This window comes from Helianthus annuus, chromosome 1 (genome assembly GCF_002127325.2).
Source record: "Helianthus annuus cultivar XRQ/B chromosome 1, HanXRQr2.0-SUNRISE, whole genome shotgun sequence".
Classification (NCBI taxonomy): domain Eukaryota; kingdom Viridiplantae; phylum Streptophyta; class Magnoliopsida; order Asterales; family Asteraceae; genus Helianthus; species Helianthus annuus.
Genome location: NC_035433.2, coordinates 56666530 through 56738618, shown reverse-complemented (window position 1 = coordinate 56738618; position 72089 = coordinate 56666530). Strand labels below are relative to the sequence as shown.

The window sequence follows — 72089 nt, the reverse complement described above, 5'->3', positions numbered from 1 at the left end:
TACTCGCTATCTCCAAGTGCCTTTGTTTGAATATTTAAAACTTTAACATTATTTTATTGTATAAGTGCCTTTAAAAACTTACATTATTTTATTGTATACGTGCCTTTGTTTGAATATTAGAAACTTTAACATTATTTTATTGTATAATATACATAAATATTTAATTTTTACTTTTGTCGTGTAAAATAACTACAAAAAGGTTATAAAAGACATGTTTTAATAAGGTTAGACCGAAAACCATGTTTTAAACAAGATTAGACCGAAAACCAACAAAGCAATTGGCTTAAATCGGACCGGCCGAAACATAGGGGTTTTTGGAAGCCAATCAAATTGGTCCAGGCTTAACAACGAATTATTCAGTGAGCCGTTCGTGAATAGTTAATTTAATAAAAAAATGAACATGAGCACAATTTTCTATCAGTTAGTTAACTACGGAAACGAAAATGAACAAGAATCTTATTTGTTCATATAAACTTATGAACATTCGTTTATTTATATTTATTCATTCGTTTACGTTAGTTTAAATATTCAATCACACTTATTTATTACTAATATAAATGTGAAATCAATTTCATTTCAAATTTTAAAACCTTTGTTTAATTATATTATACGAATGAATATAAAGTGCAGATGCAATAGTAGTTTAAGTTTTTTCTAATATTATTTTTTTTCTAACTTTTCATTATTTTGTAGTTTTATCACTTTAATTGATTTTAAAATATTTCTTTTCTCGTACGACTTTTAAGATGTGATCAAAGTATCTGTTATCAAACAAAAGCCATAAAAATGAATGCATACCAGTATTGATGTTGTTCGGTTCAGCTCGATACGGTATGGTAGCGATACGGTATCAGTTTATCCAAAGAAAAAACAATAAAAATAAATACTGGTAGCGATTAGATGTTGTTCGATCGGTTTCGAATCGGTTTGGTACGATAGCTTGCGCACTATCCATTTTCAAAAAACAAATATGGGAATCTATACTATATAATAAAAGAAACCTGATTTGGGACACATGTCATTCAATGAGGGCATCAATAATTTATTGATAAATTTTAATGTTTAAATTAAAAAGATTTAAATATTATATTAAAATTTTATTTTGATTGTAAATCTAAAACCTTATAAGTTATAACTATTTATCATGGTTGTAAAAATCCCGACTAGTCTCTGATTAGTTGTCGATTAATCACAAATTTTGGCTAGGCGCCGGCTAAATTTCGACCAAACCTTATAAATTCCTTCCAATTACTTAAATAAATGTGTCAATGAGTGGTTAAAAAATATCTGCTTTAGAAAACTACATATAAAAATGTGTGTATATATATAACTAAAAAAATTACATATAAAAATCTCGATCCGATTAATTCCGATTAATCCCTATTAATCCCGATTTAATCGCTAGTCGGTACTCCACCTCCCGACTAGCGCCTAACGATTCTTACAACATTGCTATTGAGTTAATTGCCATTTTAGTCCCTGTGGTTTGGGCAATTTTGCCAGTTTAGTCCAAAGGTTTCATTTTTAACATCCGGATCCAAAAAGGTTTCATCATTACCATTTTGGTCCAACTGACTTAACCCCATCCATGCTCCTCAGTTAGTCAAGGGGCATTTTTGTCATTTCCCCTATTATTTTAATTAAGGTTTTTATTAAAGTGCCATTTTAAGGTTTTGTTGTTTATCACCTCTGTTCTATCATCGTTTCCTAATTCCATTCACCATTTTCTTCATTTTCTTTCTTCTTCAACAATAAATATGCCTTCGATCTGGTCCTTACGGTCAGATCTTCCGACCACCATCTGATCGTCTTCTCCGACCACCATCTTTTCTTCAACAAAACACCATGTGTTTTAAAAACCCAAACACCACCACCACCAGACCGTTGACACCACCGTTACTAGCCACCAGACACTTCAGGGGTTTATGTACACATTCATCTTCATTTCAGTTACAACTCTACAACGAAACACCCAACTTTACAGCAAAACTCAACCGACAAGGACCCCAAAACCGAATCGAAACCCCTAAATCTAGTAACTGAAATGAAGGTGAAAAAGACTATTTTTTATCGCTTAATTGAACGCCATCAGTAACTGAAATGAAGGTGAAAAAGACTATTTTTCACCTTCATTTCAGTTACTAGATAAAACTCAACGCCATCAGATTTAGGGGTTTCGATTCGGTTTTGCGGTTCTTGTCGCTTTTGCTGATTATTCACTTGTGTTTTGCTGATTATTCAAATGGGGTTTCGAAACAGAGTTCAACGCTATCAGATTTAGGGGTTTCGATTCGGTTTTGGGGTTCTTGTCGGTTGAGTTTTGCTGTAAAGTTGGGTGTTTCGTTGTAGAGTTGTAGGATTTTTATAGCTGGAGTTTCAGTGACGGGGTTCTTATCAAATTTGGGGGTTACGGGATGCTGGTGGGGTTTAGGTGGTGGCCTGCTGAGATGTGTTGATGGTGGGGTAGGAGGTGGTGTTATATGGTGATGATGATGATAGAACAGAGGTAATAAACAACAAAACCCTAAAATGGCACTTTAATAAAAACCTTAATTAAAATAATAGGGGAAATGACAAAAATGCCCCTTGACTAACTGAGGAGCATGGATGGGGTTAAGTCAGTTGGACCAAAATGGCAACGATGAAACCTTTTGTCACACCCCAACCGATGGCGGAAACATCGGGATGAGACGAACAAATTGCTCAAAACAACATAACACTAAATGTGACAATATGAATTAGATCATTTTATTAAAACTAAAGAATAATACACTGTTTCAAATAGTAAACATAGATTCAAACATTTTTTAATTGCTAAAATGGGTATCTAAAGCCATCCTAGCTTGTTTCTTGAGTCTTGTAGTAATCTACCTGCAACATGTATTAAAATAACATCAACAAAAAGTTGGCGAGTATACAGGTTTGATACATAGCATAAAGTAGAATAAAAAGTTTAAATACTCATATCCAACATGAACAACATAATACAAGTTACTAATATGCTGAAACAGTGTCACTATATGTCAAACCCAAGTTTCCAACGCACACAACCCAAGACTCACTCAAGGGCGATGCGTACTCCTATACAATAGGAGATTTAATAAGTCTCAGAAGTTTAATAAGTCTCAGTAGTCTCAGAAGTTTCAACGCACACGCCCCAAGACTCACTCAAAGGCGGTGCGTACTTCTATAGAATAGGAGATTTAATAAGTCTCAGAAGTTTAATAAGTCTCAGTAGTCTCAGTAGTCTCAGAAGTTTCAACGCACACGCCCCAAGACTCACTCAAGGGCGGTGCGTACTCCTATAGAATAGGAGATTTAATAAGTCTCAGAAGTTTAATAAGTTTCACAAGGTTAATGAGCATATAGACACGAAAAGTTTACATGGCATACGAGATTAACAAGCATCAAAATTGTTTCATGTTTAAAAATGGATAGAGTGTGCATATAACAAGTTTCCAGCGTTACGTGTTTTTGTATAGAATACATGTTACACCCAAAAGTGATAAAATAAAAATGGGATCAAGTATACTCACCTTAGTTTGCGTTGCGTTTCTTGGTAAAGAATTACGAGAGTGGATTGGATCCAAGAGTTGCAACAAGTCAAGAGATTTACCCTATGTTAAGAATGTTGACGGGATTTTAGTGGGAAATAAATAATAGCGTTTATTAGATGTATAAATAATATTAGGGTGAAATACTAATCATGACTGATTTTTTTTTATGACGTTTGTCTTTATGTAATTAGTCCCTATATTAATTTTTATTTTATGATAACATTAATTATGGTAATTTCTAAGATTTATATTTGTAGAAATGTGTATATATATATATATATATATTCATAATAACAATACTGATTTAATAATAATAATAATAATAATATAAATTATGATTTTAATAATGATAATAGTAACTGAATTTATTATTTTGAAAATAATATGATAACAATAGTAATATTTCTAATAATGATAGTAATAATAATAATAATTCTAATAATGATAATAATTATAAGAATTCTAATAATGATAATTATGATAATATTATCATAACAATAATAATAATTTTAACATCGATAATAGTATTAATAATAATAATTCTGATTAACATTTGAAATAATAATAATTCTGAAAATAAAAATAATAGTAATATTAATTCAGAATATTAGTAAAAATTATTAAGATATTAATAATTATTTCTGAATAAAATAGGTTAATAATAATAAATCTGATTATTATTAATAATATTGTAAAAAAATACTGAGTTTATATTTTGTAATAATGTTCATAATAATATTACTGTTTTTGATTCAATACTATATATAATCTGTTTTATATAATAATAATAATAACATTATATAATAGAAACAATAATAAATATAATAATAATAAGAGTAATATCAGTATTTAATAATAATAACATTAAAACAAAATTTCAACTAACGGACGTGGCCGATCGGAAAAAGTAACCGGAGAGAGAGAAAGGATTACCGGAGTGAAAGGAAAGGCGGCGGTGTTCTCCGGCGGTCGGCAGGGTAGTTCCGGCGAGGTTGCAGGTCTCTCGGCGAGGTGGTTGTGGTTCCGGTGATATTCCGGTTAAGTACAGAGGTAACAGAGGGTGTGTGTGACTCGGGGCGAGAGGAGTTGTGAGAGGTGTGAGACTTCGGGGTGAAGGTTGGGTCGGTATTTATAGGGTGATAAGGTGGTGATGGTTTGGAAATAGTTCGGACCTAAGGAAACCGAATAAATACGGTTTAATCAAAGAAGGAAATGGAATCATTGATTGATCGTATTATAAAAGTTTCCGAAATCCTCCTGTAAGTCCTTGACGGATGATTGAAAAAGAAAATAAGGAAAGTTGCTGTTAATTCGTTTTGGCGGTTAATGGAATCAGGTTTGAAATCTAATTAACACGTAAATATAATTAGTTTCCTAAAATGTTTGGAAGTGGCATGCCCGGCCGAGTGGTTAAGACGTTTGTGTGTGATACGAGAGACCCGGGTTCGAACCGCACAAGGGCCGGTTCTCACCCAGGAGACCCCCTTTTTTCATATTTTTGGTACTTAACTGGACTAACTGAGTTTTCTAACTCAGTTAGTGGTTTCTTTTATAAAAACTAACCTAGTTGGACTAACTAGGTTATTTTGAACGTATTAAAGGATCTACTGACTAGGTTAGGTTTAAACTAACCTTGTTAACCAAAAACTAATTTATTAAAATAATAGTTTATTTAATTGTTTAGAATATTAAATTATTAAATTAATAATAATAAATATCATAATTAATTGATTTAACCCAAATTTTAGGTATACCGAATTACGTACGAATTCCCGATTTTTGAACGAATTAGGGTAATCTCTTGGTAACACTTGTTTCGAGAGTTGAGATTAGAATATCCTTCAGCTGTTTTTTTACGTGTTTGACATAGTTTAACGTGTTTCCAAGTGTAATAACATAACATAGTAATAAAACAAGCATATGATCAAAAAATGCATTTTTCATTATGATCCAAGTCTCGAAATACAAAATAGGATAAAATGAGAGTACACTGACTGAAATTAGAAAGTTTAATACGACTTGCTAAAAATAGAAAGTACAAAAATACGAAACGTTACACCTTTTTGGATCCAGATGTTAAAAATGAAACCTTTGGACTAAACTGGCAAAATGGCCTAAACCACAGGGACTAAAATGGCAATTAACTCATTGCTATTTATTAAGCTTAACTTTTGTATTAATATGGATGGATATATTCTCGTCAAATAGCTAATTTACTAAGCTAAAATATGTATGAATGGCTAAAACATGTTACCGGTGTTTTTGTTAAAACAGATGATTCAATTCTGTTTGGTTTAAATTTCATCATATGTAACACCCCAAAACCCGAATGTTTATACTTGTCGTATTGTAAGACCCTAATACGTATTTGACTAAAAGTCGCAGCGGAAGTTCAAGCCATAAACTTTCTTTCATTATAAACACCTTAACTTATTTAAAATTAACTTTAACATAACTCTTTCACATAAGTCCATCAATCGACTTATTTACTAAGTAAAAACATAGCTTATGTTTACTACATTATATACATCAACGTTCCCGTACAATCTCACTAGTGACTCGATCCTCGATCTCTGTTCCTTGATGATCCTCATGACTCGTACTACCTGCGCTCACCACATTAAATTCATAACATTAGTACGCATTATAAACATACAAGATTTATTCACGTTTACTTTTGTTCCGTTAATTCTTTACATCCCAGCTTTCCATCTGATCGTACATTTCGTGGTGAGACTTTCTCATTTTACCTGCGTTACACTTCGTTCACAAGGCACATTATTATTATCGTCAATACTCAATTTCATTGAATACATGCGTATATACTTTCATACATACTTACATATGTGCATCCGTTCACACATAACTACTTACAAACCCACGTACCTACATTCATACGTACGTTCCTACATACGTGCATACCTACATACATACATGCATACATGTCTACATACATACCTATTACATGCCTTCTCACAACCCTACATACGTGCACACACTTTCGTACATACTCACTTGGATATATATATACACATACACATACCTCCTACATACACACCTACATACATACATACATACATTCATTCATACATACCACTTATATTCACACATACATACATACATACATACCTTCATACGTATCTACTTAAGGAAATTCTTAATTTAGGATCCCACCTTTGGGTACCATATTACTACATATTCTTTAGGATCCCACCTTTGGGTACCATATTACTACATATTCTTTAGGATCCCACCTTTGGGTACCATATTACTACATATTCTTTAGGATCCCACCTTTGGGTACCATATTACTACATATTCTTTAGGATCCCACCTTTGGGTACCATATTACTACATATTCTTTAGGATCCCACCTTTGGGTACCATATTACTACATATTCTTTAGGATCCCACCTTTGGGTACCATATTACTACATATTCTTTAGGATCCCACCTTTGGGTACCATATTACTACATATTCTTTAGGATCCCACCTTTGGGTACCCTATTACTACATATTCTTTAGGATCCCACCTTTGGGTACCATATTACTACATATTCTTTAGGATCCCACCTTTGGGTACCATATTACTACATATTCTTTAGGATCCCACCTTTGGGTACCATATTACTACATATTCTTTAGGATCCCACCTTTGGGTACCCTACCCGTCGGCGACGCCCTCTAGTTTTCGCAGTTTTCTGCAGGTTCGTTTCGTCGTCCGTACGCACTAAAACGCACGTAACTTTTGGACCGTTTACCCGTTTGACCTCCCGTTTCTTCCTACATGCTTGTAAATTCACATTCTATCATATGAACATAAAATCTTACCTCCGGATTACGGAAATCCTTAACTTACATACATTCGACTTAACTATTATCTAACTATTTGACCCGTTAAGGGTATTCGCGCATTAATTGGTCTACGACTGACCAAACCATCATCCCCACTTCCATACCTGTCCAAAACATTACTCTAATCGAATAACTTGCTTCTAAACCACTTTTAAGTTCGTTTACCCCAAAATACCCATCATGGGCATTTTGGTCAACCTTAAACCCATCATTTACGACGAAAGACTTTAACACATATTTGACCTCAAACATCATATTTAATTCATTACAACACTTTATTACTTACTTGTACTACGAAGTGATTACGGAAATCACTTACCTCGTGCATCCATGTTCGTAACCGCTTCCTTGCCCCATTTCGACCCGTTAGCCTTTCATGCTTGGTCCATGCTAGTGTGGTTCCTATCCTTTCATGTCGTCATGCCATAATAATGTTAGTACTCATGCTTATTCATATTAATACACATTTTCCAGCTCTTATCTACATTGACTTTCACTAACACGCATACAACATAAATTGTCAACCACATTGTTCAGTTAGACAACCTAACGTAATTCATAACATCATCCTTTACTAGCATGGTCATATATTATATATTTAGTACACATTCACTTCTTGATTGAAATTAAGTGATTAATAAAAACACATGGGGAGCATCACCCGTTCAAGCACAATGTACAAGCTTCTAATGCATAGTCTTGACCAACACATACATTCAACCCGAATTCTTGTATGAGTTCCATCTAAGGCACATTCCTCAAGTTAGTATACTACTAATTACATCATTATCATGTTTCATTCATATAAGTCAAGCCATTTCATACAATCTCACATCCTAACTTCACCTAGACATTTCATCAAACACTTGGCGTGCGTACAAGTTTCTAAACATGATGTACAAGTAACCTTCATTCTTTTCTTTCTAATTCTTGTTTTCAATCAACCAAACTACCAATAACAATTCAATCTCATACCATATTCAATATAACTAACAATTTGGTCACATGCAACATATCATATCAAGAATTAAACAAAGATTGGACATGGGTGACATACCCATGTCGCCATTTCTACTAACCCAAGTGGGTTTCATCTCCAAATCTCAATTAACATCAAATCTTGCATAATTCACATTCCAATGATAATTCTAACATATGTTCATGCTTAATTTCATCCCAATTCATGGATTAAGACCTAACCCATTTCGTACAAGATCACCAATCTTAGTTTTTGAGACATACCTTTTGATCCTCTTGTGATGGTGAGCATTAATTCGTGTTTATTCATGATTTTGAGCTTGGATTCAACCTTCAATTTGGACTTCTTTAAGAACTAGGGTTTGCACCCCTTTGTTCTTCTCCAGAGCATTCCACGCACACACACACGATGTATGTGTGTTGTGTGTTGTGATTTTATTTAATAAACATAACTTTCCCCCTTGTTCATATATGGTCCCTCAAGTTTGTTCACTTGTTTGCTTTGCTAAACTTTTGACTAGGTATAATAACCTAGTTACTACATTCTATATTATTAAACATGGGGTCTCATTAGCAAATTTAGTAATTCGAGTTTTTGGAGCGTTACTTAACTAGGTTAAATAACCTAGTCGTTTATTTCATGCTAAGTCATATAAGAACACATGGCAATTATAAACATTCGGGTTTTGGGATGTTACAAGTCTACCCCCCTTAAAGAAGGTTTCATCCCCGAAACCTTTCTCATTCAAACTAGACCAATTTTACTCTTACCCCTTTCAGGTTGTTCATTCACAATACTTACTACCACCTAAACGCTTTCGGGATCTTGACAAGGTGTTATTCATGCATGAACGTAATTGAACACATCGTTCCTATGCCCTCATATTACGTAAATTGCTTTCATAATTATACTTATGTTAGACTCTGCTCCAGAGCTCTTATTAGTGTCTTTTACTTTGTCTTTTACTTCATAATACTAGCTCTTAACACATATCATCACTAACATTTCTTTCATCGAGTTTATTCCAATTGTATACAATTATTAACTGTATAAACCTTAGTCTGTGGTTTGTTTCTAACTTCCTATCTAAGCATCTTTCATTCATATATTTGCTAATCGAAATAAATCGATTTATTTCATACTACTCATACACCATTCGCTACCTTTCATTTTGATCACTATGAGCCATGTTAAACATTCCATTACTATCATTACTCCCGATTACCTCTAAGCTCATAAAAGGGGTCGATACATTACCATACGCATACTATAATCATTCAAGAACTTATTATTACAGCTAGATTCACCCTTCTTAACTTATTTATCCATACTTAATCCACAAAGACTAAACATTATTTCCATGGTTACTGCTGTTATTTATGCCATGCGTATCTTTTCTACAATGTCTTGTTCAAATGAACATGGCCAACAAGCCGAGCATCAAAATTAGCATTTCTTAATAACATTTGCCGTCTTTTATATTCTATCAGAATTTCCATAGTTACTATCATTTAAGTTCAATACCACCCGAAGATCATTACAAACATTTGAAATTCACTCCTTATTGACATACATTCTTCTTATGTCAATTGTTAAAATTAAACTTTCCATATCATAACATTCATACCCATTCCATCATTCATTTCGTAGGTCGTACCCAATTAACCAATTCATACTTATCTAACATAAGTTAAACTTTTTACTGACCTCATCTCATATCATCCATCGACGATCTGCAACCCAGATCGATCCGCATTCTTCACGAGTACTAGTCATACCAGGCTAGATTTTATTCATCCGCGTAATGCGCTTTCGCCCGTGCACATCCTTCCACCAATTCGTTTGGTTTCATCACATCAAGAGTTCCTAACATTATAATCTACAATTTTTGCGGTTAGCATATTTCATTCAAGCATTCATTATACTAGGTGATTACTCACCTATATTTCCTTTTTCAACGTCCTACGTACAAACTTTAACACATTCCGCATTTCATTCCTTACATGCAATTTTTTTTTTATTCTGGTTCCTCATTTCATCAACCTTTGCAGTTTGACCCTTTCCAGGTCAGGCTGTCATTTCTTACTTACCATAGATGTATTGAGGTACTCTTCGTACCTCTTTCCATTCATGCTTACTTGCATAGACATTCATTACATCATTTCGGTATTCTTAACAAAACTTACCTGTTCGTATTTAAATCATTGTCCGGGTCGTAGCCCGACATTCATTATGACTCCTAAGAGTCCATTACTAACATATTTAACACATAACTTGTTCGAACTTCTTTCTTTCGCTTTAAAATTTAGGTTTGCATGCCCATTACGATCATTCTTTTGTTTATTACTTTACATTTACCCGTATGACTCGTTTGACACAACCATGGTCAAACTGTCGACACATTGTGATGTGGATTAATTTCATCCCTTTTTATATTTTAAATCCGTCCCGCGAACTCAATTGTCACATTCATGCCTTTCATTGCTTTCATGTTTTGAATCCGTCTAGCGGTTCCAAACATACTATTCATACATTTTCTTCCTTTCGTGCTTTGAATCCTTTTCGCGGATTCAAACATTTCGTTTACATTACCCATTCACATCTTTCATTCATTACATGTGCTGAATCCGTCTCACAGATTCAAACATATCATTTTCTGCATTTCATTCCTACATAGTACTCTCAATTTCCCGAGAGCCTTACTACCCACTTCACCCGCACGCCCACCTGCTACCCAATTCTACAGATATACCTGCGATAATTACCACGGTCTCACGAACGTCATATGCTTCTTGCGTACTGGCCAGGTGCGCAATTCACATACTAATTCCGTGCCTTCAGGTAATCATCGCCTTATGTCCGCATTAGTGGGTCTCAGTTCGTGCTACATTTTTTACAATTTTACCAAGACAATATCGTTGTCTTCCGTTTAGTACTTACCCTCCCAAGGAGACTTTTTCCTTTTTCTTTTAACAACGGTACCCATACATGTCAACATTGTGTACCTGGGGTCCGTCTGTCCATTCGCATCCTTGCCTGCCTTAGCATCCCCCTTAGACTGCATTCACGGATCATCCTCTCCAAACTTTTAAGCTTACCTTGCACATAGCAAACCGTTAGCTTCTTCATATGAATACATACATACACGTTTTCATTCCATTTCTACCTTTGGATCTTGATCGAGTCATGGATTGTACAGGTTCCTTATCACAAGAGCACATAGGTTTGAGTTCAAGTACCTACCTTCTCGTACTTGATTCCCTCAAACCAGGGCTCTGATACCAACTTGTAAGACCCTAATACGTATTTGACTAAAAGTCGCAGCGGAAGTTCAAGCCATAAACTTTCTTTCATTATAAACACCTTAACTTATTTAAAATTAACTTTAACATAACTCTTTCACATAAGTCCATCAATCGACTTATTTACTAAGTAAAAACATAGCTTATGTTTACTACATTATATACATCAACGTTCCCGTACAATCTCACTAGTGACTCGATCCTCGATCTCTGTTCCTTGATGATCCTCATGACTCGTACTACCTGCGCTCACCACATTAAATTCATAACATTAGTACGCATTATAAACATACAAGATTTATTCACGTTTACTTTTGTTCCGTTAATTCTTTACATCCCAGCTTTCCATCTGATCGTACATTTCGTGGTGAGACTTTCTCATTTTACCTGCGTTACACTTCGTTCACAAGGCACATTATTATTATCGTCAATACTCAATTTCATTGAATACATGCGTATATACTTTCATACATACTTACATATGTGCATCCGTTCACACATAACTACTTACAAACCCACGTACCTACATTCATACGTACGTTCCTACATACGTGCATACCTACATACATACATGCATACATGTCTACATACATACCTATTACATGCCTTCTCACAACCCTACATACGTGCACACACTTTCGTACATACTCACTTGGATATATATATACACATACACATACCTCCTACATACACACCTACATACATACATACATACATTCATTCATACATACCACTTATATTCACACATACATACATACATACATACCTTCATACGTATCTACTTAAGGAAATTCTTAATTTAGGATCCCACCTTTGGGTACCATATTACTACATATTCTTTAGGATCCCACCTTTGGGTACCATATTACTACATATTCTTTAGGATCCCACCTTTGGGTACCATATTACTACATATTCTTTAGGATCCCACCTTTGGGTACCATATTACTACATATTCTTTAGGATCCCACCTTTGGGTACCATATTACTACATATTCTTTAGGATCCCACCTTTGGGTACCATATTACTACATATTCTTTAGGATCCCACCTTTGGGTACCATATTACTACATATTCTTTAGGATCCCACCTTTGGGTACCATATTACTACATATTCTTTAGGATCCCACCTTTGGGTACCATATTACTACATATTCTTTAGGATCCCACCTTTGGGTACCATATTACTACATATTCTTTAGGATCCCACCTTTGGGTACCATATTACTACATATTCTTTAGGATCCCACCTTTGGGTACCCTATTACTACATATTCTTTAGGATCCCACCTTTGGGTACCATATTACTACATATTCTTTAGGATCCCACCTTTGGGTACCATATTACTACATATTCTTTAGGATCCCACCTTTGGGTACCATATTACTACATATTCTTTAGGATCCCACCTTTGGGTACCCTACCCGTCGGCGACGCCCTCTAGTTTTCGCAGTTTTCTGCAGGTTCGTTTCGTCGTCCGTACGCACTAAAACGCACGTAACTTTTGAACCGTTTACCCGTTTGACCTCCCGTTTCTTCCTACATGCTTGTAAATTCACATTCTATCATATGAACATAAAATCTTACCTCCGGATTACGGAAATCCTTAACTTACATACATTCGACTTAACTATTATCTAACTATTTGACCCGTTAAGGGTATTCGCGCATTAATTGGTCTACGACTGACCAAACCATCATCCCCACTTCCATACCTGTCCAAAACATTACTCTAATCGAATAACTTGCTTCTAAACCACTTTTAAGTTCGTTTACCCCAAAATACCCATCATGGGCATTTTGGTCAACCTTAAACCCATCATTTACGACGAAAGACTTTAACACATATTTGACCTCAAACATCATATTTAATTCATTACAACACTTTATTACTTACTTGTACTACGAAGTGATTACGGAAATCACTTACCTCGTGCATCCATGTTCGTAACCGCTTCCTTGCCCCATTTCGACCCGTTAGCCTTTCATGCTTGGTCCATGCTAGTGTGGTTCCTATCCTTTCATGTCGTCATGCCATAATAATGTTAGTACTCATGCTTATTCATATTAATACACATTTTCCAGCTCTTATCTACATTGACTTTCACTAACACGCATACAACATAAATTGTCAACCACATTGTTCAGTTAGACAACCTAACGTAATTCATAACATCATCCTTTACTAGCATGGTCATATATTATATATTTAGTACACATTCACTTCTTGATTGAAATTAAGTGATTAATAAAAACACATGGGGAGCATCACCCGTTCAAGCACAATGTACAAGCTTCTAATGCATAGTCTTGACCAACACATACATTCAACCCGAATTCTTGTATGAGTTCCATCTAAGGCACATTCCTCAAGTTAGTATACTACTAATTACATCATTATCATGTTTCATTCATATAAGTCAAGCCATTTCATACAATCTCACATCCTAACTTCACCTAGACATTTCATCAAACACTTGGCGTGCGTACAAGTTTCTAAACATGATGTACAAGTAACCTTCATTCTTTTCTTTCTAATTCTTGTTTTCAATCAACCAAACTACCAATAACAATTCAATCTCATACCATATTCAATATAACTAACAATTTGGTCACATGCAACATATCATATCAAGAATTAAACAAAGATTGGACATGGGTGACATACCCATGTCGCCATTTCTACTAACCCAAGTGGGTTTCATCTCCAAATCTCAATTAACATCAAATCTTGCATAATTCACATTCCAATGACAATTCTAACATATGTTCATGCTTAATTTCATCCCAATTCATGGATTAAGACCTAACCCATTTCGTACAAGATCACCAATCTTAGTTTTTGAGACATACCTTTTGATCCTCTTGTGATGGTGAGCATTAATTCGTGTTTATTCATGATTTTGAGCTTGGATTCAACCTTCAATTTGGACTTCTTTAAGAACTAGGGTTTGCACCCCTTTGTTCTTCTCCAGAGCATTCCACGCACACACACACGATGTATGTGTGTTGTGTGTTGTGATTTTATTTAATAAACATAACTTTCCCCCTTGTTCATATATGGTCCCTCAAGTTTGTTCACTTGTTTGCTTTGCTAAACTTTTGACTAGGTATAATAACCTAGTTACTACATTCTATATTATTAAACATGGGGTCTCATTAGCAAATTTAGTAATTCGAGTTTTTGGTGCGTTACTTAACTAGGTTAAATAACCTAGTCGTTTATTTCATGCTAAGTCATATAAGAACACATGGCAATTATAAACATTCGGGTTTTGGGATGTTACACGTATGTTCCTATATAACTTAGTATGAAATAACTAACTAGGCTAATTAACCTAGTTAAGTGTGTGGTTAAAAGTCTTAAATGACCAAAATAGTGCAATTTATGTTAAGTGACAAAGATGAGGGGCCAAATGGAACAAGATGAAAGTTAAGTTACTAAATAACAAAACTCTCACACACAAACACACATATCGTGTGTTCGAGAATGAGCAGGAAGCTCCCATGGAGCCAAGAACCCTAGCTTCATCCTTTTCAACAAATTGGAAGGATAAATGAAGCTCAAATTCAGAACCGAACGCGAATTTGTGATCACCTACACTAGGGGATCATAAGGTATGTCTTAGATTCTAGATTTGATGATTACCCACGAAGTGGGTTATGTTGTAGATCATGAATTGGTATAAAATTGAGCATGAGTATGTGTTAGATTCATCATTTGGAACATGGATTATGCATGGTTTAGGTTAATTTGATGTTTAAGGGTGAAACCCGTTTGTTATGGTGAAGATGATGACATGGGTAAATCATCTATGTCTAAATTCTTGCTTAAAATTGATGTATTTTGATTTGTAAGATGGATTCTTATGAGGGGAATTGAAAGAAATGTGATACTAGTATGTTTGATGTTTATGCATGTATGATTCATGTTGATTAGAAGGAAGAAATTGATGAATTATGTATGAAATTAGAAGGATATGCATGAACTAGTTGTACACTATGCTTACAAGGTAGTACACATATCAAAAGTATGATGAAATTATGAAGAACTTAAGATTAGATCACTTGTAAGTGATTAATAAGTAGTTATGAAGTGGGTTTTAGATGATGTAATGTAAATTGATGATTTGCTTATATTAACAATGTTAGGAATCATACATGTGTGTGAGTGTTTAAAGAAATTGGATAAGAAATGGTGAATTGTTGTTAGATGAAGTGAACAAAATGTGATGATAATATGTATGATGTTTAATTTTAAATACCACATGTTGATTAGTAGAAGGATTTGTTGAACTATGTATGAATTTAGAAGATTGTGCATAAATTAGTTGTACGTTATGCTTAAAAGATGGTACGCACCCCAATCGTATGATAAAATGTATGTATTGTCGTCCGTATAGTCGATTATGATGTTGCGGGTATATAATGATAGGTCAAAAGTTAAACTAAATGAACCGTTGACTTCTAAAAGTCAACCGTGTATAAGAAGGATGGTTAGACGAGTTGTCATAATTGTAAGATTAAGGTAAGTTATATGGAGCGTGTTTGACGAATGTGTGTTTAATGCGATGACATGATGGTTTACATGAGTTTGAAATGATATGAATTTGGTCACATGTATTATGCTTGCTAGAAGTAACTAATGAAAGTCAAATAGGAATTATGCGATCGATATGATCGTTAACATGCACAATTATGTATGCTAATAAGAATGTGATTTCGATGACATGGAAGTATAGGAATCATGTCGAGACGGAATCAAGCACGGAAGGCTAACGGGTCAAAAGTGGCGAGGAAACGAGTATGAACATGGACGCACGAGGTAAGTGATTTTTGTAATCACTTCTTAGTTGTTTATGTAAAGTTATGTGCAATTTAATTAAGTATGATGATCGAGGTCAAGTAGGAAAGAATTGTATGAGACCGATGAAGTATTAAATAGATCTTAGTTTTGATCCGAGCGAGGTATGTGTGATTAAGAACTGTAGCTAAGTAGTAGGATTGGTTACTTATGCAAGGGAGTCCTTTGTTGTTAAGGATAGAGCAAAGTTGACAAAAACGCCCTTGATGGGTAAAACAAGCAAATGGTCTTAAAAGTTGATTACAAACAAGCTATTTGATTAAATGAATGTTTTGAAAAAGCAAGAAAGCGAGAAGTATGGTTGTCGTAAGCTAAAGACCTTAAAATGCGCAAATACCCTTAACGGGTCAAAATAAGCTCTTGAGCGAAAATGGGTCAAGAGGATGCAAGACATCCGAGAATTTAATCTTGTATGATATACAATGTTGACATTATTAGGTTCATAAGAAGTCTTGGTCAAACAAACAAGTTTTGTGGATGAAGGCATGAACGGGTCGAATAAATCATAAATGAATAATAAGGCGATAGCGTGTAAGTTAAGAATTTCCTTAATCCGGATATGGGATTTTAAGTTCATATGATAGAATGTGAATTTACAAGCATGTAGGAAGAAACGGGAGGTCAAACGGGTAAACGGTTCAAAAGTTACGCGCGTTTTAGTGCGTACGGACGACGAAACGAACCTGCAGAAAACTGCAAAAACTAGAGGGCGTCGCCGACGGGTAGGGGGCCGTCGCCGACGGGCAAGGGAAAATCATTTTTTGTGCTGACGGGTTAATTACCTGTCTACGGGTTTTTGGGCTACGGGTAAATGCAAGGCCCGTCGCCGACAGCCCTAGGGGCGTCGGCGACGGCCTTCCCAAGTCCCAAAAGCTGAAATCTTGTTATTTAAGTTAATTTATGTACCGTGGGATTCGGTTTGATATCTGTGGACTACGGTGGACTTTCCAAACATGATTTTGACGGTTCCTTAGATGTTTATGGGCTATAAAGCTAAGTCTAAGACCCATGTTCATAATGTATGATTATGTAAGAGGTACGCGTGATCTAGTACGTGTTCGTTAAAGTATGTATGTATGTAGATGTGTATGTATGTATGTATAAAGATATGTACGAGTGTATGCATGTACGTAACGATGTAGGAAGGGTATGTATGAATGTAGAGACGTATGAATGTAGGTACGTATGTAGAAGCGTATTTATGTATATATGAAGATACGTATGATAGTATGTATATATGTGAAGGCGTAGAAATGTACGTATGTATGCAAATGTGTATTTGTGTATGTATGGGAGTACGTGCGATCGTAGGCATGAATGTAGAGACGTATGAATGTAGGTACATATGTAGAAGTGTATTTATGAAGATACGTATGAGTGCAGGCATGTATGTATTGAGGTATGGATGTATGCAAGAGTATATGTAAGTATGATTTTGGATACGTTAAGTGTTAATGATATTAATCATGTACCTGGAAAACGAAGATTTACGCAGGTACATTATTGAAGACTCACAAGGGAATGGATACGCTAATGATATGCTTAAAGTTAGAGAGAAAGCTGAATGGAAAGTGTACATGTATTGAGTCTTGTTTATGTATTGTATACTAATGTGATGAATGTATGTGGTGAGTGCAGGTTGTACGAATCACGGGTGGTTATCACGAGGAATAGAGCTCGAAGAGCGAGTCACAAGCTAGATTGTACGGGAATAACTGAATATGTATTATTAGTAATCAGGGCTTATGCTTTATTTTTTTGTAAAAGATACATATTAAAACGTACTTTCAAGTAAGTCGTGACGTTAATAATGAAAGAAATTTTATGGCATGAGTTTCCGCTGCGACTTTTTGTCAAATATGAATTAGGGTGTAACAAGTTGGTATCAGCGCCCTGGTTTGAGAGAATCAAGTAAAAGGAGGTAAATACTTGAACTCAAACCGGTGTGCTCTCGTGACCAAGAACCCGTACAATCCAAGACTCGATCGAGGCCTAAATGCAAAAGCGAATGTAAGTACGTATTAGATTATGTATTTGAAGGAAACTAATAGTATGTTATGTGCAAGGTAAGCTTAAGAGTTTGAAGAGGGTGATCCGTGAATGCAGAATAGGATGAACGCCAAGGCGGGCGAAGGTGCAAATAGGCAAATTAACCCCAGGTACACAATACTAATATGTATGATTACCGATGTCAAAAGAAAAAGGAAGGGGTCTCCTTGGGAGAGTAATTATTAAACGAAAGACAATGATGTGGTCTTGGGGAAGTTTTAGAAATATGCACGAAACTGAAACCCATCTCTCGGGCATAAGGCGATGATTACACGAAGGCACGAAACTAGTGTGGGGATTGCGCACCTGGCCAGTACGCAAGAAGCATATGACGTTTGTGAGACCGTGGCAATTATTGCAGGTATGTCCGGTAGAACTGGGTAGCAGGTGGGCACTATGTTGTAGCGAATGCGAAATAGCAAACCCATTGCGGATTTGGTTATGCTAACGAAGGTTATGATAAGCTATGCGAGCCGACCGGTTCTAGCGAACAAGTCGAGCAAGAATAAGCTACCATCCGTTTTGAACGGGTGACTTTGAATGCTCTAATGAATGCTAGAAGCTTAATCCGTTATACGGATAGAAAGAAGAATTTATGTTAAAAGCGAAAAACCCAATTACTTGGGTAGTCGAATGTGTATGCTTAACTCTCATTGAGAGTGTTTATGCCAAACCCAATTACTTGGGTAGTCGAATGTGTATGCTTAACTCTCATTGAGAGTGTTTATGCCGAACCCAATTACTTGGGTAGTCGAATGTGTAAGAAAGAAGAAAGCTCATATATGGATGGAACTAAAATGAAGTGATTATGATTCGACAACTGAGATGACTAACTTTAAAATCTTGTTACTGAAGGTAGGTAAAACTTTAAGTTTTTGTTAAACACATGTAAGGAAGAAAAGGTACGAATGATATGTTTGAAACCGCTAGATGGATTCAAACATAGAAGGAATGAAGGGTATGGATGTTACATTTAAATCCGTGGGACGGATTTAAAACATAAAAAGGATGTAATGAATGCCTTTATAAGTAAGCATGAATGGAAGGAAGTACGAATGTGTACCCCAATGCATCTATGATAAGTAAGAAAAGTCAGTTTACCTTAAGAGGTCAAACTACAAAGATAGGCGAAATAAGTAACCTTAAGGAATGAAACATGGAATGTGTAATAGCATGTACATAAGAAGTTGTAAAAGGATTGTAGATGAATAATCATCTAGTATAATGAATGTTCGAATGAAATATGCTAACTGCTAAATTGTTGATGATTATGTTAGAACTCTTGATGTGACTATTAAGTCAAACATAAATGTGTGTGTGTGTAAGAGGAAATGAGAAAGGTTTCGGGGACGAAACCTTATTTAAGGGGGGTAGACTTGTAACACCCCAAAACCCGAATGTTTATACTTGTCGTATGTTCCTATATAACTTAGTATGAAATAACTAACTAGGCTAATTAACCTAGTTAAGTGTGTGGTTAAAAGTCTTAAATGACCAAAATAGTGCAATTTATGTTAAGTGACAAAGATGAGGGGCCAAATGGAACAAGATGAAAGTTAAGTTACTAAATAACAAAACTCTCACACACAAACACACATATCGTGTGTTCGAGAATGAGCAGGAAGCTCCCATGGAGCCAAGAACCCTAGCTTCATCCTTTTCATCAAATTGGAAGGATAAATGAAGCTCAAATTCAGAACCGAACGCGAATTTGTGATCACCTACACTAGGGGATCATAAGGTATGTCTTAGATTCTAGATTTGATGATTACCCACGAAGTGGGTTACGTTGTAGATCATGAATTGGTATAAAACTGAGCATGAGTATGTGTTAGATTCATCATTTGGAACATGGATTATGCATGGTTTAGGTTAATTTGATGTTTAAGGGTGAAACCCGTTTGTTATGATGAAGATGATGACATGGGTAAATCATCTATGTCTAAATTCTTACTTAAAATTGATGTATTTTGATTTGTAAGATGGATTCTTATGAGGGGAATTGAAAGAAATGTGATACTAGTATGTTTGATGTTTATGCATGTATGATTCATGTTGATTAGAATGAAGAAATTGATGAATTATGTGTGAAATTAGAAGGATATGCATGAACTAGTTGTACACTATGCTTACAAGGTAGTACACATATCAAAAGTATGATGAAATTATGAAGAACTTAAGAATAGATCACTTGTAAGTGATTAATAAGTAGTTATGAAGTGGGTTTTAGATGATGTAATGTAAATTGATGATTTGCTTATATTAACAATGTTAGGAATCATACATGTGTGTGAGTGTTTAAAGAAATTGGATAAGAAATGGTGAATTGTTGTTAGATGAAGTGAACAAAATGTGATGATAATATGTATGATGTTTAATTTTAAATACCACATGTTGATTAGTAGAAGGATTTGATGAACTATGTATGAATTTAGAAGATTGTGCATAAATTAGTTGTACGTTATGCTTAAAAGATGGTACGCACCCCAATCGTATGATACAATGCATGTATTGTCGTCCGTATAGTCGATTATGATGTTGCGGGTATATAATGATAGGTCAAAAGTTAAACTAAATGAACCGTTGACTTCTAAAAGTCAACCGTGTATAAGAAGGATGGTTAGACAAGTTGTCATAATTGTAAGATTAAGGTAAGTTATATGGAGCGTGTTTGATGAATGTGTGTTTAATGCGATGACATGATGGTTTACATGAGTTTGAAATGATATGAATTTGGTCACATGTATTATGCTTGCTAGAAGTAACTAATGAAAGTCAAATAGGAATTATGCGATCGATATGATCGTTAACATGCACAATTATGTATGCTAATAAGAATGTGATTTCGATGACATGGAAGTATAGGAATCATGTCGAGACGGAATCAAGCACGGAAGGCTAACGGGTCAAAAGTGGCGAGGAAACGAGTATGAACATGGACGCACGAGGTAAGTGATTTTTGTAATCACTTCTTAGTTGTTTATGTAAAGTTATGTGCAATTTAATTAAGTATGATGATCGAGGTCAAGTAGGAAAGAATTGTATGAGACCGATGAAGTATTAAATGGATCTTAGTTTTGATCCGAGCGAGGTATGTGTGATTAAGAACTGTAGCTAAGTAGTAGGATTGGTTACTTATGCAAGGGAGTCCTTTGTTGTTAAGGATAGAGCAAAGTTGACAAAAACGCCCTTGATGGGTAAAACAAGCAAATGGTCTTAAAAGTTGATTACAAACAAGCTATTTGATTAAATGAATGTTTTGAAAAAGCAAGAAAGCGAGAAGTATGGTTGTCGTAAGCTAAAGACCTTAAAATGCGCAAATACCCTTAACGGGTCAAAATAAGCTCTTGAGCGAAAATGGGTCAAGAGGATGCAAGACATCCGAGAATTTAATCTTGTATGATATACAATGTTGACATTATTAGGTTCATAAGAAGTCTTGGTCAAACAAACAAGTTTTGTGGATGAAGGCATGAACGGGTCGAATAAATCATAAATGAATAATAAGGCGATAGCGTGTAAGTTAAGAATTTCCTTAATCCGGATATGGGATTTTAAGTTCATATGATAGAATGTGAATTTACAAGCATGTAGGAAGAAACGGGAGGTCAAACGGGTAAACGATTCAAAAGTTACGCGCGTTTTAGTGCGTACGGACGAAGAAACGAACCTGCAGAAAACTGCAAAAACTAGAGGGCGTCGCCGACGGGTAGGGGGCCGTCGCCGACGGGCAAGGGAAAATCATTTTTTGTGCTGACGGGTTAATTACCTGTCTACGGGTTTTTGGGCTACGGGTAAATGCAAGGCCCGTCGCCGACGGCCCTAGGGGCGTCGGCGACGGCCTTCCCAAGTCCCAAAAGCTGAAATCTTGTTATTTAAGTTAATTTATGTACCGTGGGCTTCGGTTTGATATCCGTGGACTACGGTGGACTTTCCAAACATGATTTTGATGGTTCCTTAGATGTTTATGGGCTATAAAGCTAAGTCTAAGACCCATGTTCATAATGTATGATTATGTAAGAGGTACGCGTGATCTAGTACGTGTTCGTTAAAGTATGTACGTATGTAGATGTGTATGTATGTATGTATGTATAAAGATATGTACGAGTGTATGCATGTACGTAACGATGTAGGAAGGGTATGTATGAATGTAGAGACGTATGAATGTAGGTACGTATGTAGAAGCGTATTTATGTATATATGAAGATACGTATGATTGTATGTATATATGTGAAGGCGTAGAAATGTACGTATGTATGCAAATGTGTATTTGTGTATGTATGGGAGTACGTGCGATCGTAGGCATGAATGTAGAGACGTATGAATGTAGGTACATATGTAGAAGTGTATTTATGAAGATACGTATGAGTGCAGGCATGTATGTATTGAGGTATGGATGTATGCAAGAGTATATGTAAGTATGATTTTGGATACGTTAAGTGTTAATGATATTAATCATGTACCTGGAAAACGAAGATTTACGCAGGTACATTATTGAAGACTCACAAGGGAATGGATACGCTAATGATATGCTTAAAGTTAGAGAGAAAGCTGAATGGAAAGTGTACATGTATTGAGTCTTGTTTATGTATTGTATACTAATGTGATGAATGTATGTGGTGAGTGCAGGTTGTACGAATCACGGGTGGTTATCACGAGGAATAGAGCTCGAAGAGCGAGTCACAAGCTAGATTGTACGGGAATAACTGAATATGTATTATTAGTAATCAGGGCTTATGCTTTATTTTTTTTGTAAAAGATACATATTAAAACGTACTTTCAAGTAAGTCATGACGTTAATAATGAAAGAAATTTTATGGCATGAGTTTTCGCTGCGACTTTTTGTCAAATATGAATTAGGGTGTAACATCATATATACACGTGCCTAATTTGCTAACACAATAATAATAAATATATTTCAGAATTTAAAAATTAAGATATATCTCTATATTGTTAACACAATAATCTATACTTACTATATAACCTGATTTGGGATAAATGTCATTCAACGAGAGCATTAATAATTTATTGATAAATTTTAAATTAAAAAGATTTAAATATTATATTATATTAGAATTTTATTTTGATTGTAAATCTAAAGTCTAAAATGTGTTTTAAATCTAATCTATAATTTATGGATTTAATTTTGATTTGAATTATTAAACAAAAACCTAAAAAATTAGTAACCATTTAATCAATTTCGTAAGTTTTACTTTCCCTTCTAGAATCAAATTAGATTTTTGTCATAATTAAAGTTTTGCCAAGAATATAAAAAATCATTATTTATTATTCAATATATTACATCACATATTTAGAATTAAACTCCACTTCATTCTAAATACTAGGTATGTTTTTTTACTCTTTACATGCTATGCATATTATCTATGTCACATAGAAAACATCATTTTTTTAGATAAGTTTACCATGTCAAATAAGTAATATGCATATTATCTATGTAACATAGAAAATATCATGTATTTTTAGATAAGTTAGATATATGTGTTTTAAAACAAGGTAAACTCTTAACATACATATTTTTTTCCTATTGTAACTAAGATGTAGAGGTATGTGAAAGGTATCTTCACATTCGGAATGCCATAACTTTTTTTTTTTAAATTTAGATTTACTTAGTTGTCGTATAGTGTCTCATGTCTTTATTTTTATTTTTTTCACTTATATATATGTTTCATTGGTTCAATTGTACATGTAAAGTATTACACTATACATAGTATTTTCTCAACTATAGTAATAAAATCACACGTTACCTTTGAACAAGAAAATGTCACAATAAATATCAGTAGTGGTACAAAATTTTAAGTTCCTATGACAAATCTTAAAACAAATAACAGATCATATTATTATGAATGGCTATACAAACTTCAATATTTATTTCGTATTTGGTCCGCATATTACTCAACATATTTTTTTTATTTCACATTATAATTATGATTCACCCCGTGTATTACAAGGGGCAATAACCTAGTGTTGAAATAAAATAAACATAGAATGCAAACAAACCAAATCGATATCAGATGAACAACATATATGAATAACGTTGGTACCAATATCAATATTCGTTTTTATTGTTTCCGATCGATGTAACGTTTCCTCTTTCGATTATTATAGTGAGTATCGTTACCATAACGATCCGAACTGATACTGACTGAATTCCCGCCGTGAAGCGTTGGGGAATCCCACTAGTTTATTTAATTTTGAAATGTTTAATGTAGTGATAACTGTATTTAGGAGCTTAACTTAGATATTCATATTTTCTTTTAATTCCTAACTAGCGGGATTTGACCGCGCGATGCGGCGGAAAGTCGTCCGTATTGGTTCGATTCGTTACGCAGGGGATTCGGGGTGGTAATGATTCGGTATTGTTATAGGACTTGCACTCGGTTTAAAGTCATGATATGTATGTACGCCTTTTAAATTAAAAATGAATATCGGTAGTTCATCACGGTACTATCTTAAATAGAACTCCTTTTTCAATAAAGTTTATACAAGAATAGTGAAAAATATATATTAAACACAGTCGTGTATTTCGCTTTATAAAAAAGATAATGAACGCGAGTTATCGAAGGAAAATCAAATTAAATAAAAACTACTTAGGTCAAAGACATATATATTTTAAAGTACATACCGATACCGGTATTGATCTTGTCGGTATTTGTTTTGTTCATCACGGTACTGTTATGACACTAACACTTGATCAACCCTTCGATACTAAAAATGATTGTATTTCGAACACAACTCATTCTCAATAAAATTTATAAAAATCAAACACAACTACATATTTAGTTTTTATAGCCAACAAAAGCAAGCCATCGAATAAAAGACAGATTAGTAAAAAGTTAAACGGGTTAAAAATGTATATCATACATAATAGAGTGGTAAAAGAAATTAAAAAAAGAGCCTATGATATAACTATTGTTATAAAAATTATAAAAAAACAGAATATTATTAGGAAGAAAAAGAATTAAATATGATTTAAAAAACCAAATATTACTATTCATGCCAACTTTAAATTCATATGTATAATGATTTTGTATTCGTTCATTTAAGTTTGTTTATGTTTATTTGTGTTCGTTTCTATTCGTGAACCGTTCGTTTAGAATTTTAACATATACGTTCATTCTCTTAATAAATAAACACGAACAAAAAAACCGTACGTTTAAGTGTTGTACTTATGTTCGTCTGTTTGTTTGGTTAAAGTTAAACAAACGAATACGAACAAGCTCCATTCGTGTTCCTTCATTCCTTTACAAGCATACTCTCATCAAGTAGGTTACAAATTTGTAGAAGGTGAGAGATTTCTTAATGTGGATCGAGTGGGTGCATCCTGCTCCTCGCGATCCCATTGCCACATTTTCTTCTTTTGTGTGTGTTTTCTTTGATCCGGGATGGTTTTCTTGTTGTTGCCTCATTTTGGGATGGTGCTCCTTGCCAAATCAACTTCCACCTTAGCTTACTTGCTCTTGTCCCCTTTCCTACTAAAGCCGCTCTGTCTCCCTTATATTGGTGTTATAAATTAGCGATGTTTAATATTCATTTTACAAATTGATTAGATTGAAAAAAATACGAACTAAATTACATATTCGGTTTCAAACCAAAACCGAATTCGGTAATCGGTTCGGTTTATGTGTTAATAAATTCAGTTCGGTTGAACCAATGAAACGAATTCATATATTTAGCCTTTTACAAAACTACAGAAACCAAATCTATCAACATGAGAAGCCAGAAGAACTTGGAAATCAAACTGATGAACACCATCCTTGTTAAAAATCAGATTTTCGGTTTAAAACCCAACCGACAATAATTCATGTTTGGTCCTTGGTTAGGTTTTATAGGTATTGAATTTGGTTCGTTTTCGATTTTGACCTAACAATTTTTCAAACCTAGAAAACTAAAATCTAAACCGATGAATACCACCACCCGGTTCCAACTATCCTTAAAACTTACATGACTCAAACCAAGAAATATTCTACAAAGTCTAATGCACTTTAAAAGTTAGGGTAACAACTTAGATTGTGATTATTATATAGGTTTTTTAAGATGAATTTCTTTAATTATGTTGACTATAGGACTTAAGACCAAGACTCCTAAACCTAGGACATGTTTAGACAACTAGCTCATCTAGTAAGCATTTGTACGTAGTTTCTATATTTTTAAATAGAGTTAAATGCCATTTTAGTCCATGGTTTTGACCATTTTGCCAATTTAGTACAAAAGTTTCATTTTCATTTGTGGGTTCAAAAATGTTTCACCGTTGCCACTTTAGTGCACTAGGTTAACTTCATTCATTTTTTTTAACGATAAGGGCAATTCGGTCATTTTATATATAATTCTGTTAACTAGAAGGACAATTCGGCCATATAAAATGACCGAATTGCCTTCTCGTTAACAGAAAAAATGAATAAAGTTAACCCAGTGGACTAAAATGGCAACGGTGAAATCTTTTTGGACCCACAGACAAAAAATGGAACATTTGAACTAAACTCGCAAAATAACCCAAATCACAGGGACTAAAATATTTTTAACTCTTTTAAATATTTTGTTTGATTAAACCGATTTGACTAATGAATCGGTAGCACGGTGCACGGCCAACTTCTGGTCCGACACGCCTTTAAAAATTAAAATAACAAAATATTGACAAGATCCAATTGTATTTCATATTCTATTTTTGTGGGTAGGGATATGGTAAAAAGTGTTTAAAATGTGAGAAAGGTAAGAAGTGTTTTAAACCATTGGATATTTGATCTAATGGTTGAGATCAACAGGGTATAAAAATGTAAATTGTGTTTTAATTAGAAGGACCTTTTGTAAAATTGAAGGGCAATAGTGTCTTTTCAAATGTTTCAAATATGGTAACCGTATCCTACACAACCAAACCCCCCATCATTCTCCTAAAAACCAGCAACTTTCCTTCAAAAATTGATTATCCGATTTCCTTGACTATTAACCCTTGATAAAACACTATATGAAGATATAACACTATGAACCAGAAAATCAAGATGTCTATACAGAATATAACACTATTGATTGGGGATAAAACACTACGAACCAGAAAATTAAGATGTCTGTACAGAATATAACACTATTGATTGGGGATAAAACACTACGAACCAGAAAATTAAGATGTCTGTACAGAATATAACACTATTGATTGGGGATAAAACACTATGAAAGGAAAATTAAGATGTCTGTATAGAATTTAACACCATTGATTGGGGATAAAAACACTATACATCAAAATATCAAAAAAAAAAAAAAAAAAAAAAAAAAAAAAAAAAAACTCTGTTCATGATAAAACACTAAAACAACAACTTACCCTAAACAATTCAATGTATAAAACACTACATAAACACAAAATCAAAGCATACTAACACCAGAATCGCAGAAGGTTAACAACTGATGCGTAGATGAAAATCTTATTGGATCTTGCAAAAAAATACAAAATTCGAATCAATCCCTAAAAAATCGCATCGCCATTTTTTTTGCAGTTATCTTGTAAATCAATTAATTGATAAGAATGGAAAATTACTAATATACCCTTTTGAATTAATTAAGATAAAAGACACTTGTCATTCCCAAATTATTTAACACTTCTCACAAAAGTTGAACTTTGTCCAGGATCCTCTACCCTATTTTTGTTTTTTTGTTTTTTTTTTTTTGTAAATTATAATATATACATACCCTATTTTTTTAACATACATGATTTACAATTGTATGATGAAATCATTAAGTAAAAAACGAACATAAATTCAAATATAAACATGTTCACATCGATGCCGGCTTGATTATTATTCTTTTTAAGTATAAGTTTGCAAGTCTCCTCGGCCATTCAATATAAAATACACACAAAAAAAAAAAAAAGCTAGAACATCAAAGAAGTGTTAGAAGATGTACTTCCTCATACTTGTTTTTTGATTGTTGAAAGTTTAAGCGTCTTGATTTGCTTCTTGATGCTAATAGTCGAGTTTTTCTTGGTCGAAGTCTTCGACCACGGCCTCGGGTTTTGGTGTGTTTAACGAAAGAGTCCGAGGATACGTGGCATCTCTATTGATCGATACGGATTGAGGATATAAGAAATCGGTGGGGAAGAAGTTGTATTGAAGGCCAGCCATTACACCTCCAAGAAAGACTATTTCAAAGGAAGTGAATGGGAATACGAATAACAACTTGAAGAATTTGGATCCAAAATGAGTTTATTTATAGAGATCAAAACTCACGTGTTTGAGATAGTAAACACAACTTTGTTGACTATTTCTTGCACATCATATAAAATGTGACCTTTATTTTAGGTTAAATACAATAAGCACCCTCAAGAATTAATTAATTGATTACAATGAAAACTTGTTTTGAAAATGGGCATTTTCTAAAAGCAACCATTGATATTTGGATCCATCGTCATCATACTAGAAGGTTGACTTTATAATTAGACTAAACATGAAGGGTAGTTTATGTGTAATGTGAAAACAAAACAAGCATGAACTGTGAGGTTAGTTATTTTGATTTTATATCTTTCAAAAAAAAAGTTATTTTGATTTTTTCTGGTCTCATATATTAATCATATATGGTTATACACCATATATTCAAGCCGAATTGGAAGTAAATAATCCTACCTAACTCAATTTGGCCGATAATAATTCCAAATCAGTTATTAGCCGATAATAATCCTAACTGATCAATTTTTATTTTATTTTTTTTGTAAAATAGTCCGCCGCTAAAATAACTTAACCGAGTTAAGTTTTTTTCCGAATTACAAACCGATGTTTTAGGACTTTTAATCAGAACGATGATACGAGTCGATTGATGTAAAACTTACCTCGAAATTCTGCTCAAAATGGCTTGATTTTTGTTAATAAGTTTAAACACTTGAATTGAAGCACCGTTTTCATGGGTTGGGCAGTATTTCGAAGTAAGTTTTACATCAGTCGACTCCTATCCTCGTTCTGATCAAAAGCCCTAAAACATCGCTTTGTAATTCGGAAAAAACTTAACTTCGTTAAGCTATTTTAACGACGGACTATTTTACAAAAAAAATTGACCAGTTCGGATTATTATCTGCCAATAACTGACTTGGGATTATTATCGGCCAAATTGAGTTAGGGGGAGCGGGGCACCTTCGGTGACCCCGTGCGGGGACCAATTTTGCCGAGCGGGGCGGTGCCGCCATCCAGGCGGGGAGCCAAATCGGGGACCAATTTCGGGGAGGAGACACCGAAGAAGGAAGGAGAGAGAAGGTGGGCCACCCTTTTTTTCAACCAATGAAAACTTTTTTTTTTGAATAAAAAACAATTCCCCTAAGAGGGGTGCACCCCGTACGTTTTTGGACAAGAGGGAAGTTATAGAGGGGAAATGACATGGCAACGTATGATTGGGTTACAAAAAGTTTCCCCTCACCTCATTAGGGGGGTGCCCCCTTCACCCTTAGGTGAGATTATTTATTTCCAATTTGCCTATATTCAATTTATAATGAGTCAAGCAAAGATAATTAAAACTAGCGAGGTTAAACATACCCTCTGTATGTTTAACGCACCCTCTAACTCTAAGAGAAAATTAGAGCGATAATGTGACTGATTTGGTAAGGGGAGAGGGTATATTCATTAAAAATCATAGAAGATGGGTACGTTTAGCACAACCTTTGAAAGCATAACCAGAAAAACAAACTAGTCATTGTTTAATAAAAATATAGTTGTAATTGTTATGTGATGTGCCTATACTTCATACTAAACGCGTCATGCTATCTAACATATCAGTCACACACATCTTAATACTTACGAGATTTACCAATAACTCATCTAAGATGGGCCTTGTTCTCTTGTTTCAGTTTATACAACCATTACACAAATTAAAACCAACAAAACCGCGCAAAATGAAGCATAATGGCGAGGATAGAAACACCCAAACATACATTGATCGGTCTTATCCATATGCCACAAACAATACAAACCGAATCACTGACACTCATGCCAAGTTGGCAAACAAAAGGACAAGATCATAAGATCGTAGCTATTTATTACATACAAACAGCAAGCACACTATTATGATAATGAAGATATGTACATGTGATAGATTGTACACAAAAAATCGCAAAAGAAGATGTGCAACCGAGAATCTACTATCCACAACTGTATAAGTGTCAATCAATATTATATACCTTGTATGTTTTTTTTTTTACTTTATGGTTACCTGAAAACAAACTGCAAGTTCATCCTCTACCTGTGGATTACAATTAGAGGTTTGAATTTCTGAGACACACAAAGCTAACACAAAAATCATTGATTTGAGTTTAGTTTAAACGGATTTGGGTCATTTTTCAAGTGAACCCGGAGAAACATTTATCTAAATGGGTCATGTTCGAGTTGACATGAAGAGTTCACACATTGACTAGTTTAACCAATTTAATTTTATTCTTTTTTGTTAAAAAAAGTTGTCACTAACTTAAATACGAATATGGAATTTTATAGGTAACTACTAGGGGTGCTAAACGGGTCAGTTTCGTGGGTTGGTGGGTTCAAGACGACCTGAACCCGAAAATCGTGTCCTACATATGAACCCGAATATTCGCGGGTTGACCTGAACATGGACAGTTCAACCCGAATTATTTTTTATTTTTTCCCCAAATTAATATATTAAAATAAAAAATTACTACAAAAAACACAAATGTATATAATACAATTACATTTAAATTATAAAATCTTATGGGCAATTTCTCTTTTAAATTATAATTATAGCATAAAATACATACATAATTTAATTTATGAGATAAGCATATTGTAAAAAAAATATAATATGATATAAATGGGTTACACATGTCAACCCGACCGGGTTGATCTGAACCCGACCCATTTAATTAAGCGGGTTCAACCTAAAACTGACATGACCCCGTTTAGATTCATGTTAGATTCATGTCGTGTTTTTGGGTTATGTCAGAAATTCACCAACTACTTTATATATGCATCTGGAATTTTTGTTGTAAGTTTGTGTATTTAGAGTTTTAATACGCATAAAATAAAATAAATTTCTGGGTTTGTGTGAACCTATAAAAACTCGTATACTGATAGCAATCTCTTGTTGTGTTCGGGTTCATGTCCGATTTCGAGGTTCTTTCTAAACTCAACCCACCGACCCACAAACACAACCCTTTTAACATCCCTTATTCACAATCCATCATACCTTCAATTCAAGAAATATTGAAAATGGTTTTGTAGATTCAAACTTCCGGAAACGGAACAACCGCTTCGAAAGCTTCAACAAGCATGGAGACCCTCTTCTTACGCGACGGTGTCAATTTAGTGACGATATGTTGAACCGCATAATCAATCATCCATTGCTCTGCTTTCTTCCGTTCATCCATCATTTGCCGCCTCAAATCCACTCTTTCTTGTTCCAATTTCAACATTTCTTCTTGTGGGTCTTGTAACTTCACTTTCCTAAACCCTTCTAACGCCTTAATCGAACGTTTTAACATAATCAATTTCTTCAATTTCCCCCAATTTTGTAATTTTGAAACAGAGCCATCCTCTGTTTTCTTTTGTTCTTGATCGGAAGGTATGTCAGGTAGGAGGATTTCGTTAACGGATTGTTGGACGAGGTTAATGGCGTCGGTTTGGGTGAATTGTTCGAGACTTTGTTCTTCACTGGTTGTTGAATCTTCACCGAAGTCTGATCCGATCTTTGTAGCGATGTCTGTGATCACATGTTGGTAGATTGTATGCCACATTTTGATGTGGTCTAATTCGGGTTTTGATTCTTCATTGATGAAGGAACTATTGGGCTTTTGAATTTCACTATTTGATCTAGATTCCTGTGGAAAATTATATAACTATAAACATGGTTGCAAAAGTGGTTTGACGCTCCCTAGTCGGTCGACTGGGGAGTTGAGAGTACTCGGCCTAGGCGGAGAGTACTCAGGGAAAGTACTCGGACATGATAAATTTTAAAGAAATTAGTTTTCAGAAATTAAATATGAGTCAAATAACATAAATTTATTAATATTTATAACAAAATACGTGAAAATGATATTCATTCTTTAATATGATAGGCATAGAATTTATGTCTTATTTTTTTAAGTCAAATTCTGTCCAAGTTGACCTACTAGATCCGATTCTGGTCGAGATTGACCGCTTTTTATTGATTCCGAATAATTAGGCGGAGTTGAAAAAAGTCGCCTCGGCAGCCTACCTTGTAGCGACTTCTCGGAGAGTTCTCGGCCTTGGAGACCTTGTTATACAACCATGACTATAAATATATAGACATGAATAATAATAAACAAGCCAAACTAGAGTTCGAAAAACTACTCACGAGCTCATGCGTCATAAACGTACCTGTGATTCTTCTTCTTGTGCTGGAGCTATGCTTTCGAAAGCCTTAACGAGCATAGCGACTTTCCGTTTTTGAGTTGGAGCGAGTTCACTCACAACCTTTTGAAGGGCATAATCGAGCATCCATTCATCGGAGTTTTTCTTGCCACTAGCGCTCTGTCGCCGAAGAGAAACCGTTTCAGTTTCAACTGGTAGCGGAAGATCCTGAGCCTTTTTCGGGTTGAATTTCTTCACCTTTTCGAGTTGTTTAATAAATTTCTTCAAAATGAATACTTTCTTTATGTAACTCCATCTATCAGGTGCTCCTGTTTTTGAGCCGGGCTTTTCTTTAGCAGCCGGTGCAAGAGATTCCTCCTTTTGATCACTCGTAAACGATTGATCATCTTCAACTTCCGAAAGAAGAATATTCTCGATTGCATCTCTTACAAGTTTAATCGCAAACATCTTTCTAATCTCGGTTTCTTGATTCGCATCATCATCAAAAGCTGGAAAAACAAAACATTGATTCTTTTACATACTAAAATAAGCGAAAAACAAACGCAACCAGTAAATTTCACTTAGGTGGTGTTTGTTTTTTCAGAAAAACCTCTTCTGGCCTCTTATGTCTGCGTCGCGCAGACCACGTGCAGACGTTTAGCTCTGCAGAACGTTTGTTTTTTAGAAGACATTTCTTTTGCTACAGATGTTGGCAGATGTGATCCGCAGACTGCAGACGTTTTACCTCTGAAAAAACAAATAGCACCTAGAGTGTAAGGTTTGGAGAGGGTAAAATGAGGCAAACCTTACCTCTAGGAGATGTTCTCGGTCAAGTGAGGCCAGTTTTGACGAAAATTTGGAGTTGAACCACTAACTACGGTTTTGGGAAAATACAAATTGAACTGGCCGGTTTTTACTAGACCAACTTCAAGTTTCAAACCGTCAAATCGTTAAAACCAAACTATACATATTTCAAACCAGCTGACTTTCTTCGGTTTAAGAGTTCAATCAGTTTTGACAGTTTATGAACGCCTTGTCACCTCCGAGGAGAGAGAGACCTACCCCACGCGTATTTTTTTTTATATTAAAGCCCTCTCTTTACCAACTCGAACCTAAAAACTAAAATAACATGAATCAGAAACAAAAATTACAAACCTTTAGTCTCCAATTTCTCTTCTTCATCTACTTGTTGAACTATCATATCCCCTGATTCTGCATCAAGACCAGACACCATATGTTGTTGGATCATCCGCCACATGCTTATATGATCCGTCTTCTCTAAAGATTGTTCCTTTTCAAGAACCCGCTTCGACCCACTTGAATCTTCAATATTTTCGTCAATTAAATCACTAAAATCTCGATTATCCAACCCATTTATATCCTTCTTTAAGATATCAGCAAACTCAGCATCACCATGATCACGGCTAGAAACTGTTCCGGGTCTTGTTTTAGCATAGAATTCAATAGAGTCATCCTTAGAACCCATCTTTGTTCCTTTGACTTCACGTTTCTTGCCACAACTTTTATACTTGGGTTGACTTTCGGGCTTCACGATCTTTTGACCATTCGTCGCGCGTTTTCTAAGGTATGGAAATCGCGTTTGTGGGGGCTCGTGTTGATGACCATGGAGAGAACAGTGTTGGTATGGACAAATCTTTGCTTGTGATGGTCCGGGTTGATGTTTAAGTTGTTCGGGGAAGTTTGAGTCTTTGAGGATTGATGAAACAGTAGCTCGTTTCGAATGGGATTCTTCGGTTGATGAGTTGTTCTTGTTGTTGCTCCTGAAGATCTTGATAGATCTTAGACTACTTGTTCTTTTGAACTTTTGTATAGGTTTCTTCTGCGTATATAATTGGAATTGGAAATAAATAATAAAACGTCTAAATGTTAACTTTGTTATAGAATTATTTCGGTCACATCAGCATTAAAAGTCAAAAGACCAATTAACAAGATGATAGACTGCCGTTCAAAAAAAAAAAAAAAAGATGATAGACTACTATTAATAAATTTATTCAGTTAATGCAGTTCTCAACATGGACGTAATAATGAGTACCTGAATATAGTTAGATGATTCATCTGAGGCTTCGATGGAAGAATATTGCGGGGGTGTGGTCGAACCATCGTCTGACAATTTTATTGAAGAGCGACTGAGTTTTGATTGGGTTCTTCGCCTTCTAGACGCCACGAAGCTCCTAAAAGTGGCGAGTTTTTTTGAAGTTGACTTGTTTAGTGGTTTCTTTTGTCGGGTTTCTTCTTTGACGTTAGTGGTATGTCGATCGAGTGATGATGTGGCGCTCGATATGGAGCCTTGTATGGATGATGAAACCGAAGTGGATTCCGAATCACTATCTCCCTATTAAAAAAAACAAAAAGATTTTGTTTCAAGCTAAGATGCAAAAAAAAAAGAAAAATTGAAAAACATGGACTTAAACCCGAAAAAAAAAAACGAAACCTTGTATTAAATAACCCCAGTTCCTTCGTACCCGGTTTCATACCTGAACCTACCTGTCGGGAATATATTAGTTCAATACCCTATGATTTGAAATTGACTTCAACCCGGTTATACCCTAGCCGAACTGATCAAAACCCAAAAAAACCGGAACTGAAAAAACCGATCACGTTCTCTTCAAAACCACCAACCGGTTATTGCAATACCCGGTTTTGACCCTCTTGACCATACCCGGAACCGGTTTGGAAAAAATCCGATTTTTGACGGAGACATTTATGGATTTGGAAACATGCATAATTGGGCCAGAACTAGCCCATAAAACGTCTCTATTAGCCCAAATCCGTAGTGTTGGGCTCAGATTTCAACTGGGTTAAAATTATTTTCTTATTATTTCCTTTTGTTTTTTTGGTAAAAATTCACTTCAACATGATATCTCAATACTAATGTGGTTTACGGTGGTGAACCTTGAGATTTTCGACATACCAAAAAAAAATTTATAAAGGGGGGGGGGGGTCGAAAACGTATATACTCAAAAATTTCTATACGAAAACTACATACTCTCCACTACTGAGCGAAAAGTTTGGGTGGTCGGCCGCCCCCACTATCCTTCGCCCATGGTGGTGTATAACCTTTTTATAGAGAGTTGAAACCGATTGAAACCAGGGGCGGACCCACCCCCATGCCAAGGTGGGCGGGCGCACCCCCGGGAAAATTTTTTTTTAGTGTTATTATCCGACTAAAATCTCGTCCGCACCCCTTGAATTTTCTCGTCCGCACCCCTTGAAATTTTTCGTCCGCACACCTTAGGCAAAAAATATTATGGAATATATTAAAAAAAAATTAGTAAAGTCTATAAACTTATATACTACCTAAACCCAAACCAAACCCATTATATAAACTTATCAATAGCCCACTAATAATCTAGCCCATTAACCTACCTAAGTTAAAACTAAAACATTTAAAATAAGCCCAAAAACCCTTCAATTCCTCTCCCGACCTCCCTCTGTGCGACTGTCCGTGCTCTCTGCCTCCTGTCCTGCCAGCGATCTTCATCAGCCAACGCAGCAACAACACTGCAGCAGCTGATATCAGCCGGAATCCAACATCAACGTGACCGAAATCCGTTCCAAACCAACCGGACACCGACAAACGGTAAGTTTTATGTTTTTTATATGATTTTTCTTGATATTATATGAGAAAAAGGGGTAATAAAAAAACTTAAATAGGTATGAAAAATCGTGTGTTTTGACGTTGCGTATGGTTGTTTAGATGATTTATAGGATGATTATGTTATTTAGATGATTCTTAGGGGTGATTACACAATTCTAGGGCTTGATTGCTTGAATAGTTGAAAATTAAAATTGAAACATTATGTTATGAAACGATTAACTAATGGTCATGGATCACTTTGTTTGTGATAGGAACCATGAGTAGAGATGTTATGGCGCAATTTCTCAAGAGGAAAGTGGTTGTACCACTTTTTTAACCCGGTTATACCTGACCCGAACGGATCAAAACCCAAAAAACCCGGAACTGAAAAAACCGATCATGTATTCACGTTCTCTTCAAAACCACCATACCTGAACCGGTTATTGCAATACCCGGTTTTGAACCTCTTGACCATACCTGGAACCGGTTTGGAAAAAAAATCCGATTTTTGACGGAGACATTTATGGAATTGGAAACATGCATAATTGGGCAATAACTAGCCCATAAAACGTCTCTATTAGCCCAAATCCGTAGTGTTGGGCTCAGATTTCAACTGTTTCCCCAGTTTCAAAATTATTTTCTTATTATTTCCTTCTTTTTTTTTTTTTTTTTTTTTTTTTGTAAAAATTCACTTCAACATGATATCTCAGACTTCAACCACTCAATACTGTTATGGTGTATAACCTTTTTATAGAGAGTTGAAACCGATTGAAACATCTAAAACCCAAAACAAGTAGACCCTATTTAAGATCCAAACGGTTCAGATTTTACGGTTTGGCAGTTTGGCCTGGTTTCAAACTTGAAATCGACCGTGTAAACTGAACTAGTTGTTTAACTTTTTTTTTTTATTCATATATACTTTTCTAATCTTTGGAATATATAGTTATAGGGTAAGGATAGTGTAAAAAGGGCCTAAAGTGTGAGAAGTGTGAGAAGTGTAGTATAACACTATATATAATACTATATAACACCATATAAACACTGTATAACAATATGTAACACCATATAATACCATATAACACTATGTAACACTATATAGCATTGTATAATAAATATAACACTATACATCTATCATAGACATGCTATCAGACAACCTATAGTGTTATATTTGTTATATAATGATATATAGTGTTACATAGTGTTATATGGTATTATATGGTGTTACATATTGTTATACGGTGTTTATATGGTGTTATATAGTATTATATATAGTGTTATAATACACTTCTCACACTTCTCACACTTTGAGCACTTTTTACAGGATCCTCTACCTATAGTTACATGCATATACATATTATAATTATAAACAACTTTTATTACTTTAAAATTTTATTACAAACTAATTACTTTTTTTTAACGGTGACTTTCTTTTCGAGTGACCCAAAGATCTGTCCAGACTACGTTGTCTTAACCGAGCCCGTGCTGGGTTGGTCAGACTTGGTTATGGTGTTCTCCCGGAAACCGTACTGGCGTACTGCCTCCACACGAGATGCCTCGCTGAAGTAACAACCGGATGCAAACCAGGGTGCGGCTCAGGATCGAAACCCCCCCCCCCTTCCTCCCCCCCCCCCCCCCCCCGGGTGGGTTTGTCACCATCATTGCTCAATATCCACCCAAATATGACATAAGTGGGAACTGAACTTGAGTATCCATTGGAAAACCCAAGTCTTCAACCACTAGGCGTGAAAAAAGAATTGGCTTAAACTGTCAAAATGAAACCAACTTTTAACAGTCAAACCGGTAAACCCAACGACTAAATAAAAGGACTAAAGGCTTTAAACTACTAACCGGAGTCAATAATGATTCAGGCGAAGTGCAGTCCAATTGGGGATTCTTGTTTTCTCCAATTTCTTGAGTCAAAGATGATTCAGTCTCCATTTATGAGTCACTGATCCTTTGGATTGGAAATTTACAATCTTTATGACAAAAATGTGTTTGAATCAGTTGATTAATCGAAGAAATGTGTAAAGGGGTTAGATCTATGTATGTGCAATTGGTGGTGTTTTTTGTTCAGACAGAATGATCGTTTGAAAGTTTGATGCTGGCAAAATGATTTCGTGCGGTTGACTTTTTGAGTTGTAGATTACATCGAGGACTTGTTGACTTTTGAGCTGTAGATTAGATTGACTTTTGGTTTTGGAGACTTTGTAAAACAAATTATGGTTTTTTCCAAAGAAAAACAATATTCTGCTGAAAGTTTTTTTCTTTATAATTTTATAAATATAAACTACTGTGAGTTGGACTTAGTGGCGGATCCAACCATTTTTTTCACCGAGTTCCTTTTGATTAATTCTCACTATTTTTTTTTTCCAAATCATATAAGGTTTTCACTAAGTTTTTTCATTTTTTTTTCCAAACCGAAGGGGTTCCTAGGAACCCCAAAAACACACCTAGATCCGCCCCTGGTTGGAATAGAGCTTTATCTTCAAAATTCTTTAAAAAATTTAATGTTAAACCAAAATATCAAAGATATTATTGGTTTCATTATTTGCACATATCTGTATTTATTTTTGTAATATTCTGTAGCTACTTGTTTGTTAGGTTTTCCTAATATATTTCTTTGACTTGTACTATATTAAGGAGCTTGATAATCGATCATCCATATTTACTATCTCACATGGTTTATCATTCCCAACGGCCTCTGTTTGAATTTTTTCGAAAATTCCTAGCCGCCAACCATCCTTTCTTCCTCACAGACCTGAATCACCAGCCATGGGTGACAAATCTGAACCAAAACTTCAAGCCTTACACCCCGTTTACACCGTCACTAACATCCAACACAAAGTCCGCGTTCTTGAAGGAGTGAAGGTGTCTTACTCGTCCTGGGTAAAACTTTTTCAACTCCATGCCAGAGGGTACGATGTCCTTGACCACATCGATGGTACGCCAGCCCCTGAGAAACTCATGCCGACTATTATACTTGGATGAAGATCGATGCTGTGGTCCTTCAATGGATCTACGGAACTCTCTCCGACGACCTCGTTCGAGTTCTTGACAACGAATCCAACGCCTATGCGGCATGGGAACGTGTCAAAGGTATTTTCCTCAACAACAAGGGGTCACATGCCGCCTATGATGCACTGGGACGGGTACGGGAATAAAAACATATAAAAATAAATATATATTAAAGATAATGTAACAGAAAACCCCAAAATAGTTATATATTGATGTAAAGTTAAAAAAATCCCATATCTTCCTAATCTAATCAAACGTTAACAAGCAAATCGCTTTCAAGTTCCGGTTCATCTAATGAAAGATCAGCAAACTCCAAAAATCCTACATCTTCCATCGAGTCAAAAGCATCTCCACCCACATCCCACATATTTACACCATCATCAGGGGCCCTAGACAAAAGCCGAAGATTGTTGTGGATGTAAACCAAGTCTTAAGCACGACTTGTAGTCAATCTGTTCCTCCTAAGCGAGTAGATAAATGCATAGGTGCTCCAATTTCGCTCAGCACATGAAGACGAACTAGGTTGTCTAAGTAATTTAAAAGCTAAAGTTTGGAGAAGAGGGGTTTGAGCACCAAAGTTAGCCCACGATGACTTGGGTTCCACAGTATCCATCTTTGTAATACATGTTAAATCTTCAAAAGGACCAACCTTCATTGAAAACAAAGCATACTCCTCCAAGACTCTATCATCTATCATGCTCATCATCATTAGGAAACAATCTCCTAAAACAAGTCTGCCTCTCTTGTGAAATTTCTCCATCCCTATGAGGAGGGAGTCTTTTACTATCCTCAAGTAACCATGCGTCACTATAATATCTACAACATTTAAAATTAAAAATATAAACACATAATAGAAACCAAGCATGTAATTTTAAATCATATACCTTGGATTTAAAGAGTGTGCTAAACAATGTAGAGGAGTGTTATTCTTCGTCCACCGAGCCACTAAAACTTGATACACAACATCATAAAAGATATTACGAGCAGATAAGGGAAGTTTTTCTTTCTTGTAGATCTCGGCCTTCACCTTCTCAATCATTGAATCCCACATCTCATACACCAAATGCAGACATGGTTTGTCGGTGTCACAAACTCTAATCATATCATATATTGGTTCAGTAAAACTAAGAATGTATGATACTTTATCCCACCAATCGTCATCCAAAATCTTCTCTTTAACAGAGTTAGCTTTCACCGTGTCATCTTCTCTATAAGAAGCCCATTCATCACTTATGACCATAGCTTGTAGACCCCGTTTGACAAGTTTGAATCTCTTAAGCATCACAACAATTGAAGCAAAACGAGTATCAGCAACCAAAAGCAATCTAAGAGGAGTAAACTTGCTTAAAATGGAGAGTCTCATGTTATGGTTCATGATAAAGTTTTTTATTGCAACCGCATTGATGCGTGTTAGTGTGTATATGTTTTAGGTATATATTTTAAGCCCCTTTTTACACTTTTTAGCCAAGTTTTAAATTTATAAAACACGATATTTACTAACACTAAACACACATATGGGCAAATGCACCCATCGTGGACGTAGTATAGTGTTGGTAAGATACCGAGGTCGTCCAAGGACACAAGAGCTTTTAGTACCGGTTTATCCTCAACGTCTAATCAAATCAAAATGTTAGAAAAAGGTTTTAAACTAAGAAAATAAAACTAAAATCCTGAAAAAAAAAATAAAAGTAAAAACAGATAGACAAGATGAATCACTTGGATCCGACTCGTGTGTAGTGTAACCTTTGATTATTTTCGCACTTTTGCACTTGTTTAAGAGATTATCTTAGTTATTGTAGTAGGCCCCTCTTTTGAAGGCGACGTTACCCTCAACCCAGTAGTTTAAGTCAGCAAGGATACAATCCTAAAGGGTCGGATTATTGAAAGATAATTAATTAAGTTATTAATGCATAATGTGGTAGGCCCCTCTTTTGAAGGCGACGTTACCCTCAGCTAAGTAGTCTGAGTCAGCAGGGATACAGTCCTAAGTAGCTGGGTTAAAGTTTTAATAGTAGTTTAACTTATGAGGGGATCAAAGAGTTTGGACCCCCGCCATCCAATACCTTTTGGGCATTGAAGGAGGTCCTACTAAATTTGACCCAGGTCCTTTGCAGGATCTATACACTGAACAATGGCAAGACTCTTACCAAACCGTTCCCTTACCAAACCCCCCTTAACCCCCGAACACCGGCAAGACTCTTACCAAACCGTTCCCTTAACCCCCGACCAGGATCTCTAAACGCTGAACAACGGCAAGACTCTTACCAAACCGTTCCCTTAACCCCCGACCAGGTAGCCAACATACCTCCATATAGACCGTGGAGATATGAATGGTGAAAATCTTTTATTTTATATAGACAGTAAAATAATGCCAAGACACCACGGACAAGCGATAAGGAAGAATCACCTTCAACATAAGAAACTAGTAATTAAAGTCATTAATACAAAACCAATTAAAAAGTGCAAAAGATTAAAAATAAAAAGTATTACACTAAACACTTGTCTTCACCAAGTGATGTAAGAGACTTAGGCAAACATGGCCTTTGATTGTCAAAAACTCTTACGATCAATCTTGGATCCCGAGACGACTCACACACTCTATGATGGACAATGGATGATGGTGGTGGATGATGGTGTTATGATGGTGGTGGGTGGTGGGTGAAGTGTGAGAGAGGTGGTGTGCCAAGGGATGAGTTGCAAGAGCTCCAAACACTCCTATTTATAGGCTGAACAGAAGCCCGGGCACGACCCCGTGTCCACTGGGCACGGCCCCGTGTCCATCTGACTCTCACTCTTCATTAATTGTAATTCGCAATTACAATAAATGCGCCTGCAGGAAGTTGACCACGCCCCCGTGTCCGCTGGGCACGGCCCCGTGGTGGGCAACAGAAGCTTCTATGAGTTTGTCTTTTCTGCTGGTACTTGGGCACGACCCCGTGCTCACTGATCATGGGGCGTGTTCAGTCTTCTGTCTTCTTTGTTTTGCTTGGGAAGATGCTGTCGGGGGGTCGGGCATATCACTTTTGTTCCCTTTCTTGTATTTATGTTAGATTTTGCTGTCTTTTTGCTTCTTTTGTTATTTTGAGCTCATTTAATCCTGAAAATACAAAAGGAAGACAAAAGCACACTTTTTCCAACATTAGTACTAAAAAGGGTTAGTTTTAAGCCACAATTGATGTAATTTATATGTTGCATTTTGTGCACATCACGCATCCATGTGAACTTCTGTTATCCATTTGCATTCATCATATGTTGTTTGATTGGTTCCCACATTCCTTGGTGAACATATATTCTTCAATGCAAGATTAAGCGTATGTACCACGCATGGTGTCCAGTAGATGTGAGTAAACTCACTCGTGACAATCTCTCCAGCCCCCTTACAAGTTGATGCATTGTCGGTGATGATTTGCACAACATTTTCATGACCAATCTCATTGATAACTTCTTTCATCAGATTAGTAACAAAAAACTTATCTTTGAATTCTCCAAAACAATTAACCGCCTTTAGAAATAAAGGAACATTACTTGAGCTAGCCATGAAGTTGTTTAAAGGCTTTCTTGTAGGATCGGTCCAACCATCATTGACAATAGACACACCTTTCTCTTTCCATGATAACCTAATCGGTTCCAATAACTTGTGCACATTCTCCTTTTCCTTTTGTAGCATGGTTGTTCTAAGCCTATTATAGTTAGGAGGTACATACCCTTCAATTTTGTTCTCTGCAGCAAACTGAAAAGCCCTATGGTAGTGCGGGTTTCTTGCAAGATTGAAAGGTAAACCTCCAATATAGAACATCCTTGCTATCTCCTCACCAAGTTGGTCCCTTATTTCCACACCAAAAGCTTTTTGAATAGGATTTGAAGTGGGTTTTCTCCTTTTTAAGGAATTGCCAGCTTCACATGGCAACCCGACTTCTTTCGCTTTTGAATTGTTTTTTTTTTCTCTTCATATGCATCTTCTAACTTTTTCATTGCAACTTTATCACTCTGTGTTGCTTTCTTGCAGATAGCAATCCCACTACGTTTTATACAAATCAACAATAATCAACTAATCAGTAGATAATCAACAACAAACTAGTAAACAACAACCAAAATCATACCTTTTATACCGAGCAAGTGTGCTCTAACTCTTGAATACGATCCTTGTCGATTTTCACCACAAACTTTGCACTTGAATTTCCAAGTTCCTCCCGAATCTTGCTTTTCTAGTTTTTCCACATAATCCCACAATGGAGGTTCATCTATAGATGATGATGAGCCTTGTTGCTGCAGCCGTCACCGACCCTCCAAACCCTGCTCCGTTCACACGTGACTCCAATCCTCGTGGTTCTCAGCCTCCTCAACGTAGGCCAAACAATAGACGAGACCAACCTCGTCACAACCGGCGCACTCAAACCCGTGGATCTGGCCCGTCCGGATCCGGATCTGGATCTTATGGGTCTCATCCACCTCATGTTACGGCCCCAAATGCACCCCTTTGCCACCACAAGCCCAACAGCCTCCTTACCCGTATTGAACTGTCCCATATTGGGCCCTGCCACCCTGCCCCTACCCAACTCAGGGTTGGGCTCAGCCCTAGCCATCTCGTCAGAACCCGCACCCCAATGGCGCATCACGCAACAGTCATTCTTCAACCCATGCTAACTTAGCTGAGGTTGACCCGATGGAGCCCACACAACTTTCTGATGCTTTCTAGGCACTTTCAATGGAGCAGGGAGATGAGCCGTGGTACTTCGACTCCGGTGCCTCCTCCCACATCACCAACGATCAAGGTAAACTCGATAACTTTTCCAAGCATTCTCTAGTATCGTAAATTTTTGTAGGTAATGGCAACAAGATTTCAGTTCTTGGATCAGGAAACGCCAACCTTCAAGCACCCTCTAAACCATAAAAAGTGAAATCCGTATTATTCAATCCAAATGTTATTAAGAATTTAATCCATGTTCGAAATTTCAATATTGATAATTATACTTCTATTGAGTTTGACCCGTTTGGATTTCCTGTAAAGGATTTCAAGGATGGTACGATCCTAAGCCGCCACAATAGCTAAAGTCATCTGTACCCGTTCACCAATTATGATCGCACCTCCACCGCTTGTTTTGCTTCCGCTCAAGATTCTCCGTGGCACAACCAACTTGGGCATCCATGTCATCTCGTCATGGAGCATCTTCGTTTGAATAAATTTATTGCTTGCAATAAACAGTCTTTTCCTTTTATTTGTCATTCATGTCAATTGTCGAAACATCAACGGCTTCCGTTTTCGGATTCGGTTTCTAAAACTTTAGTACCATTTGCTTTTTTGCATTGTGATTTATGGACTTCTCCTATTTTAAGTGATGTGCGTGAAGTGTAATATAATTTAGATGTATATTTAAGCCCTTTTTACACTTTTAGCCAAGTTTTAAATTTATAAAACACGATATTTACTAACACTAAACACACATATGGGCAAGTGCACCCATCGTGGACGTAGTATAGTGTTGGTAAGATACCGAGGTCGTCCAAGGACACAAGAGCTTTTAATACCGGTTTATCCTCAACGTCTAACCAAATCAAAATGTTAGAAAAGATTTTTAAACTAAGAAAATAAAAACTAACTAAATGCTGAAAATAAAATAAAAATAAAAACAGATAGACAAGATGAATCACTTGGATCTGGCTCGTGTATTAATATAACCTTTGATTATTTTCGCACTTTTGCACTTGTTTAAGAGATTATCTTAGTTATTGTAGTAGGCCCCTCTTTTGAAGGCGACGTTACCCTCAACCCAGTAGTTTGAGTCAGCAAGGATACAATCCTAAAGGGTCGGATTATTGAAAGATAATGAATTAAGTTATTAATGCAAATTATGGTAGGCCCCTCTTTTGGAGGTGACGTTACCCTTGACTAAGTAGTCTGAGTCAGCAGGGATACAGTGCTAAATAGCCGGGTTATAGTATTAATAGTAGTTAACTTATGAGGGGGTCAAAGAGTTTGGATCCCCGCCATCCAACACCTATGGGCATTGAAGGAGATCCTACTAAATTTGACCCAGGTCCCTTGCAGGACCTCTAAACGCTGAACAAGGGCAAGACCCTTACCAAACCGTTCCCTTAACCCCCGACCAGGTAGCCAACATACCTCCATATAGACCGTGGAGATATGAATGGTGAAAATCTTTTATTTTATATAGACAGTAAAATAATGCCAAGACACCACGGACAAACGAGAAGGAAAGATCACCTTCAACATAAGCAACTAGTTATTAAAGTCATTAATAGAAAACCAATTAAAAAGTGCAAAAGATTAAAAATAAAAAGTATTATACTAAACACTTGTCTTCACCAAGTGATGTAAGAGACTTAGGCAAACATGGCCTTGATTGTCAAGAACTCTTACGATCAATCTTTGATCCCGAGACGACTCACACACTCTATGATGGACAATGGATGATGGTGGTGGATGATGGTGTTGTGATGGTGGTGGGTGGTGGATGAAGTGTGAGAGAGGTGGTGTGCATAGGGATGAGTTGCAATGAAACCAAGCACTCCTATTTATAGGCTGAACAGAAGGCTGGGCACGGCCCCGTGTCCGCTGGACACGGCCCCGTGCCTGTCTGACACTCTCTCTCTTCGTTAATTGTAATTCGCAATTACAATTAATGCGCCTGCTGTACTTTCGCCACGCCCCCGTGTTCACTGGGCACGGCCCCGTGGTGGGCAATAGAAGCTTCTATAGGTTTGTCTTTTCTGCTGATTCTTGGGCACGGCCCCGTGCTGGCTGAGCACGGGGCGTGTTCAGTCTTCTGCCTTCTCTATTTTGCTTGGGAGGATGCTGTTGAAGGGTCAGGCAATCCACTTATGTTCCTTTTCTTGTATTTATGTTAGATTTAGTTGTCTTTTTGCTTCTTTTGTGAATTTGAGCTCATTTAATCCTGAAAATACAAAAGGAAGACAAAAACACTATTTTTCCAACATTAGTACTTAAAAAGGGTTAGTTTTATGGCTCATTTGATGTAATTTATATGTTGCATTTTACACACATCAAATACCCCCACACTTGAACTTTTGCTTGTCCTCAAGCAAAACTCTTTAATACGTGGCTTACACTCCCAAATGGAATGGATAGAAAAGAAGGTTTTGCCTTGTCATAGAGTGTCGGGAATCCAAGATCTTTTTGCTTTTATTTTTATTTATTTACAATCCTATGCGTTATGATTTATTTAGAACGTTTCATAGGAGAAATTACTTATTTGGGCATAGCATGCCTTTTTAAAATTCCATTTATATACAAGTTCACATACCTCACGGGAGAAATCACTCACACTCGGCCGAAGGTGTATTTTTAGTGAATCACTCGAGAGCGGCGTGGAACTTATCCCTACCATAGGCTTGCCAAGCAATCAATCCTCCTCCTTTTTAACTTGTTACCTTTGTAAATATCAAGAGGACTTTTCGGGTAAAGGCATCGGCTAAAGGTGGGTAGTTGGGTTAGTGGTTAATAGAAAAGGGCGAAAAGCGTAAAAAGCGTCGGTTTTCGTAAAACATTTTGTTTTAGTGACTTTTTATTCTTAATGAAGTATTTCTTCAAATAGCTTTTGTTTTAAGAGCTTTGTTTGTTTATTTCTAACTTCAACATTTTTTTTTAGTCACACGAAAACCGAGCTTGTTACTAAAAGGTAAAAATAAAAAGGTTTTAGTGGGTAAATGGGTTTTAGGGTAAAGAAATGAAAGGTTTAGGCTCAAAGGGGTTAACTAGGGGGAGTTTTTGGGTAGGTGAAAAGAAAAATAAAAATAATGGTTTTGAAAGAAAAAGGGTTAGTCCTAATGCCTCCATCATTTACTTACTTGGGTTTAAGTCGGTAAGGACCGGGAATGAATCGTCATGGCAAGTTCTAGAGTCGTAAGAACCAAGCGGCTATTCACACAAGAAACGAAAAATGAGCATTTAGTCAAAAGATGTGTATTTGTATGCTCAATAAAGGCTCAAAACTCACTTTTTATGAGAATGGGTTTTTCTATGTGATCAAGTATATATAATCAAATTTTAACTGAGCTTGTCATGCCGTTTCATAATTTTCTTATGTTAGTTCTTTTTATCACGACGCTATCAGTTGTAAACTTGCAAAAATATAACCTTATTAATCTTAGAATTCCCAACTTAAACTTTAGACAAGTAATTTTTTTTTTTTGAAAAAAAATTGGGGTGATTAGCGGTTCCAATAGAGTTTTGTGTAAGGCTTGTTATTTGGACTTGCAAAATTTCAAGGTTTTAGCATCCCCCCCACACTTAAATTACACATTGTCCTCAATGTGTCCCAAAAATAAATTTTTAGGTTGATTGAATGTGTAACATGGTGTTTAAAAGAAAAAATTTATGTTACTGGCAGTCTGGACACGGCCCCGTGGGGACCAGGCACGGCCCCGTGTTCAGGTGCCAGTAACGATAATTAAGAAAAAGAAACAGAAGCCTGGACACGGGGGCGTGTCTGGTGAACACGGCCCGTGTCCAGTTACCTGAACTGGGCATTTTCTTGCAGGGGGTTCAGCACGGGGCCGTGTTGGCTGGGCACGACCCGTGTTGAACTTACTGTAATGGAGAAATCGTCGACGTGTGGCCTTGTTCTTGTGCATGGGGCCATGTTTCTCATTTCCCTTATCATCCTTTACCACCATGAGTGTGTTTTATTTCTGCAAATTAAAACTAAAAGATTAAACTAAGCTAAGGATAGTTCCGCGGAATGCCTCCATGGTGCGCCACGTTTATAAGGGTCCTTGGCTAGACCCAAAGTGAGGTTATATATTTTCTGAGTGGGATGTTTTGCATCCCATGTTGCACCGTCGGAGAGCAGCATCCAAACTCGAATCAATAACCTTCATGTAGTTGATCAGGTCATCGTCCTCTATTCTCTTCCCAACCCCGAACTTTACTTCATCATCTCCGTACCTTAAGGTGAGCGTTCCGTTATTCATGTCTACCACTGCTTGTGCGGTGGCTAGAAATGGTCTCCCTAGTATGAGGGGGACTTCGGTGTCTTCTTCCATATCAAGTATAACAAAATCGGCCGGGTAGACAAATTTGTTTACCTTTACTAGGACATTTTCGATGACACCTTGAGGGAATTTGACGGATCGATCAGCAAGTTGTATGCTCATTTTTGTAGGACTCGTTGTTCCTAGGCCGAGTCTTTTGAACATTGATGAGGGCATGAGGTTAATGCTAGCCCCAAGTTCGGCTAGTGCATTACGAACGGGGGAGTCCCCGATCGAGCAAGGAATTGTGAAGCTTCCGGGATCGATTTTCTTTTGGGGAGTTTGTTGAGTACGAGGGCAGAGCATTCTTCGCCTAAGTTAACTAATTGCAACGTTTCAATTTTCCTTTTATGAGTGAGGAAGTCCCTCATGAACTTAGAATATTTAGGCATTTGGGTTAGGACATCAATAAAAGGAATGTTGACATGCAATTGTTTTAGTAGACTTTCGAATTTTGCGAATTGCTCATTGGTCTTTTGACGAATTAACCTACCAGGGTACGGAACTCGAGGAGCTTTGGTAGGCTCTGATGATGGAGGGGAGTCCTTTTCTTGCAGAGGCGGTGGTATAGTCTCCTCTGTCGACGGTGGCGCTTCCGCAGGTCCCACGGTGCGGTTTCGTAACGTGATGAGATGAACTTGCGCTTTTGGGTTTGTTTCGGTATTGCTTGGTAATGCGCCTGGTGATCTCTCGGAAAAATTTTGGGCTAGTTGACTTAATTGTTTTTCTATGTTCTGAATACTATCTTGTTGATTTCTAAAATTTGATTCTAATTGTAGAAACCTTTCCGAATTTTTCTTTTCAATGTCGGAGATGAGGCGAGATACAGTATCTTCAAGCCTTTCTCGTCCACCTTGTTGTTGAGTGAAATTTTGTGACTCATTTCTTGGTTGTTGAAAGTTTGTTCGTTGGTTTTGTTGGTTACTACTATTGCCGGGTTCTCTCCAACCAAGGTTAGGATGATTCCGCCATCCTTGGTTGTAAGTGCCCGTTGGAGGACCCGGCGGCCTAGGTCTATTGTCAATGTAGCTTACCGACTCTTGTTGATCGTCCGTTTCTTTCATACAACTCCAATTTTCATGTGGCCCACCACACCCTTCACAAGCCAGAACCGAGACTGTTTTTGTCATTTCCAATTTTTTTTTTATTTTTGAAGAAAGGGCCTCGATTTGGGCTTGTAAAGAAGTGTTTTCATCAACCTTATGGGCGCCCGGGGCAATAGATTTATTGCCTCAGGGAGTGTGCCATTGGAAATTGGTTTGAGAAATTTCCTCAATTTGGTTATATATTTCATGCGGGCGGCGATTACCTAAAAGTCCCCCGGAGCTAGAGTCAAGTGTCTGCCTTGTGTGTGGCAACAACCCATTATAGAAAGTGGATACTTGTTGCCATATCGCAAGGCCGTGATGTGGACACTTTCGCAATAGCTCCTTGAACCTTTCCCAAGTTTCATATAAGGATTCCCCGTCCTCTTGTGAATATGTATTAATTTCAGTCATTAATTTAGCCGTTTTAGCGGGAGGGAAATACTTATATAGAAATTTTTGGGCTAGTTCATCCCAGGTGTTTACCGATCCAGCTGGGAGGGCGTTAAGCCAAGCTTTTGCTCGGTCTTTTAGTGAGAAAGGAAACATTCGAAGGCGGATGGCGTCATTTGATGCTCCATTGATCCGAAAGGTATCACATATTTCTAAGAAATTAGTAATATGTAGATGGGGATCCTCGTTCGCAAGCCCATGGAAGGTTGCGGAGTTTTGGAGCATTTGTATCAAATGCGGCTGAAGTTCGAAGTTATTGGCTTCAACATTCGGTGCATTGATAGCGGCGCCGAGGTTACCTACGGTGGGTCGTAGATAATCCATGAGAGTACGTTGATCCGCCATTGGAAGTGGATTTCCCGAAACCTTCTCTTGGTTTTTGGCTTTTAGTCTTTTTCTGAGAAAGCGTTCAGGTTCTTCTAGAGGTTCTTTTATGTCCTTATTAGAACTGGAGCTCATACACTACGTAGGGGTGGCGTCTGGTTCCAAGTCCTGCAATAAAAACAAAAAAAAGTGCTGGTCAGAAGGTTCACCACGGCCCCGTGCTCAGTGAACACGGCCCGTGGTCGGAGTTACAATGATTGTTTTCCAGATCCCAGTTACTGGAAAGTTGGACACGGCCTCGTGTTGCACCGACACGGCCCCGTGGTCAGCCTTCTGTAACTTGGAAAACTAAAAACTGCCAGTAACAACGCCGGGCACGGCCCGTGTCCGACCAGGCACGGCCCGTGCTGAGCTCTGCAAAAGCTGAAAAACTAAGAAAATCCTAAAAAATTAAAAAGAAAAATAAAAATATGATTAGGCCGTTGATTCCTAACTTTCTTAAAATCCTTGTGTCCCCGGCAACGGCGCCAAAAACTTGATGTGCGTGTAGTGTAATATAATTTAGATGTATATTTAAGCCCTTTTTACACTTTTAGCCAAGTTTTAAATTTATAAAACACGATATTTACTAACACTAAACACACATATGGGCAAGTGCACCCATCGTGGACGTAGTATAGTGTTGGTAAGATACCGAGGTCGTCCAAGGACACAAGAGCTTCTAATACCGGTTTATCCTCAACGTCTAACCAAATCAAAATGTTAGAAAAGATTTTTAAACTAAGAAAATAAAAACTAACTAAATGCTGAAAATAAAATAAAAATAAAAACAGATAGACAAGATGAATCACTTGGAACCGACTCGTGTATTAATATAACCTTTGATTATTTTCGCACTTTTGCACTTGTTTAAGAGATTATCTTAGTTATTGTAGTGGCCCCTCTTTTGAAGGCGACGTTACCCTCAACCCAGTAGTTTGAGTCAGCAAGGATACAATCCTAAAGGGTCGGATTATTGAAAGATAATGAATTAAGTTATTAATGCAAATTATGGTAGGCCCCTCTTTTGGAGGTGACGTTACCCTCGACTAAGTAGTCTGAGTCAGCAGGGATACAGTGCTAAATAGCCGGGTTATAGTATTAATAGTAGTTAACTTATGAGGGGGTCAAAGAGTTTGGATCCCCGCCATCCAACACCTATGGGCATTGAAGGAGATCCTACTAAATTTGACCCAGGTCCCTTGCAGGACCTCTAAACGCTGAACAAGGGCAAGACCCTTACTAAACCGTTCCCTTAACCCCCGACTAGGTAGCCAACATACCTCCATATAGACCGTGGATATATGAATGGTGAAAATCTTTTATTTTATATAGACAGTAAAATAATGCCAAGACACCACGGACAAACGATAAGGAAAGATCACCTTGAACATAAGCAACTAGTTATTAAAGTCATTAATACAAAACCAAATAAAAAGTGCAAAAGATTAAAAATAAAAAGTATTATACTAAACATTTGTCTTCACCAAGTGATGTAAGAGACTTAGGCAAACATGGCCTTGATTGTCAAGAACTCTTACGATCAATCTTGGATCCCGAGACGACTCACACACTCTATGATGGACAATGGATGATGGTGGTGGATGACGGTGTTGTGATGGTGGTGGGTGGTGGATGAAGTGTGAGAGAGGTGGTGTGCCAAGGGATGAGTTGCAATGAAACCAAGCACTCCTATTTATAGGCTGAACAGAAGGCTGGGCACGGCCCCGTGTCCGCTGGACACGGCCCCGTGCCTGTCTGACACTCTCTCTCTTCATTAATTGTAATTCGCAATTACAATTAATGCGCCTGCTGTACTTTCGCCACGCCCCCGTGTTCACTGGGCACAGCCCCGTGGTGGGCAATAGAAGCTTCTATAGGTTTGTCTTTTCTGCTGCTTCTTGGGCACGGCCCCGTGCTGGCTGAGCACGGGGCGTGTTCAGTCTTCTGCCTTCTCTATTTTGCTTGGGAGGATGCTGTTGAGGGGTCGGGCAATCCACTTATGTTCTTTTCTTGTATTTATGTTAGATTTAGCTGTCTTTTTGCTTCTTTTGTGAATTTGAGCTCATTTAATCCTGAAAATACAAAAGGAAGACAAAAACACTCTTTTTCCAACATTAGTACTTAAAAAGGGTTAGTTTTATGTGTCACACCCTGGCTTTGCGGAAGCGTGGTTAATTTGGTGTGACTTCTTAATACCATAGCTTAATCATAACAAAGCTATATGAAATTAAAAAAAAAACATGCAAGAATCATCCATTAAGTTTTAAAAACCAAATACAGTACCATTGTTTTAACGGGAAACACGCCCTAACAACCATATCCTTGTTCAACAAACATTACGAACTTAAACATAACATAAACACAGTTTAAGGACTGTGACTTGTCCAGGAAAGAGTCACATTCCCTAAACCCCGGATGATCTTGGAAACTAGTGCAGCGGGAAAACATGCCATACCGTGCCAGACCTTTTAATTCCCTGAAATACATGTAAGTTGAAAAATCAACAATAATGTTGAGCGAGTTCATGTGTAAGTGAGTAAATAAACCTTTGTATTTATCAAAAATCCTGGTATGTAGCAAATAAGGAAAAAGAGATCACCAATGGTTTGCAAGGCCATTGATATGTGTGAAGTGCAAGTAGGAAGACTCAAACCTAGCGGATTTATGCGTCGGGCACTAAGTCACCCCGAGGTCCGTTATGCTGGACCTGGGGCTGGGCTCGCTACACCCAGATAGATCTACCGCTCCTGTCCCTCGATCCTACCATGAGGATTAATGGCCTCAAGTTTCCGCCTACCCACTCACATGATCTTAAGTAACAAACCTCCTTACGCTAACCATACCATGTATAAAGTATTCATAATCAATGTAACATGTATTTCACCCCCGCAGTTTAGAAAGCCGAAAACAGTTAAGAGAAAAGGGGGACATGAACTCACAGTCAGTGCGTCTCTACCAAGTACTCCGAATGTCAGCTGTGCGACGACCTACATGTACTAATTCTATTAGACGGACGGCCGTGCCTTAGCTTTATAGTTTAAGTTTTTGGGAAATAGTTAGACAACTATTTCGTGTTTACATTTTGCATGTACTTTGGTAATTAATCTCCTTCCCAAGGATGGGGGATTTAATACATGTGTATTTGTATTATATCATTAAGTCCCACTTAATATATTTTTACTTCTACTTCCAAAATATAAATATTTTTCTCAAAAATATTATATTTTCACTTTACATAATACTTCCAAAATAATGCGTTGACAAAATACGCGTTCATGAATATTTTCGTATATGTGTAAGTTACGTTTTAACGATTAAGTGGTAATAATAATTACCGGTGTAACTTATATGTTTGTCGTGTAAGCGTTTGTATTATTTTGGAGCTGTTATCGTTCGAAATATTATTTTTACTCAAAAAAATAATATTTATGTATTTTCACAAAATAATCATAAACAGTGTGGTGAAAATATATTTACCGAATATATATTTATCACGTTTAGTTTTGTGAAAATCCCACCTCCGAATATTTGTAAATAAAGTCGTAGCGAAATATATTTTGAAAACATATCAAAAATAATTCTAACACTTGTAAATAATTTTAAGTGTTAGGTTTTTAGAAAAATTTCGCCAGAGTTTCCCCTGTAACTGGAGGTGGCCACGCTTTCAAGTGTATCATTTTCTTTTACAAAATCATTTCAACACTTCTTTAAATCAACCAATCAATTTCCGACACATCAAACTATGTTCACATGAACTTATGGTTTTTCCGCAAACTATAGTGTAGATCCCGTTATATTTTGTGGATCTATGTGTAAAATACTAAATCTTGTAAAAACCTCGTTTTTAGAATAAATCTATCTTTACATCTTCCCGTCATCTTTTACAAAAATTGTTATTTTGCCGGATCTTTCATTTCACAAGTGTTTATACACTAGTGGTTTGCAAAAATCATATTTGTTAGTGCGTCATCCGACTTTTATAAAACATGATTTTCTCGACACTTGGTTCTACGAAAATACCACTTGTACATACGTAGATCCGTTAGTTTTAAATACTATTTTACAAGTAAAAACACTTTTACACAAGTTCATGTTTCTCATGTGGTAGAGTTTCACCTTTTAACCCTTGTACCAATAGAAACAAGCTTATGTCAAGATCCATGATCCTAACAAAGTCGGGTTAAACGATGATCCGAGCTACCACAATATAGATCGGGCCTAAATAATCACCACTTTCAAATACTACAACTTTTACACAAGTATTAAGCTTTTAACCATCAATCTTCATGTTTTAGTAAACTTTAAAGATTCAAAATGCAAGTTTCCGACTTTTAACCGTTACAAATCTTATTAACCACCTTAGATATGTTCGAGAATGAGTTTTAAGTGTTATACCTCTAGCTCGGGGCTAGGGAAGAATCTAGGCGAAAAGGTGGTGGATAAAAGCAAGATAACGAGGTCCTTCCACTTCCGTTTGCTCCAAGACTCCTTATGCGTGACCCGAAAGGCTTGTGTATACTTGGAATGTGATGTTTGAAGTTGGATGATGGATGGATGGAAGTGTGGGTGCTCGGCCGAGAGGAAGCAAGAGGGAGAGAGAGAGCTTGGGTGGTGAGTGGTGTGAGTAATCTCTAGTGTGTTTAGGTTAGATTTTATAGACAAAAATTCAAGTTCTTCGTCCAATGGATTACATGTCCCCTTGATATTAAGCATAAACAATATAATAATCGAGATTGTACCCTTGTTGTCTCCCTCTAGTTGGCCGATCTCATTGGGGGGGGGGGTCTAGTTCGATTTCAAGTATATAGTTAGTGTTTAGTTACTTTAAACCAAGTTAGATTAGGGGTTAACTTAGTTAGTCATATGTTGTGCTTTAACGCGGGTGTTAGGGTAATCAGGGACCCTAACTGGCTCAGAAAAAGACCAATAATATTATTGTCAATATTTCCATGTTCCGGGTATAGTCCGGTTGTTCGGTTGGATAGTAATCCGTTAAAGTGCTTAAGTAAGCTTTTAAGCGTCGTTAATAATATTTTTTTAGTGACACAACTTATTCTACAAAGTGTCAGGAATATTTCCTCATGTTTTGGCACTTTATTAGTTAGCCATAAGCTAGTATGTTAATAAAAGTGTTGTGTTTCGTGCTTAGAGTACGTTTTAGGCACATCCAATCATTATATCTTATTCCTAGAGACGCAGTTTTACAACCCTTGTATCCTTACACTCACTATGGGTGTAGTAAAATATTTCTGGCTCATACAGGCCCTTAGAGGCAGTGTCTGCCTGATGCTGGCTTTATCAGCATGTTCAATAGGTTATCCGTTCTAATGCTACTGTGCTTTAGTGCATCATGATTGTCACTAAGGTTCAACTTGTAAATAATGTAGTGACGGAAATCAAAGTATGATGCAGGAATATACAAGTACTAGAAATCAAGTAGCAGTTCATCAGCAATTTCAGTTAAGCACAGTAATTAAGCAGCAATTATTTATTAATTAAATCGTACGGATACCTGGTTTAGTGAGGGTTGTCACATTCTCCCCCCGTTAGAAAAATTTCGTCCCGAAATTTTAAGCTCTGCTTGTAGAAGCAGGGTTCTCAGGAAATAAGTGGGGGTATTTCTCTTTCATTCGGTCCTCACGTTCCCAGGTGAATTCAGGACCATGTCTAGCATTCCAACGAACTTTGACGAGCTTGACACTGCTCCGGCGGGTTTTGTTTACTTTCCAATCCGTGACCTCGACAGGTTCTTCAACGAAATGGAGCGTGTCGTCAACATGAATTTCGTCGGTAGGAATGACAACGGTATCTTGTGTTGGACTTCTCTTCAGATTAGATACATGAAATGTATCGTGAACATCATTCAGTTCGGCAGGTAAATCCAACTTGTAAGCTACTAACCCGATTCTCTCCAAGATCTTGAATGGTCCAATATACCTCGGGTTCAACTTTCCACGTTTCCCAAAGCGTGCCACACCCTTCCAGGGTGATACCTTCAACAAAACCATCTCACCAACCTCAAACTCTAGAGGTTTCCTGCTTTGATCCGCGTAGGCTTTCTGCCTGTCACGTGCCGCACTGATGCGGTCTCGTATCTGTGCGATCTTATCTGTGGTTTCCTGTACCACTTCAGGACCAACCAACTGTCTATCACTTGCGTCAGCCCAACAAAGCGGCGATCTGCATTTGCGCCCATATAAAGCTTCGAATGGCGCGGCACCAATACTGGTGTGGTAGCTGTTGTTGTATGAAAACTCAACCAGAGGCAAATGTTTATCCCAGCTACCGCCTAAATCCATAACACACGCTCTCAGCATGTCCTCCAACGTCTGAATCGTCCGCTCACTTTGGCCGTCGGTCTGCGGGTGAAAAGCAGTGCTCAGATTCAACTTTGAGCCAAAAGCTTCCTGGAAGGATTGCCATATCCTCGACACGAACCTTCCGTCTCTATCAGAAATAATCGAGAGAGGTACTCCATGGCGTGTAACGATCTCTCTCATGTAAATTTCAGCCAATTTGCTTGTATTATCCTTCTCGCGGATAGGTAAGAAGTGTGCTGACTTCGTTAATCGATCCACTATCACCCAGATAGTGTCATGGCCTCTTGGTGTTCTTGGCAATTTCGTAATAAAATCCATAGAGATTTGTTCCCATTTCCACTTGGGAATCTCTGGTTGCTGCAGAAGTCCCGAAGGCTTCTGGTATTCCGCCTTAACTTTGGCGCAAGTTAAACATTTGCTCACATAAACAGCAACATCGCCTTTCATCCTAGGCCACCAATAATAATCTTTAAGATCCTGGTACATCTTATCCGCTCCAGGGTGGATAGAGTACCGCGACTTGTGAGCTTCATCAAAAATAACCTTCCTTAAACCACCAAACAGAGGAACCCAAATCCTTTTCTCAAAACACAACGTTCCTTCCCTGTTTGGTACCAATAACTTCTCCATTCCACGGAGATACTCTTCTTCAAGGTTTCTTTCTTTGAGAGCTTCCTTCTGCGCGGCACGAATGCGCAAGGAAAGATCGGTCTGAATAATTATCTCCAAAGCCCTAACCCTTATGGGCTTGATTCTCTCCTTTCGACCTAGGGCATCGGCGACCACATTCGCCTTCCCTGGATGATACTTAATCTCGCAGTCGTAGTCATTTAACAGTTCTACCCATCGTCTTTGCCTCATATTCAACTCCTTCTGGTGGAATATGTGCTGGAGGCTCTTGTGATCTGTGAAGATTGTGCACTTCGTACCATAAAGGTAGTGTCTCCAGATCTTTAATGCAAAAATTACTGCGCCTAGCTCCAAATCATGCGTGGTATAGTTCTTTTCATGTACCTTCAGTTGGCGTGACGCGTAGGCAATAACCTTTTGGCGTTGCATCAACACACAACCCACTCCTTGACGCGATGCGTCGCAGTATACCACAAAATCATCTGTACCTTCCGGTAGGGCTAAGATTGGCGCGTTGGAAAGCTTATCTTTCAATATCTGGAACGCTTCTTCCTGTTTGATTCCCCAATCAAACTTCTTATCCTTCTGCGTGAGGAGCGTCAATGGTCGAGCGATCTTTGAAAAGTTCTCGATGAACCTCCGATAATAGCCAGCCAAACCCAAGAATTGCCGAATCTCAGTTGGCGTCTTTGGCGTTTCCCAATCTTTGATCGCCTCGATCTTGGTTGGATCCACGTGGATTCCATCTCCGTTTACCACGTGCCCAAGGAATTGCACTTCTTTTAGCCAAAACTCGCACTTAGAGAATTTGGCGTATAGTTGTTCCTTCTTTAGCAGCTCCAGAATGGCTCTTAAATGTTGCTCGTGCTCAGCCTTAGTCTTTGAATAAATCAAAATATCATTGATGAACACAATCACGAACTTATCCAAGTACGGCTTACAAACTCGATTCATCAAGTCCATGAACACTGCAGGTGCGTTTGTCAAACCAAACGGCATAACGAGAAACTCGTAGTGTCCATATCGAGTTCTGAAGGCTGTCTTTGGGATACTCTCCTCCTGTATCTGTAGCTGATGGTATCCAGATCGAAGATCGATCTTTGAATAAAAGCTTGAACCTTGAAGTTGGTCGAACAGATCATTAATCCCTGGCAGAGGATACCTATTCTTGACCGTCAGCTTGTTCAACTCTCTGTAGTCAATACACATACGGAAACTACCATCCTTGACAAACAAAACTGGAGCTCCCCAAGGCGAGAAGCTCGGTCGGATAAATCCCTTGTCTAACAACTCTTGAAGTTGCGTCGACAGTTCCTGCATTTCAGACGGAGCGAATCTGTAAGGTGCCTTAGCCACAGGCGCGGCGCCTGGAACTAAGTCAATGCGGAACTCCACTTGCCTTTGAGGCGGCAAGCCAGGCAAATCTTCTGGGAAGACTTCTGGGTATTCCCTCACGACTGGGATGTCTTCGATCTTTGGCTCAGCAGCCTTCTTATCTACAATGTGTGCCAGAAAGGCAGCACATCCCTTCTGCAAACACTTTCTTGCCTTCAGACAGCTAATAATCCTCAACGGCGTCTCACGCTTCTCTCCGTGAACAACAATGGTCTCACCATCTTCGGTCGGGATACGAACGACCTTCTCATGACAAACTATCTCGGCCTTGTTACTCGATAACCAATCCATTCCTACTACCACGTCGAAGCTTCCCAACTGGACCGGTAGTAGATCTAGAGCGAACTCACGCTCTCCCAATTCAATCACACAACCCCTGACGACTTCATTGGCTTCTACTAACTTCCCATTCGCCAATTCGATCGAGTACGGAATATCTAACTCACTAGCGGCTAAACCAAGCATATTCTTAAATTCTAACGACACGAAGCTATGATCGGCACCAGTATCAAACAAAATAGATGCAAAAGTTTTGGTTGTTAAAGAACGTACCAGTAATCACGCCTGGATCCTGGCATGCTTCACAAACTCCGATGCTGGGTGTTCTTTCACGGTCTTGTTTCAACTTCGGGCATTCTCTCTTAAGATGTCCAATGTCCCCACAATGGAAGCATCCTAGCACTCGGCCATTTCCTTTCCTGCTTCCACCTTGAGTGTTGTTACGGTTTTCTCCTTGTCTGGGACTCTTCATCCCACAACCATCCTTGTTGTGCCCTTTTCTCTCGCACCTAGGCTTCCGACATCCACATTCATGGTGATACTTGCACCCAGAACGTCTTGGTTTAGTTTCTAAGTAAATCTTATCATTGGCCTGTCTGTTGTTAGGGCAATCTTTCTTGAAATGCCCTTTGTCTCCGCAGTCAAAACAACCTCGAATAGACCTTTGTTCATCATTATTCGTTCGGGTATCTTCGGTAAGCTTCCTTTTGTTCTTTCCAGACGACTCTACCTGAGTCTCCCTATCAGGGTTTGCAAGTTTTTCTAGTCTAATGGCTTCCGTAACGAGTGCCAAGCCCATCTTACTTGCAGCCATAGTTGTTGGTGGCGTAGATGTTGTCATTAAGCTCAGGACTTGAGGTGCCAATTCCCAAATGAAATGTCCTAGTCTCCTCAATTCTGGTTCCACCAAGTACGGAACTACTCGTGCCAAATCATGAAGTCTTTGCATGTATTCCAACATTTTCGGACCTTCCCTTATCAGGCTCTGGAATTCACCTTCCAACCACTGTGTTTCTGTTTGGGTGCAATACTTCTTACGCATTATTCCTTTCAACTCATCCCAAGTTAACGCGTATGCTGTAGTTAGGCCCATTATTCGAACCTGAAGATTCCACCATAATCGAGCTCCATCTTGAAACAACTCAGAAACGTATGGGACTTGTTGTTCTGGCGTACAACCACTCATTCGAAAGATGGATTCCAAACTTTCAATCCATTTCACGAAAGCTATGGCACCCCCAGTGCCGTCGAACTTCGGAGGCTTGTAGTTGAGGAAGTGCCAGTAGGAACAACCGTTATTTTCTGAGGTGCCTCTGTTAGGTTCGGAGCGTAGGGCCTCGTGCTGTGATATAGCTGCAGCAATTATCTCTTGAAGTTCCACCTCTGAGGTGAGCATGCGCATTTCGCGTCTTGGTGGCATCTTCTAAAAGATGTTTCACGTAGGTTAGGTCGTAGCAGGTAAAAGGTACGTATGTATTCAACATTATCAGCACATAACATCTCATGCTATCAATAAATCAGCCTCATAACATCTCATGTCATAGAACATAAACCATAGACCAAACATCACAAGTGATGAGAATACTGCGATTGCATTACCACAAATCGAGACCACAATGTAAGGTTTACAGGTACCCAACTGTATCGTACAACATTAATGACTTATTAGGGGACGACCCTAGGCAAGTCGTGCAATCGCTGGACAGGTTCAGGAATCTCTGGTTCGTCCATTTTCAAATTCCAGGACCCTATCTCAAGCTTCTGAATTCCAGTCTTAGAACCACATTTCTCCTCCATCATTTCCTTTAGCTCATCCCAGCTCAGTGCATAAGCAGCATCTGTGTCAAGGGCCTGAACCTGATGGTCCCACCATGAGAGTGTGCCGTCTAGAAATGACCCCGAGGTAAAGGCATCACTCTGTTGGAGCGAACAGTTAGTCTTTCTTAGAATGGAGTCAATCTCTTCGGACCAACGAACAATTGCAAAGGCGCTTCCTGTTTCGTCGAAGTTCAAAGGCTTGCAGTTCAGGAACTGCTTATAGGTGCGGTCAGCTGGGGGGGGGGGTTATTTCCAGTAGTGCCATTGCTGTGCTAAAAGCGGAGAGCTTCATGTCGTGCAATTGCCTATGAGTTGCGTTTTTGCAGCTCGGCTTCTATCCTTGGCAACATACTGGTGTTTGTGTCACGCCTGGTGTGGAATTCTCTTCTGCCCAAATGGCATGAAGTGGGTTAGACAAATTTCCAATTGTCTATGAGATACATAGCACCATAAGCCATCATGTACTCACCCAATTTTACACATAAATATACTCAATGTATGGGTGGGGAAATAAATTTTCTGAGCCTTCACATAGGCTTGCCAATTTGGCTTGTTGCTTGAAATAGAATGAACTCGAGGCTTCATCGCCTTGGTCATTCGTGTTCGAGTTATTTCCTGCTACATTGGTTTTCATTAGCTTGACCCGCAGAGTCCACCAGGATTTCTGTGCACTACAAGTCGTTATTACGTGGGCCCCCGTAATAATAATTTGTCTTGCACAGTTACCCCAAATTTTCTCTCGTCCAAGCAGATGATCAATCAAGGAGCAACAGCAGGTGCATCGGCATGAACAGGGACATGCTCCAATGCGGTGTTAGGAGCGACGCCTGGCTCAGGGGCCACGGCTGGCTCCGGATCAACAAACTCCATCTCAAAATCAGCTGGATCAACCATCACAGGGGGTTACAGGATCCTCCAAGGGCTGGCCTAAGCGTATGAACTCAAGGTCATGGTCTGGATCAAAACCAGATGGAAGAACAGGATCACCCTCAATACTGTGATCAAACTCAAAGCTATGTGCGGGAACCGGTGCAGCCGATGATGTCGTATCAGGGTCGGTGTTATGTGAATGGTGCTGCACTCCCTGTATATGCGAAAATGCGGATGTCAGCAACTCAAATGAGTCTGGGACAGGGGAATGGGCATGAGTTTCCCCTGCAGGAGCGTCCGCAAGCAGTAGGCTAATACCAGCAGCAATAGGGCCTTGCCCTCGAATGGGTCCTCTTCTAGTAGATTGTTATCGTCGTCAGAGGCCACGTCGGGGGGGGGGGGGCATATCAACAATGGGATAAGCGGAAAGGGGCACAGGAGCAGGGATCACCGTGAGTGGCAAATTCCCAACAAGATGGCCACCAGTAGGCTCTGCTACGACTTCAGGCAGCGCAAAAGGGCTGAAAGTCGTCATTGTCTGTGCCGGTAGTATCGGAAGTGTACTCCTCGTGCTCCGATGAAACTATGTCGTCTGATACTATGGCCATGGGATTCGTAGTGTCCATCTTTCTAGTACATGATGAAGGCATGATGTTTGTAACACAAACACACATACGTATAATAATCAATCATATATTCATATAAACATGTAAGTCAACAATAAACAATCAAATAATTCTCCTAGTCCCACTAGCCAAATTCCTTCCAGTCTCTAAGACTGCTCTATCATCCACCTCGACCTCCTAGATCGAGCCTCGGCCTCCATGACCGAGCCTCAGCCTTCATGACTGAGCCTACTCTTCCTAGTCTTACTAGCCATCTACCTCGATCTCTAAGATCGAGCCTCGGCCTCCAAGACCGAGCCTTAGCCTCCAAGACTGAGCCTAACATAAATAACATCTACCTCGATCTCTAAGATCGAGCCTCGGCCTCCAAGACCGAGCCTCAGCCTCCAAGACTGAGCCTAAAAATAATAAATAAACATCTTCCTCGATCTCTAAGATCGAGCCTCGGCCTCCAAGACCGAGCCTCAGCCTCTAAGACTGAGCCTAATAATGAATAAATAAAATGTGCTCAACATTGGTTTGTAAAAACGTTTTGGATCTGGACTTAAGTGGTATGCAGTAAAAATGTTTTCGTGAGAGCCCTAGTGATCATAGTCTAGACTCGAGAAGGAATCCTAGTTCGCTATGATCAGAGCTCTGACACCAAGCTGTCACACCTTGGCTTTGCAGAAGCGTGGTTAATTTGGTGTGACTTCTTAATACCATAGCTTAATCATAACAAAGCTATATGAATTTAAAAAAAACATGCAAGAATCATCCATTAAGTTTTAAAAACCAAATACAGTACCATTGTTTTAACGGGAAACACGCCCTAACAACCATATCCTTGTTCAACAAACATTACGAACTTAAACATAACATAAACACAGTTTAAGGACTGTGACTTGTCCAGGAAAGAGTCACATTCCCTAAACCCCGGATGATCTTGGAAACTAGTGCAGCGGGAAAACATGCCATACCGTGCCAGACCTTTTAATTCCCTGAAATACATGTAAGTTGAAAAATCAACAATAATGTTGAGCGAGTTCATGTGTAAGTGAGTAAATAAACCTTTGTATTTATCAAAACTCCTGGTATGTAGCAAATAAGGAAAAAGAGATCACCAATGGTTTGCAAGGCCATTGATATGTGTGAAGTGCAAGTAGGAAGACTCAAACCTAGCGGATTTATGCGTCGGGCACTAAGTCACCCCGAGGTCCGTTATGCTGGACCTGGGGCTGGGCTCGCTACACCCAGATAGATCTACCGCTCCTGTCCCTCGGTCCTACCATGAGGATTAATGGCCTCAAGTTTCCGCCTACCCACTCACATGATCTTAAGTAACAAACCTCCTTACGCTAACCATACCATGTATAAAGTATTCATAATCAATGTAACATGTATTTCACCCCCGCAGTTTAGAAAACCGAAAACAGTTAAGAGAAAAGGGGGACATGAACTCACAGTCAGTGCGTCTCTACCAAGTACTCCGAATGTCAGCTGTGCGACGACCTACATGTACTAATTCTATTAGACGGACGGCCGTGCCTTAGCTTTATAGTTTAAGTTTTTGGGAAATAGTTAGACAACTATTTCGTGTTTACATTTTGCATGTACTTTGGTAATTAATCTCCTTCCCAAGGATGGGGGATTTAATACATGTGTATTTGTATTATATCATTAAGTCCCACTTAATATATTTTTACTTCTACTTCCAAAATATAAATATTTTTCTCAAAAATATTATATTTTCACTTTACATAATACTTCCAAAATAATGCGTTGACAAAATACGCGTTCATGAATATTTTCGTATAATGTGTAAGTTACGTTTTAACGATTAAGTGGTAATAATAATTACCGGTGTAACTTATATGTTTGTCGTGTAAGCGTTTGTATTATTTTGGAGCTGTTATCGTTCGAAATATTATTTTTACTCAAAAAAATAATATTTATGTATTTTCACAAAATAATCACAAACAGTGTGGTGAAAATATATTTACCGAATATATATTTATCACGTTTAGTTTTGTGAAAATCCCACCTCCGAATATTTGTAAATAAAGTCGTAGCGAAATATATTTTGAAAACATATCAAAAATAATTCTAACACTTGTAAATAATTTTAAGTGTTAGGTTTTTAGAAAAATTTCGCCAGAGTTTCCCCTGTAACTGGAGGTGGCCACGCTTTCAAGTGTATCATTTTCTTTTACAAAATCATTTCAACACTTCTTTAAATCAACCAATCAATTTCCGACACATCAAACTAGTCGACAAGTATGTAAATCGCATGTTCACATGAACTTATGGTTTTTCCGCAAACTATAGTGTAGATCCCGTTATATTTTGTGGATCTATGTGTAAAATACTAAATCTTGTAAAAACCTCGTTTTTAGAATAAATCTATCTTTACATCTTCCCGTCATCTTTTACAAAAATTGTTATTTTGCCGGATCTTTCATTTCACAAGTGTTTATACACTAGTGGTTTGCAAAAATCATATTTGTTAGTGCGTCATCCGACTTTTATAAAACATGATTTTCTCGACACTTGGTTCTACGAAAATACCACTTGTACATACGTAGATCCGTTAGTTTTAAATACTATTTTACAAGTAAAAACACTTTTACACAAGTTCATGTTTCTCATGTGGTAGAGTTTCACCTTCTAACCCTTGTACCAATAGAAACAAGCTTATGTCAAGATCCATGATCCTAACAAAGTCGGGTTAAACGATGATCCGAGCTACCACAATATAGATCGGGCCTAAATAATCACCACTTTCAAATACTACAACTTTTACACAAGTATTAAGCTTTTAACCATCAATCTTCATGTTTTAGTAAACTTTAAAGATTCAAAATGCAAGTTTCTGACTTTTAACCGTTACAAATCTTATTAACCACCTTAGATATGTTCGAGAATGAGTTTTAAGTGTTATACCTCTAGCTCGGGGCTAGGGAAGAATCTAGGCGAAAAGGTGGTGGATAAAAGCAAGATAACGAGGTCCTTCCACTTCCGTTTGCTCCAAGACTCCTTATGCGTGACCCGAAAGGCTTGTGTATACTTGGAATGTGATGTTTGAAGTTGGATGATGGATGGATGGAAGTGTGGGTGCTCGGCCGAGAGGAAGCAAGAGGGAGAGAGAGAGCTTGGGTGGTGAGTGGTGTGAGTAATCTCTAGTGTGTTTAGGTTAGATTTTATAGACAAAACTTCAAGTTCTTCGTCCAATGGATTACATGTCCCCTTGATATTAAGCATAAACAATATAATAATCGAGATTGTACCCTTGTTGTCTCCCTCTAGTTGGCCGATCTCATTGGGGGGGGGGGGGGTCTAGTTCGATTTCAAGTATATAGTTAGTGTTTAGTTACTTTAAAACAAGTTAGATTAGGGGTTAACTTAGTTAGTCATATGTTGTGCTTTAACGCGGGTGTTAGGGTAATCAGGGACCCTAACTGGCTCAGAAAAAGACCAATAATATTATTGTCAATATTTCCATGTTCCGGGTATAGTCCGGTTGTTCTTCTGGATAGTAATCCGTTAAAGTGCTTAAGTAAGCTTTTAAGCGTCGTTAATAATATTTTTTTAGTGACACAACTTATTCTACAAAGTGTCAGGAATATTTCCTCATGTTTTGGCACTTTATTAGTTAGCCATAAGCTAGTATGTTAATAAAAGTGCTGTGTTTCGTGCTTAGAGTACGTTTTAGGCACATCCAATCATTATATCTTATTCCTAGAGACGCAGTTTTACAACCCTTGTATCATTACACTCACTATGGGTGTAGTAAAATATTTCTGGCTCATACAGGCCCTTAGAGGCAGTGTCTGCCTGATGCTGGCTTTATCAGCATGTTCAATAGGTTATCCGTTCTAATGCTACTGTGCTTTAGTGCATCATGTTTGTCACTAAGGTTCAACTTGTAAATAATGTAGTGACGGAAATCAAAGTATGATGCAGGAATATACAAGTACTAGAAATCAAGTAGCAGTTCATCAGCAATTTCAGTTAAGCACAGTAATTAAGCAGCAATTATTTATTAATTAAATCGTACGGATACCTGGTTTAGTGAGGGTTGTCACATTATGCCTCATTTGATGTAATTTATATGTTGCATTTTACACACATCATAAGTCATGCTGGTTATAATGGCTTAAAATTCAAATCTGAAGCACTCACCAAATTTACTCATTTCCAGGCATTTGTTCATACTCAGTTTCATATGAAAATACAATATTTTCAATGTGACATGGGTGGGGAATTCAATAATCATGCATTTCAAAATTTTGCAAACCAACATGGCATTCAGCTTCGGTTTTCATGTCCACATATTTCGCAACAAAATGGAAAATCCGAAACAATGATTCGTCGTTTGAATGAAATTATGTTCACTTTTCTTACTCATGCTTCATTTCCGTCCACTTTTTGGGTTGAAGCGCTTGACACCGCGTCATACCTACACAACATTCTTCCAACTAAAGTCTTACATAATCGCTCTCCTATTTCGGTTCTTTACCTATGTGAGCTTTCTTATGAACACCTTCGTGTTTTCGGTTGCGTGTGTTACCCTAACACGTCGGCAACCCGTTCTCACAAACTGAAACCGAGATCTTTCCCTTGTGTTTTCTTGGCTATCTAGACTGTCACACCCCAACCGATGGCAGAATCATCGGGGCATGGCACTGAGCGAAACAGATTGTCCAGAAGTTTCCACAACAACTATCATTACTATTTAGTTTAATTAATACGTCCCATACCGTATCCCAAATAGTAAAACAAATTATTACAGATAATAACTAGTCAAATGTTCTGTTCCGACAACTCAGATTCAAATATAAATATAAAAATTGTTCAATTGCCTCTAGAGACTCGATCTGCAAGATCTACAGACAACTATGCTCTAGACGCTTATTCTAAGCTCGCCTTCCTAGCAGATAAGCATCCTAATTGCCTGTCACATACGTTAAAATAAAGTCAATACATAAAATGTAAAGGTGAGCATACAAGTTTGATAATAGCATATAGAGTTCGAAATAGTTTACGCATAACCAGCACATACACAGAGGAAAACGAAGCATGTTAATCATCGACATGGATCTATCGATACCACTGACTGCGGGTTGACTGCCCGAGGCAGTTCGCAATACATGATTACCACCGTAATCCATGCAAGTAATTGTCCTTAACAACCCTCGTGTGAACGGGTGTTGAGTCCAAACTATAGTACTATCGTCGTTAAGGCAGGTAGACAGCATTCCACGTGTAAACATAACAACAAGCATTCATTTAGTCACATAATACATGCAGAACGGTTAGCGTTTTAAATAGTTGAGTAGTGTGTTCGATTGTGGTTTAGATAAGTAACGTATCTAACACCCAAAAGTGCTAAAGCAAAAAGGGATCGAGTATACTCACAGCGGTTGATGGATTGAAGGGAGCGCTTGAGAGTAGGGTTAGCCTGAATAGTTCGATAGCATAGCGATGAGTAACGCGTAAAACGAAAACAAGTGTTGGGGGGGTCGAACAGCCTGGTCGATCGAACGGCAGGGTCGATTGGACGGGTTGTTCGTTTGGTTTGATAGTCCGTTCAGACAGTCTGTTCGGTCGACCGGTAGGCTCGATCGGTTGGACTGTTCGAGTGGATTGTTTCTTCCTTTCGAGTAGGATGTGTTTGTGTATGATGGCTTGACCTTTTGAAGTTTTCGTTGTAGTATTTGAGAACATTGAAGTATCCTTACCTTTCAGGTCGATCGATCGAACGGGCCGTTCGATCGGCCGGCTTAACTGATCGGTTAGGTACTTCGGTAATAAGTCCTCAGCAGGATGTCACCTGATCGGGCAGTATGTTCGATCGGGTGGCACTCCAATACGTCGAACGAGTTGAAAAATCGATTAAGTGTTGAAGCATAGTATCTCATTATCCAAAGAGTAATTCAACCCAAACCGTGGTTCGATCGAACAACTCTTCGTTCAATACTAGACTTCATGAAATTATCAAAGTGTGGGGCCATGTGCTAGCCGATCGGCTGGCCTGGTCGATCGGCTGACTTGTCCGATCGGTTGGGCTGTTCGTTCGAACAGCCTGTTCGATCGATCAGGAACCACCCAAGTCCGGACAGGAACCACCCAAGTCCGGCCGGTGAACGGTTCGGAACGGAGTTTATAGTTTAACCCGAAATCGGTGAACCTCGTAGATAGAATCCGAATCTTGAACCACACAACTATTAGAATGATTAGTGGGTTGGCTCAAGCTCCGTTTCTACCGGTTTGATGGCATTGAGTGTAAAAGAGTTGAAAGAAAGTTGGAAAATCCATCTTTCAATCCTTTACAACATGTAAACGTTTAGATCTAGGATAGATCCTTGTTTGTTTATGTGGAAATCGGTTAGATCCAAGTGATTCTTGGTGGATTGAAGCCAAAACATGAAGTTCTTCAAGAACACCATGATGACATCACCCTAGAATGCTTAGATCTTGATGATTTCACGGTTAGAAAACAAGATTTGAAAGATAGAAAGGTGTAGGAGTGTGTATTGATCAAGAAAGTACAAGATTTAGGATGAAATCTTACCGGAATCGAGGGAAATCTGAGAAAAGAAGAGGAGCACGAGCTGGTCGGTCAGAGAGTTTCCAAAAGTGGAAAGAATGACAATGACAGGGCTATTTATAGACTTCCCAAAGAGGAAAGGGCTGGCCGATCGGCCAGGCATCCGATCGGACAGCCTGCTCGATCGGACAGTCCATCCGATCGGCTGGGCTGTTCGATCGGCTAGGAGCCTGATCGATCAACAGTCTGTTTTGAATGTTCGGCGCGACGATTTCTAATATTTCAATTTCGATTGAAGGCGATATGAATACGATAGAATTACTTTTAATCCCAAAGACTATATCTACATACAAGCATCTACATCTTGCACTGTCTCTTCTCCACCAATTATCATGATTCGATTTCGATTGAGTTCGAGTTTCGATTCGATTGAGCACCACACATAACATAAAAATAAACACGCACAGGTAACACGTAAGGCACACACACACGTATGATAACACCAAAGTCGGATAATTGAGTTTCGAGTTCGATTGATGATTCTATTAGCTTGATTATTGATTGATTGACTTTATCGCATTGTTACTTCCTACTATTCACAGTTGTAAAACGTTTCGCATTGATAAACATTCGATTCATTCGATTATTTTGATTAACAACACTTACTCCACATAATACAATTAATAAAGACATGAAATAAACTAAATTCAGTCAAAGGAGTCAATCTTGACTTGGACTTTGACTTTGACTTTGACATTCAAAAACACGGGGTGTTACAGCCTCCCCTTGTTTAGGAAATTTCGTCGCGGAATTAGGCTGAGAGCTGCACAACACCGTGAATGATTTCACCAATTTCTCGCTTCAGATCTTCATTTAAATAATTGCGGGAACTTAGCCTTCATGTCGCTTTCGAGTTCCCAAGTGAACTCCGCGCCTCGTTTGCCTTCCCATCGGACTTTCACGATAGGGATGCGCGAGTGTCTGAGTTGCTTGGTTTGGCAATCCATGATTTCGACAGGCTTTTCCACAAAGTGTAGCGTTTCGTTTACTTGAAGGTCATCGAGAGGTACAATCAGATCATGGTCAGCTAGACACTTTCGGGGGTTCGACACATGGAAAGTTGGGTGGACGTTACTAAGTTCTTTCGGTAGTTCGAGTCTGTAGGCGACTTTTCCGATTCTTTCCAGAATCTTAAAAGGTCCAACGTATCGAGGCGCTAGTTTCCCTTTCTTGCCAATCTGACCACACCCTTCCAAGGTGATACCTTTAGGAGTACGTAGTCGCCAACGTCAAATTCAAGGGGCTTGTGTCTTCTATCGGCGTAACTTTTCTGTCTATCCCTGGCTTTCGACAAGTTGTCTCGAATCTGGAGGATTTTGTCAGTCGTTTCTTGTAGTAGCTCGGGACCGGTTAGTTGCGAATGACCGATCTCGTGCCACACAATAGGTGAACGACACCTTCTTCCATATAAGGCCTCGAATGGTGCCATTTGTATGCTGGCATGATAGCTGTTGTTGTACGAGAATTCGACTAACGGTAGGTATTTGTTCCAACTACCACCGAAGTCTATGACACACACGCGGAGCATGTCTTCAAGAGTACGGATCGTTCTTTCAGTCTGTCCGTCGATTTGAGGATGGAATGCGGTACTTAGGTTAAGCGACGTACCGAGAGCTACTTGAAACGTTTCCCACAATCGCGAGGTAAACCGAGCATCACGGTCAGAGATGATGTCATGAGGCGTACCATGATTACAAATGATCTAGTCGGTGTAGATTCGAGCTAGTCGTTCTACCTTGTAGTCTTCCCGTATTGACAAAAAGTGGGCTGATTTGGTCAAACGATCAACTATAACCCAAATGCTGTCGTGACCTGATGGCGTGGGCGGAAGTTTGGTTATGAAATCCATAGCTATACTCTCCCACTTCCATATAGGAATTGGCGGTTGTTCGAGTAAGCCAGAAGGTCGTTGATGTTCAGTCTTAACTCTTGCACAAGTTAGGTAACTTCCAACATAGAGAGCAATATCCCGTTTCATGCCCGGCCACCAGTACTTATAACGAAGGTCCTGGTACATTTTATCGGCACCGGGATGAATAGAGTATCGGGATTTGTGGGCTTCGTCCATCATAATCTTTCGCAAATCGGTTCGCTTAGGGATCCAATTCGGTCCAGATAATAGAAGATCCCATTTGCCTTGCTTACAAGCTGAGCTCCATCGTAATAGATTCTCTCTTTCTTCAAGGTGCGTTCATTAAAACAAGCATGTTGGACTTCGCGGATAAAGGTTTCGAGGTCGTGCTGAGCTTGGGTATTGCGAATACTGAGCAAATAACTTTGTCTGCTGAGCGCGTCGGCAACAACATTGGCTTTGCCTGGGTGATAACGGATCTCACAGTCGTAATCGTTAAGAAGTTCTACCCATCGGCGTTGACGCATGTTAAGTTCTTTCTGATTAAAGATGTGTTGTAAACTCCTGTGATCGGTGAAGATCGTTCACTTGGTACCATACAGGTAGTGTCGCCAAATCTTCAATGCAAAAACAACCGCGCCTAGCTCGAGATCATGGGTTGAATAGTTCTTCTCGTGGATTTTGAGCTGACGAGATGCGTAAGCTATAACCTTGTCCCGCTGCATGAGAACGCAACCAAGACCAAGGTTGGAAGCATCACAATTGACAATGAAATCGTTGTTTCCGTCGGGCAACGTGAGAATAGGAGCATTGCAAAGCATATGCTTGAGGGTTTGAAAGGCAGACTCTTGTTCAGTTCCCCAAACAAAAGGCTTGTCTTTCGGAGTAAGGGTGGTAAGCGGCACAGCGATCTTCGAGAATCCTTCGATAAATCGTCGATAATAGCCCACTAGTCCGAGAAAGAACGGACTTCGGACGGTTTCTTCGGCGTAATCCAGCTCTTAACTGCTTCAATTTTCGCGGGATCGACATGAATACCTTGACTATTAACGATGTGACCCAGAAACTGAACCTCCTCCAGCCAGAACTCACACTTGGAGAACTTGGCATAGAGTTGATTCCCCTGGAGTAGCTCGAGAACCAAACGTAGATGTTGCGCGTGTTCGGCTTTCGATTTAGAATAGATCAAGACATCATCGATGAACACGATGACGAAACGGTCTAGAAATGGCTTACACACGCGATTCATCAGATCCATGAAAACCG

At 37.9% G+C, this 72089-nt stretch overlaps 1 protein-coding gene, 1 long non-coding RNA gene and 1 other non-coding gene across 3 annotated transcripts; 2 read left to right on the top strand and 1 right to left on the bottom strand.

Annotated features, from left to right (window-relative positions):
* The first annotated feature begins 17943 nt into the window (after positions 1-17943).
* LOC110936322 lies at positions 17944-18418 on the top strand. Its single transcript, XR_004872543.1, has 2 exons — positions 17944-18107; positions 18199-18418. It is a non-coding gene; the product is annotated as an uncharacterized LOC110936322 (long non-coding RNA).
* Positions 18419-30503: 12085 nt separating this feature from the next.
* Positions 30504-38764, bottom strand: LOC110866564 (calmodulin binding protein PICBP). The gene is made up of 6 exons (XM_022115713.2): positions 38362-38764; positions 34969-35268; positions 34071-34755; positions 32943-33424; positions 31792-32422; positions 30504-30834 (listed from the first exon to the last, which is right to left on the bottom strand). Exons 1-5 carry the CDS (start codon positions 38449-38451, stop codon positions 31829-31831), a joined length of 2151 nt encoding a protein of 716 aa, XP_021971405.1. The 5' UTR covers positions 38452-38764; the 3' UTR covers positions 30504-30834; positions 31792-31828.
* Positions 38765-49938: 11174 nt separating this feature from the next.
* LOC118482967 lies at positions 49939-50045 on the top strand. Its single transcript, XR_004869384.1, has one exon. It is a non-coding gene; the product is annotated as a small nucleolar RNA R71 (small nucleolar RNA).
* Positions 50046-72089: the final 22044 nt, after the last annotated feature.

Excerpts from the sequence above, each read along its gene's own strand:
- LOC110866564 (XM_022115713.2), bottom strand. The coding sequence starts at position 38,451 with ATGGAGACTGAATCATCTTTGACTCAAGAAATTGGAGAAAACAAGAAT. Across the intron at positions 35,269-38,361 it reads CTGAATCATTATTGACTCCG|GGAGATAGTGATTCGGAATC; the intron begins GTTAGTAGTTTA and ends TTTTTTTAATAG. Across the intron at positions 33,425-34,070 it reads AGAGAAATTGGAGACTAAAG|CTTTTGATGATGATGCGAAT; the intron begins GTTTGTAATTTT and ends TTGTTTTTCCAG.